The 72,089-nt window shown below is 38.2% G+C and overlaps 2 protein-coding genes and 1 long non-coding RNA gene across 10 annotated transcripts; all 3 read right to left on the bottom strand.

Moving 5' to 3' along the window:
* Positions 1-10,204: 10,204 nt before the first annotated feature.
* LOC110716129 (heat stress transcription factor A-4c-like) lies at positions 10,205-22,989 on the bottom strand. Of its 3 annotated transcripts, XR_002510380.1 has the most exons (5): positions 22,738-22,989; positions 21,930-22,546; positions 20,736-21,804; positions 19,763-19,854; positions 10,205-10,283 (listed from the first exon to the last, which is right to left on the bottom strand). XR_002510380.1 is itself a non-coding variant. In XM_021894761.1 (3 exons), exons 2-3 carry the CDS (start codon positions 22,149-22,151, stop codon positions 20,788-20,790), a joined length of 1,239 nt encoding a protein of 412 aa, XP_021750453.1. In that variant the 5' UTR covers positions 22,152-22,546; positions 22,738-22,989; the 3' UTR covers positions 20,575-20,787. The 3 variants fall into 3 exon arrangements, 1 of the variants encoding a protein (XP_021750453.1); XR_002510379.1 differs by lacking the exon at positions 10,205-10,283 and having other exon boundaries at positions 18,668-19,854; XM_021894761.1 differs by lacking the exons at positions 10,205-10,283; positions 19,763-19,854 and having other exon boundaries at positions 20,575-21,804.
* Positions 22,990-36,781: 13,792 nt separating this feature from the next.
* On the bottom strand, positions 36,782-39,983 carry LOC110716132. 6 transcript variants are annotated; one of them, XR_002510385.1, is made up of 4 exons: positions 39,282-39,983; positions 37,813-38,827; positions 37,597-37,735; positions 36,782-37,288 (listed from the first exon to the last, which is right to left on the bottom strand). It is a non-coding gene; the product is annotated as an uncharacterized LOC110716132 (long non-coding RNA). The 6 variants fall into 6 exon arrangements; XR_002510382.1 differs by having other exon boundaries at positions 37,597-38,827; positions 39,282-39,370; positions 39,716-39,981; XR_002510384.1 differs by having other exon boundaries at positions 37,597-37,943; positions 38,729-38,827; positions 39,282-39,979.
* A 26,729-nt stretch (positions 39,984-66,712) lies between these two features.
* LOC110716111 lies at positions 66,713-69,152 on the bottom strand. Its single transcript, XM_021894745.1, has 3 exons — positions 68,832-69,152; positions 67,962-68,648; positions 66,713-67,630 (listed from the first exon to the last, which is right to left on the bottom strand). The coding sequence occupies exons 1-3, from the start codon at positions 69,150-69,152 to the stop codon at positions 66,713-66,715; spliced, it is 1,926 nt and encodes a 641-aa protein (XP_021750437.1).
* Positions 69,153-72,089: the final 2,937 nt, after the last annotated feature.

The raw sequence follows: 72,089 nt of genomic DNA, 5'->3' as shown, positions 1-72,089 counted from the left end.
TTCATGGTCATGCATACCCCGCAGACCTTGGAGGAAGCTCTGAATGCCTCGGATAAGTTCATCCGAGCCGAAGAATGGAACAAAGCGAAAACCCAACCTCAATTTGTGGGAGGGAAACAAAGACAAATACCCTTCTCTGAAGGCCAAGGCCATAAGGCAAAGGGAAAGTCAAAGGCCTCGAAGCAATCTTCGGCCAACGACCCAAAGAAGGAAAAATCTGCCTCATACACAGGCAGATACGAGTCCTACACTCCGCTCTCTCTTCCACGCGCCAAAATTTACAGCGTGACGAAGGAGGAGCAGAGTTACCGAAAGCCGAGACCACTCCCAGAGTGGTATCAGCGAAAAAATAAAAATCAGTGGTGCGAGTTCCACGAGTCTTCGGGACACAACACTGAGGAGTGTATCCAACTAAAGGACCAGATAGAGGACATGGTCCGGAAGGGATACTTGAAAAAATACATCGCAGATCACCGCGAGAAAAAAGAATCCGAGAAGTCAGCAAAGGACTCTCGGCAAGACCTCGACTTCCCCCGGAAGAACAGTAAAAACCGGAGGGGAAATTCCCTCCGATCAATGTTATCTCGGGAGGAATATACTCTCGGAGGGAGCACAAGCGACACCTTAGAGCTTTGACTCACCAGGTGAACAACGCTGACATTCAATCTCCCCAGTCGCCGGTGCCGAACATGACGTTCACAGCCGCCGACTGCCGGGGGATAACGTTCCCTCACGAGGATCCGTTGGTGATCATCGCCACGGTGGCCAACCACGACGTCAGTAAGGTCCTTATTGACGGTGGCAGCGGAGCAAACATTCTGTTCCGAAAGGCCTACAATCAAATTAAGCTGAAGCCCAAGGTCCTTACGCCGGTACCCTACCCGGTATCCGGGTTCAACGGGGCTTCAACTTATCCAGATGGGAAGGTGACACTTCCTGTCACCATCGGCTGCGATGAGGCAGCCAGGAACGTCATGATTGAATTTTTGGTCATTGACGCTCCTTCAGTGTACAACGTGATTTTGGGGAGACCCATAATTCATGAGATCCAAGGGGTCGTCTCAACTTATCATCAGCTGATGATTTACGTCTCAGACGCCGGCTTCCCCGAAAGGATACAGGGCAACCAAAAGGACGCCCGAAGGTGCAACTACCTCAAGCCATCCAGTAGTCGCCCAGATGGCGACAAGGATGAGGAGGAGAAAGAAAAAGAAAGAGAGCCAAGCACAAAAAAGCCGAAAGGCCTAAGTGCTTCGGCCCAAGGATCTGTACCCAGAGGTAAAGGGCCCGAAGGGGAAAAGGCTAGCTCCTCAGCTGAGCCGCAAGACTCAGAGAGCCAGCCGAAGAACAAAAAGACTGGGACACCTGCTGACATAGGCAGCAGGCCAGATTATGAAGAGTCCAGTCCATCAGCAATGGACATGGACCAACAGACTGAAACAGTTGAGTTGGCCGAAGGACACGTTGAGAAATGTGTAACAATCGGGATGGACCTTGATCCGAACACCCGTTGTGAACTTATTCAGCTCCTTCAGGACAACAGAGATGTGTTTGCTTTCTCGGCAGCTGATATGCCCGGGATAAGTTCAGACCTCATCTCCCATAAGCTTAATGTTGACCCAACGTGTCGACCAGTTAAGCAAAAGAAGCGGAATTACTCCGCTAATAAGAACCGAGACATCGCAGCCGAGGTCAAAAAATTGCTGGAGGCAGGATTCATCGAACCTTGCCAATATCCAGAATGGCTGGAAAATGTGGTGATGGTTCAGAAGCCCAATGGTACCTGGAGGATGTGCGTTGACTTCACGGACCTAAATAAGGCTTGTCCGAAGGATTTCTATCCCTTGCCGAGGATCGATCAGCTAGTCGATTCGACAAGTGGCCATGCCTTGCTTAGTTTCATGGACGCATTCTCGGGGTATCATCAGATCTTCATGCACCCCGACGATCGAGCAAAGACAGCATTCGTCACGAACACTGGGGTGTACAATTACAAAATGATGCCCTTCGGATTGAAAAATGCGGGGGCAACCTATCAAAGGCTGGTGGATCAAGTTTTTGCCGATCAAAAGGGCCGAAACATGGAAGTCTATGTCGACGATTCGATCGTCAAAAGCAAAAAACCAGAGGACCATGTAAAGGACCTGGCTGAAACTTTCGCCACCTTGAGAAAGCATCAAATGAAGCTGAATCCGAAGAAGTGTGTCTTCGGCGTGAAGTCAGGGAAATTCCTTGGGTTCATGGTCAGCAAAAGGGGGATTGATGCCAATCCCTCCAAAGTCAAAGCGCCGCTCGACCTTCCTGAGCCGAAAACGAAGCGGGATGTTCAGCGGCTCACCGGAAGAATGGCAGCCCTCTCGAGGTTCATTTCCAGAGCTTCGGATAAGGGGTTACCTTTCTTCAAAGCCCTGAAACTCCCAAAAACAAAAGAGCTCGTTTGGGAGGAAGAGCAAAAAGATGCCTTCAAACAGCTTCGGGAGCATCTGGCTCAACTCCCAACGCTGGCTAGCCCAGCTGAAGGAGAAACTTTGTACCTATATGTGGCCGTTAGCCCAGCCACCATCAGCGCAGTATTGCTGAAGGAAGAAAGTAAAAGTCAGCAACCGATCTATTTTGTCAGTCATACACTGACGGATGCCGAGACTCGCTATCCTCTACTCGAGAAAGTCGCTTTCGCGGTAGTAGTAGCTGCTCGGAAGCTGAAGCCCTATTTTGATTGCCATCAGATAGTGGTCTTAACTAATCAGCCGTTGGAAAAAGTTCTCGGCAAGGTTGAAAAATCTGGTAGGCTAGCCAAGTGGGCTTTTGAGCTCACCGAATTCAGCATCAGCTACCGTCCGAGGGCTGCCATTAAGGCTCAAGCTCTAGCGGATTTCTTGGCCGAATGCTCATACCAAGAAGCGCTAGACAGTGAAAAGAAAGTCTGGACCGTGTTTACGGATGGATCTTCCACCGAAAACGGTTCGGGGGCAGGAGTAGTGATAACTTCTCCCGAAGGCAAATCCTTTGAGTATGCACTAAAATTTTCTTTTAAGGCCTCGAACAATGAAGCCGAATATGAGGCAGCAATCGCCGGCCTAGAATTGTGCATCTCCCTGGAAGCCGATCACGTCTGCCTAAAAACAGACTCTCAGCTAGTTGCATATCAGATCAGCGGCAGCTACGAGGCCAAAGAGCCCTCCATGATATCTTATCTTGCCAAGATCAAGTCAGTCATTGCAGAGCTGAAAACTTTTGAGGTTCAGCTGATCCCAAGGGGTCAGAATACTCAAGCCGATGCACTTTCCAAACTTGCCAGTTCATCTCTTACCGAGCTGAACAGATCTGTATATGTAGAAGTGCGTCGAGAGAGAAGTGTCGACGAAGCACCTGAAGTGTGCTGCGCTGACCTAGAGCCTAGTTGGATGGACCCCATCCTAGCTTTCAAGCTTCGGGGAGAAACTCCCGAAGATAAAGCTTTGGCCTCCAAGATAAAGAGAACCAGCTCTAGGTTCATTGTCTTCAGGGGGGAACTTCTGAAAAAGTCCTTCTCAGCCCCATTGCTGAAATGCGTTGGACCAACAGATGCAGATTATATCCTACGGGAGATTCACCTCGGCATCTGTGGGAACCACATTGGGGGAAGGACCTTAGCCCACAAGGCATTGAGGGCTGGATATTACTGGCCCACCATGATCGCAGATGCTAAGGAGCTGGTTCGGAAAAGCGAAAAATGTCAAAAGTACGCTCCAGTTATCCATCAGCCAGCAAGGGATCTTCAGCCGATCCTTAATCCACTCTCGTTTGCCCAATGGGGACTGGATATACTGGGACCATTTCCAGAGGCTGTGTACCAGAAAAAATGGCTGATAGTTGGTGTCGACTACTTCAGTAAATGGATCGAGGCCGAAGCAGCCTCGAACATTACAGAGCAAACTGTCAGAAAATTTATCTGGCAGAATATCATCACTCGATTTGGCATCCCGAGAGTATTTGTCTTCGATCATGGGAGGCAATTTGATAACTTACCGTTGAAGCGGTATACAGATCAGTTCGGCATCAAACTGGCATATTCAGCGGTATGTCACCCGCAAAGTAACGGACAAGCCGAAGCTGCAAATAAACAGATCCTAAATGCCCTCAAGAAGAGGGTGGAAGATCAAAAGTCCAAGTGGCTGGAGGAGCTACCTGGAACCCTTTGGTCCCTTCGGACAACTGAAAAAGAGGCAACGGGCTATTCACCTTTTGAACTGGTGTATGGTGCCGAAGTCGTCCTTCCAGTGGAAATTGGCTCTGAGAGACTACGAGTGCACCACTTCTCGGCTGAGAATGAGCGACTGATGAGGGAATCTCTCGATTTCCTCGACGAAGTAAGAGACTCAGCCCGAGACAGAATGGCCGCTTATAAGCAGAGAATCAGCAAATTTTATAACCGAAGGGTCCATGCAAGGCCTCTCAAAATTGGAGACCTTGTCCTTCGGAATGCTGCTGCAGTTCAGAAAGGCCGAATCCATGGGAAACTCTCAGCTGCATGGGAAGGACCTTATGAAATCTATGATGAGCTTCAGCCAGGGACATACCGACTTCGGCAGTTGGATGGAACTGAGTTGAAAAATCACTGGAACGCTGATGTACTGAAAAAATATCATGTGTAAACCCTTCGGGGCAGAACAATCTTTGTAAGTACATTTTGAACTAATGAAAGGCCTTGGAGCCGCCATTTATATAAATGTTTACAACTTTTTATCCTTTCAAAGTTTTCTTTGTTCTATCTACTCTTTTCGTCTTTTTAAAGAACACTGGTCTTTCAGCTGAAGTCAAACTTCAGTAAGACTTGTTCTCCAAAGACATGAGTCCATGGACAATTCTGGGATATTGCCTTAACTGAGCCTTGTATCCCAGAGAGCCATTATCCGAAACATTGTCTTAAGTTGGCCCTGTGTTTCGGGTATCCATTTTTCAAAGATAGACAGAAAATCAAGGATAACAGCAACAGTTGAAAATTGTTTATTCAGCCTCGTCTGAAACCTTCGCCTTTGGGTAACTGGGTTTCAGATTGCTGACAAAACTCGTCTTTTTAAAGAACACTGGTCTTTCAGCTGAAGTCCAACTTCAGTAAGACTTGTTCTCCAAAGACATGAGTCCATGGACAATTCTGGGATATTGCCTTAACTGAGCCTTGTATCCTAGAAAGCCATTATCCGAAACATTGCCTTCAGTTGGCCCTGTGTTTCGGATATCCGTCTTTTTAAAGAACACTGGTCTTTCAGCTGAAGTCCAACTTCAGTAAGACTTGTTCTCCAAAGACATGAGTCCATGGACAATTCTGGGATATTGCCTTAACTGAGCCTTGTATCCCAGAAAGCTATTATCCGAAACATTGCCTTCAGTTGGCCCTGTGTTTCAGATACCCATTTTTTAAAGAATTCTAGTCTTTCAGCTGAAGTCAAGCTTCAGTAAGATTTGTTCTCCAAAGGCGTTATCCAAAGCATTGCCTTCAGTTGGCCCTGTGTTTCGAATACCCATTTTGAAGAAATAAAGAAATTGTTTATTCAGCTGAAGCCATACTTCAATTTCTGGGGGGCAAGAAGCACTACCAGTGCAAGTTTATGTTCAGCAGAATTGAAGAAACAGTAAAGCATTCAAAAACAAAGCAGCTGAAGAAAAGAACATCAAATTAATAATTCATGCTCAGAAATTGAGCTACAAGTTCAAATAAACTGTATCGGCAGCCGCCCACAAGCGGAAAATAACAGCTGCCGAAATACGTACAGAAGCAAAAAAATAAACTGTTGTACGACAAGGCAAGCTGAAGCAAAAAACAAGGCAAAAAATTCAGAAAGCGGCAAGTCTAAAGTTAAGCGCATGATGAACCGCAAGATTCTGAAGACGACTGCCCGAGTTCCTATGCTTCAGCCCGAGGATCAGACTGATCAGCATTGTTGAGCCCCATGGTGGCCTCAACCCCAGCAGCAGAAGAAGCAGGCTTTGCACTCTGCCGAGCCTCCCTTTCCCTCTGTTCAGCCTCCAACTCCATTCTCTCAGCTTCTTCTTCGGCTTCCTCAGCCTTAAGAATTTCAGCTTCGATTGGAGTTGCATACTTCATATGAGGGTCTTCGGGATTCTGGACCCATTTAGCACATTTGGACCAGTCCAGCTTCGGCTCAGCATGAAGGCAGACTCTTCGGCATACTCTGAACCCGTTTCTGAAACCCATTTCATATTCTTCCTGGGTATAGACACGGACTTTGAGTAGAGCCTCAGCATCAGCCAACTTCTTCTGGGTCTCCTCCAAGTCTTCCTTGGATTTCTTCAGCTCATCGGCGAGCTTGGAGGAGGAACCTTTCAGCTCATTCAGCTCCTGCTGAACTTGGGAAGCCTCTGTCTGAGCCTGGGCCACTTCTTCCTTTTTGGCCATCAGCAGATCCTCAGCCTCTTGGAGCTTAGCTCTCTGAGCTTCAGCAGCAGCAGCCTCTGAGAGTTGGACATCCCTGGCTTGGAGCAGCTCTTCAGCAGCCATTCTGCTGGCTTCGAGAGCTTCTAGCCGTTGCTGCACTTCAGCTTGTGCAGCAGCCCCTTCCTGGATTCGGCTCTCCATGGCAGCCTTGAATTTGGAGACGTCCACTCCCATGTGCTCTTGGAGGAATTTTTCCCCTTCCATCAGTGGGGGAAAAACTTCCTTCTCCATAGCGTCGCAGAAGGTTTTGAGGGCTTCAGCAGCTTTTTTCTCGTATTCCTCACCCTTCAGCTGCTTCTCTTCAGCTGCTGCTTGCTTCAGCTTAGCAAGCTTTAATTCCTCTTCGGCTACCTTCTTGTCGTGCTCGGCAGCGTCTACCCTATCTTGTAGGGTATCTATCAGCTCTACAGTGAGAGTCTGATTGTGCACGAACTGAAAACAGGAGCACAAGTTAAAAAAAAATAGAGCTGAATTTTAGAGGAAATAAATGCAAGGAAAATCACCTGCATCATCAGCAGTTGGTTAGACCTGGCTGGGTCAGGAACTGATCTGCTGGATTCGCCCATCCCAGCAGTGGCCTTCAGCGACCAGATTCTTGCCCTATCTACTTCCGACATGCCAGCAAAATCGCCGAAGTAGGCTGCAGCACCTTCTCGGTTCTGACCCCATATGAGGTCCCAGATGTGATCTAGGATTGGAATTCGGGGGGCCGAGAAACCCATTTCTCCAGATTGCAGAGTCTGGAAGGAAGGAAAGGATGACGACGGAGCTTCTTTAGCTTTGGATGGCTCAGCATCATCCTTCTCAGAAGAGTCAATTATTATGACCTCTTCTTCTTCAGGGGTGAGGACGAAAGCCTCAACCTCTCTTGCAATGTCTGCCGTGAAACCCTCAGCACTGGGCATCACGGCATCCTTATTTTTGTGCTCAGCAGCACTCTCCTGAATTTCTTCTTGGACCCCTCCCTTAGATTCGGGAGTTTTCTGATCCACCTCCATCTCAGGAGGTGGCGGAGGGGTCTTTTGAGGTGATTGAGGTTGTGGCCGGGGAACCCTCGGCGATCCATTGCCTTCCTCGGGTTCCCTTATTTCAACGCCGATGGTCATCGGCCTCCGCTGAAAGTCATGCGGCCCGATGATGGCCATTCTTCGGCGCCTTTTCTGAAGCGGCTGCTCGTCCATGTCTGAGTCTGAAGACTCTTCTTGTATTTGGTCTTCGGGACGAACAGGGGCTTTCCCTTCTCTGTGTCTGTTACTCTCTTCAGACTGTAACAGACAGGGGGGAGGAAGAATGTGAGTACAAAAAAAAAAAAAAAAAAAAAAAAAAAAAAAAAAAAAACAAAGTTAAGTCTGAAAGCTCACCGAGGTCTTCAGCAAAGCCTCGTCTTCTTCAGCTGCCCTAGCTGCAGCTTCTTCTTCAGCAGCTCTGGAGGACCCTTCTCCTCCTTCGCAAGCTTCGATAACCCGTGCAACCTCTTCGGCCGTACGGGCAGCTTCAGCTTCTTCGTCCAGCAGCTGAAACCAGGGGTCTCTCTTCTTCCACCAAGGCTTCTGCCTCTGATACAGAGCAACAGCCTCAATTTGGAAGTGGGAAGAGTCTAGATGAACTTCCCTATGCCTCGGTTCAGTGATAGACGGGGCCCGATCAGTTACAACTCGTTCTCGGTTGACGCCAAGACGAGCGTAGTTAATGCCAACGTTGGTCTCGTCCCGCTCTGAAAAAGAAAAGGGGAAAGGTCAGTTCAGTTAGGTTGGCACAGCATAAAAAAGCGAAGTGAGAGGAGAAAAAGAGATAATTAAAAAGCCTCGGCCCCAGCCGAAGAAGCTTACCATCCTTAAACTTTCGGCTGAGGCCAACAGCTGCTAGCATGTTCTCTTGGAAAACATAATGCGTATCGGGGAGCCAAGTCTCCGGGATATGCTGCATTCGGCCGCTGCCCCCCCGGTTCGGCAGCTTGCCGAAGATGTTCTGCTGATTAAGGTTCGGATCTGGCCCGTTGTCTGCGGGGGGACCTAGACTTCCCATGTTGGGATCAGGCTCAGCAAGGTACCGGGGAGCGCTGAAGACGCAAGGGTGGCCCGGGTCCGTGGGTGCCCTAACCCAAATCCATTGACCTCTCCAGTCCTTGTCTGAAGAGTCGTTCGGCCACATGGTTAGGTACTGGGGCCGAGAATCAATTCGGTACCACCCAGAACCATGACTTCTGTGCCCACTTTGAATATTTGGCACTAGCCGATGAAGCTTTTTGAAGCAGTGCAGGTTCGGCACATACTTGAAGAACTTGCAGACCCATAAGTATGTCATCACCCTTCGGATGCTGGTGGGAGTTAGCTGACATAGGGAGATATTGTAATGGATCAGCAAGTCTCGGACGAATACGTCCAAAGGGAACCTCAGCCCATACTGAAGTTGTCTTGTGTACACCCCCAAGTACCCCGGGGGTGGACGATGGATTCTATCGGATGCCACGGGCATTCGGCACCAATACCCATCAGCTTCAAAAATGCCGTAATGCAACTCAATTTGCTCGGCAAACCGATATTGTTCGGCATTCTCCACCCACCATGAGTAGGGGCGGTTCTTTATCATGGCCGAAGCTACTTCGGCATTCTCCCACTCTGAAAACCCGGGGAGGATATCCCAAAGGACAGCGGGAACTTCATCGTCCCGTCCAGAAGCGCTCGGCCCCTCCGTTCTCTGAGGAGGAGCCGAGGAAATTGGAGTCGCCCTAATCCCTTCAGCAGGGTCAGACTCTGGCCTTTGTCCATTCCAGGTCCCAATCCTGTTCCTAGGATCGGGAATTGGCCTTGCTCTTCTTGGAGCACGGGCTCTACCTCTAACTCCTCTTGCCATTGATTATTTCGAAGAAAAAAGTCGAAAAAAAAAGGGAAGGAGTTCGAATTCGAAGAAAAATAAACTGAAATCAAAGGAATTTACCTTAATCTGAAGCGAAAGTTGCCGATTTACGAGTTCGTAGTGGCAAGTCTCAGTTTCTAAGCTTAATGCTCGGGGAATTTGCGAAGTTTTGATGCGGGTTCTTGGGTTCTCTCGAGAATTCTGGGTTTGTGTTGGTGAATAAGTGAGGAGAGATGACGCGCCTCTGATTATATCTCCATAAATGGGAATACGGGGAGTCCGCGTTTCAATTTCTCTTAAATACCCCACTAAGTAACCGTTAAACACACGACCTTGCGATTAAACTGCCCATTATCCGTCCAACTTCCACAATCATCCGCCTTAACCGTTGTTATCTCATTAATTACGGTTTAAATTCAAATTTTTGGATTAATTAAATCATTCAGTTCCCTCCTTTTCTGAATTAAATCAAACCCGACCCGTCATCCTTCCAAATCGGGTCTGGGGGGCAAGTTGTTTGGGTCCAATTTAGTCCAATTGGGCCTAGGCATTAAATGATCCAATTAAAAGCCCAAGGTCAAGGTTCATCTCTCCAATTGTGCTAAAGTCAAAGGTCAGCCCTCAAAGCAAGCCAATTGGGCTAAGGCCCAACTTCTCCATGTATGAAGAGGTATAAAAGCCATCAATATTACATCTTTACATGGATACACATTCATTCATATATTCTCATACATTCTGATTCATTCAAGCAAAGCCTCAAGCAACAAATTCTCTTGCATAGTGTTCTCTTTCTACACATTGTACTGACTTTAGCATCGGAGGGGCCTTCCTCGGCAACACCCCCGAGGCTAGTTTACGTGTGTTTACTGTGCAGGAAACCTTCGGCCCAACATTACTTGGACCGAATCTAGTCTTCTCCGTTTCAGCGGACCTTCGGCAAGGTCCCATTGTTTTCACCCGAAACACCAACCATCCGCAATGTTCTACAACTCTACAAACAAAACTAATTTGAGTTAAGATAAAATTAAGCATGAACTTACACCATACACAGCCAAGAAGATTGTGTTGTGTAAATCTAGTTTGCTTCGTTGTCAAATTACTCACTTTGATCAATGATGATACACAAACAAATGTATTCGTAAATAATAACTAATAAAAATATCAATTGTCGTATCTTACAAGAAGTTGCAAATGTTTAAAATCCTTTTTTTGAAAAAAAAAAAAGAAAAAGAAAATTATTAAAGTGTAACCTTGGTTTGTACAACATTAACTTATATCCTAGATTGCTTGATCTTTGTACATAATTGTCAACTAATAACGTATCAAGATAGTAGTTTGCAATTATTGATATTCTTTTGCATAAAACTATATTAAAAAATCAAGATGGCACCAGCAATTAAGGATATGGTCAAACATTCAAAAAGACAAGATAAGAGGCAAGTCAAATTTTACAACTTTGTTCAACACAAGTTGCAAATGTGAATGACTTTGAATGTCATTGCTTTTCATTAAGCCCCCACCAATCAATGTATACAACAGTGGCGATTCCAAGATTTTTCCATTATGGGTTCGGATTCTCGAAGCTCATTACTTCATTAGATAATCTAGTTGATCGATATATCGATAAATATAACAAGATATACAAAATAAAAGTATGATTGTGTAAAATAAAATACTCCACATGCTTTGACTTTAATGAAAAGGAAAAAATATTCAGTAACAACGGGAAATGAAGCAAAAATAATTATTGAAATTTACAAGGTACTCTGTAGTATATAAGGATAGTTTTACAATGACCACACTAATTTTGTAGCCACTATAATATTTTGATCCATACCGTTAATTACTATTATTAGATCCACACCCTCCTTTTCATACTATGGTGTCTTGAATCTTAATTAGATACATACTACCAATAATGATCCGTAATTGTTAGGAAATATTGGGAAAATATTAGGAGAATATTATTCGTATTTATCATATAGTTTGTTTCCTAATTTATAGCCTTTGATTCACACAAGATAATTGATAGAATATCTTGTGACAATATATTTTAGGAATTTATGTACTCTATATATGATTTTGAGATGAATGAGAAGAGACTCAAGCTTTGAGCCTTAATCAATTTATCATGGTATCAGTCGCTCAGGAATTCTAAAAATAAATAAATAAATAAAATAAAAATAAAAATAAAAACAGAGAATATTAAACGCCATAGCAATGGCCGGTGACGATACTCCGCCCCCTCCACCACAACGCATAGACATTACATCTCCATACTAACTTGGTCCTCATGACCGTCCAGGAGATTTCATTATCCCGACTCGTCTTCGTGGAGAAAATTACGATGAATGGGCCGGAGACATACAAACTGCGTTGGAGGCTCGCCGGAAATTTGTGTTCCTTGACGGAACAAAAACATCACCGTCTCTTCCATGTACTCAGACCGATTGGAACACAATTCATGCCATGCTCATCTCTTGGCTAATGAACACAATCGATCCCGAGGTTAAAGGTACCCTGTCCAAATACAAAGATGCTAAACGCTTATGGGAGACTCCCAAGATGTGTTTTGCTACGGTGAATGGTCCAAGAATTCAGCAATTGAAATCTGCAATTGCTAAATGCGAACAATCCAAAGACATGTCAGTTGCAACATACTTTGGCAAATTGACATCTCTTTGGGAGGAGTTGAACAATCACGAACCTCTGATCACTTGTTCATGTTGTAATAAATGCACAGCGGGGTCGGAGCATGAAAGGAGGCGTGAGAATACTCGGCTTCACGAGTTTATAATGGTGCTACACTCTGATTATTTCTCACAAACTCGAACTAATATCTTGTCTCAGGATCCATTACCCTCCCTTGATCGTGCTTATCAATTGGCCGTACAAGATGAACGGGTTCGGCAAGCAAAACAGAGCACCGAGGAAAAACCACCGATGCGGTGGGGTTTGCTCTTCGCACAAACACAGGGAGGGGGAAGGCTGCGGTTTCTGATGACAAATCTGACAAATCAGCTTTGCTCTGCACATATTGCAAGAAACAAGGTCACTTAATTTCTGGTTGCTTTGAATTGAAGGGTTTTCCAGAGTGGTGGCCGAATCCCTCCAAACGAGGCAAGACTCCTCAATCGGGTGCAAAAGGTCGCAACCAGCCTCGTGCTAATGCAACTACTGCTGCTCCTTCTTCCATCTCCAACAATGCCGAGTCGGTGGGAGGTATTTCTCAAACGTTCACGGCCGACCAGTGGAAAGCAACAGCAGGTTTCATTGGTAACACAAAAATTCCCGATGACCGTTTGAATGGTGAGTTCGATAATGATTTGTGGATCGTTGACACAGGTGCTTCTAGGCATGTCACGAGTACTGACAAATGGCTCTTTGATACTCGAAACATCCCACATTGTCCTGTCGGGCTTCCGAATGGCAAAACTGTAAATGCCACAAAGGAAGGCTCGGTTCAATTGTCATCGAATATTGTCCTTAAACATGTGTTATTTGTCCCTGATTTACGTTGCAATTTAATTTCGGTATCACAATTGATCGATGATACTAATTATACTGTCCAATTTAACTCTCATATGTGTGCTATATAGGACCATTCGAGGGAGCTGATTGGAACGAGTGTTAGGCGGGATGGAGTGTTTTACTTCGAAGGCCGAGCAACGGTGCAACATGTGGCTATTTCGGAGTCTTCAACAGAGTTGGAACTGTGGCACAAGCGAATGGGTCATCCTTCGAAAAGAATTGTTAAACTTCTCCCTCCCGTTAATAATTGTAAGGGTATTTTGAATAAAGCATGTGAAGTTTGTTTTCGTGCTAAACACCTTAGAGATAGTTTTTCTTTGAGTGAAAATAAAACCTCTAGAATATTTGAAAAAATACATTGTGATTTGTGGGGTTCATATAAACATGCATCATCTTGTGGTGCCCGTTATTTTTTGACAATAGTGGATGATTACTCTCGTGCTATTTGGATCTATTTGCTTGTTGATAAAACGGAAGTATTTCGTATGTTCATGTCTTTTGTGGCAATGGTTGATAGACAGTTTTCACAAACAATTAAAATTGTTCAAAGTGACAATGACACTGAATTTAATTGTTTGCGAGATTTCTTTAATACAACTGCATATTATTTCAAACATCATGTGTTGGGACTCCACAACAAAATGGTCGGGTTGAGAGAAAACACAAACATATTTTGAATGTAGCAAGGGCGTTGAGATTTCAGGCAAATTTACCTTTTTTTTTTGGGGTGAGAGTTTTCTTGCTGCGGCTCATTTAATTATCCACACTCCTTCTATCTTGCATAATAAAACTCCCCATGAAATTTTATTTGGCACTACACCTTCCTATGCTACTATTAGGACCTTTGGGTGTCTATGTTTTGCTCACAATCAAGAAGCTAAGGGAGATAAATTTGCAAGTCGGAGTCGAAAATGTGTTTTTGTTGGGTATCCGTTTGGAAAGAAAGGTTGGAATTTATTTGATCTTGATTCGAGAAAATTTTTTATATCTCGTGATGTGAAATTCTTTGAAGATGTATTTCCTTTTCTTGATCCAATAACGTCCAATATTATTCCGGAAAATATTGTGCCAATGAATGTAGATGTGCCGTATGATTTTGATGAGGTGAGTATGGGGTTTTGGGAGGCTACAACTGGTCAGGGTGGTGTGCCACATGCCCAACAGCAGGTGCGTGAGCAGCCCACGCAGCAGCAGCAAGCTGCAGGTGCCCACGGACAGCCACAGCCACACCAGTCCGCAGGCAGCCTGCGGCAGGAGCGTGCTGGCCGCGGCCTAGGCACGGACCACACTGCAACGTTGCGGCAGCAAGCTGCTGGCAGCATGGAGCATTCTGCAGCACGGCAGCAGCAAGAAGGCACAACACAGCAGCCTTCAACTGCAACGGAGCAGCCTCCTACTGCAACCGAGCAGTCTTCACACACCGAACAACATGCTCAGGCAGATTTGGGCCGGGGTATGAGACCGAAAATTCCATCTGTCAAATTGCGGGATTATGTTACGCATACAGTCATCACAAATAGTCCATCTCCTTCAGCACCTAACACTTCGCCTCCAAAGCATCCCTTAGATACTCCTTACCCTATAGCGCATTATATTAATTGTGACAGCTTTTCTCCACATTACCGAAATTTTATTGCAGCTGTAACTTCCGGCAAAGAGCCAAGGTCTTTTAAGGAGGCCATGAAAGATGCAGGATGGAGACGTTCAATGCAAAATGAAATTCAGGCTCTAGAAAAAAATGGAACATGGACAATGGAGACTCTTCCCCCCGGAAAACGTCCTCTCGGAAGCCAATGGGTGTATAAAATCAAGTACAATTCAGATGGCAGTATTGAAAGACTAAAATCCAGATTAATTGTCTTTGGAAATCATCAGAAAGAAGGCATTGACTACTCTGAAACGTTTGCACCCGTGGCTAAAATGGTCACTGTTCGGGCCTTTCTTGCAATTGCAGCTTCTAAAAATTGGGAGCTTCATCAGATGGACGTACACAATGCTTTCCTTCATGGCGATCTTGACGAAGAGGTCTACATGAAACTACCTCCGGGGTTTGAATCATCGCATCCTAATAAGGTATGTCGCCTTAGAAAATCCTTATATGGCCTGAAACAGGCTCCTCGATGCTGGTTTGCCAAACTTACTTCTGCTTTGAAGGCATATGGTTTCTTGCAGTCATACTCTGATTATTCTTGGTTTACTTACTCTAACCGTGGCACACAAATTAATGTGCTTGTGTATGTTGATGATCTCATTATCTCTGGGAATAATTCCGCTGCTTTAAGGGCATTCAAGACATATCTTGGTGACTGTTTTCATATGAAAGATCTTGGTACTCTGAAATATTTTTTGGGCATAGAAGTTGCTCGCAGTTCTTCTGGGTTGTTTTTATGTCAGAGAAAATACACTCTTGACATTATTTCAGAGACAGGATTATTAGGTTCCAAGCCCGCGGACTTTCCTATGGTGCAAAATCACAAGCTTGGTCTAGCAAGTGGTCCTGTACTTTCTGATCCTGAATCCTATCGTAGACTTGTCGGCAGATTGATCTACCTTGCAGTCACTAGGCCGGATTTAGCCTATTCGATTCATATTTTGTCTCAGTTCATGCAGGAACCAAGAAAAGAACATTGGGATGCAGCTCTGCGTGTTGTTAGGTATCTGAAAGGCACACCAGGTCAAGGCATTTTGTTACGATCAGAGTGAACTCACTCTGCAGGGGTGGTGTGATTCTGACTGGGCCGCATGTCCCTTAACACGCAAATATTTGACGGGATGGCTGGTGTTTCTAGGTTATTCCCCTATTTCATGGAAGACCAAGAAACAACCGACTGTCGCTACAAGCTCATCAGATGCAGAGTATCGCTCCATGTATGCCATCACTTGTGAATTAGAGTGGTTGAAGGGTCTTCTTTTGAGCTTAGGAGTACAACATCCCAAGGCTATTAAACTATTCTGTGATAGTCAGTCAGCGTTGCATATTGCAAAAAAACCCGGTGTTTCACGAACGTACAAAGCATATTGAAGTAGACTGTCACTTTGTTCGGGATGCTATCACGGATGGTCTCATTGCTCCCTCCTATGTTCCAACTCATGTCCAACTGGCTGATATCTTCACCAAACCGTTGGGCAAATCGCAATTTGACCATTTTCTTCCCAAGTTGGGCGTCTTCACTCCACCCGCTCCAACTTGAGGGGGGGTGTTAGGAAATATTGGGAAAAATATTAGGAGAATATTATTCGTATTTATCATATAGTTTGTTTCCTAATTTATAGCCTTTGATTCACACAAGATAATTGATAGAATATCTTGTGACAATATATTTTAGGAATTTATGTACTCTATATATGATTTTGAGATGAATGAGAAGAGACTCAAGCTTTGAGCCTTAATCAATTTATCAGTAATCGTGCAAGAATAATAAAAAAAAATACATATTTAATAAATTTAATAAAAAAAGGAAAAAATATTCAGTAACAACAGGAAATGAAGCAAAAATAATTATTGAAATTTACAAGGTACTCCGTAGTATATAAGGATAGTTTTACAATGACCACACTAATTTTGTAGCCACTATAATATTTTGATCCATACCGTTAATTACTATTATTAGATCGATACCCTCCTATTCATACTATGGTGTCTTGAATCTTAATTAGATACATACTACCAATAATGATCAGTAATCATGCAAGAATAATAAAAAAGTAAATACATATTTAATAAATTTAATAAAAAAAAGTAGAAACAATATAATGAAAGTCAAATGAAGCAACAAAACAATCATAGAAATTAATAGGCGGGTAGTACTATATAAAATGTGCAGTTTTTTTTGGAAAAAAATAAAAAAGCAAAATGGGTTTGGCATGGGATTAAATCCCGCGTCAACTAGTGAGAGTCTTTCACAAGAGTTCTTGACTGCTGAACCACAAACAATACATAGTCATTTAGTAGTTGCATATTTATTTATCTTATATTTATTTTATCTCTAAATTACGAATTTTCTCCAAATCCAGTATGGGTTCAGCTGAACCCACTGAACCCATACTGAAATCACCACTGGTATACAGTGAAACTTATACTACTTATACTAGCAGGAACATTAAAACACTTGTAACATTTTATTACATTTTTTTACTACTACTTCCTCTACTTTCTTTTAGTAGCAACGTTTTGACTTTCATGCTTGTCAATATTGCATTTAATCTTATATATTTTTTACTATATAAATAAATTTAATTTATGAAAATAAATTGAGATGAATCTAACAAGATTTTACATAACTATATTAATTTAACAAATAAATTAACAAAGATGGTCAAATGGACCAACGTAAATAGTAGGGGTGAGCGAAAAATCAAGGTACCCTGAATCGGAACCGGAATATGTTAGGAACCGCAGGTTCCAAAACCGGAACCTGTACAAGAGGTTCCGGTTCCAGGTAGCAAACTAGAGAACCTGTTGTAACAGATTTTGGTTTCAATTCTCAATTTTTTGGAACCGGAACCTGTAGGGTACCCTGTACTTGATAAAAGTATCACTTAATTTCAAATTATACACTAATTCTTACTCAATATTTAAATAATAAATATCAAAATTACAATTATAAAAAATATATATATTAAATTTGTTAGACAACTACTATTAGTTTGTCTTATTTGCAAGCTGCAAACATTATAAATTAGTGACCAACTAGTTTTTTATTAAAAAATTCGCGAAAAAGTTAGTGAGTATATTGTAATATAGGGTACCCTGAATCGGACCGGAACCTCTGGTTCCCAATTTCCAGGAACCTGTTCAACAAGTTTCGGTTCTGATTCCCATTCTGAGGAACCTATTGCAACAGGTTTTGATTTCGGTTCCGGAAATTTTTACACAGTACCCTGTTATGCTCACCACTAGTAAATAGTGCAAATTTCGTACTTCCTTCGTTAAATGTTAATTGCAACAAAGAAATATTTTATATTTTGCAAATAATATCCTTTTGTTGCAATTACGGAATAACATTTAACGGAGGAAGTATTTAAAGTTTTTTCACAACCTTCTTTTTTTTCAAGGGAAAGAGAAGATAAACAGCCTAAAACTTCTTATAGATTAACCTAATCCGGGTTAGCACTTAGCAGGCATGCCAGACAAGATCCAATCGGAACAAGGGGAATGTAAAAGGAAAAAAAATTCACTTTGTCTAGCAAGTTGGGAGTTAAAAAAAAAAAAGATAAATAAAATAAACAAATGCCACAAAAGTCTCCAACAACCTGAAAGCTAACATGAGTACTTTTGGGAAACAGCACTAACAAAGTATACCACCAAATATGCGTTGACATTAGAAGGCCGAACTCTTTATGAGAATTTTTTTCGTATGTGAATGAATTGGGTTTTCAATTTAACAGCTTGGAAGATCTTATGCTTTATTACACACGTATTCCCATCTTGGTCACATCCTTGTACCGTGTAGGATACTAATGTATCCATTCTGGAATTTCTTACAATGAGAACTTGATCTCATTTCGGCTATGTTCTGTGCACCTTAAAAGTACCAGGTGGTGGAAAATTAAGTTTAAATTATTGTAATAGGGTTTAGACATGAGACAATAAGTTTAAATAAGAGACACTTTAATTTCGGTTTACAACTAATTAATTATTAGAAAATTCATAAATGATGTTCATAGAATTTAATCGATTAAAAATTACACTCATTAATTGTTTATAATTATTACTTAACGTTGTTTCAAAAAGAAAAAAAATTATTACTTAACGTGATGGACTTGCTATTAAAATGTCACTCATATAAATAACCCCTTTTTAAAATTGATGCATAACATTAAGAAAACAATTTTGAAGTAAAATAGAGCCATAGAGGGAGTAATAAAAATTTGTTTCATGCACGAAATGAAAAAGAAGAGGGTACACTCGAATTGGACAGACCTTAGTGCTCGATTCTACAATAACCAAAATATAGAGGTAACAATCTCAAGCTAGGAATGAGTTGACATTTATTATAGTCTAACAAATAGGACATGACTACATAGAAGGCAGACAATAAGGAAAACTCAAAATGCAAGATAATGGTGTCATATATACAACATGCAAGTTAGTTAGGAACAATTTTATTCAAGATGCAAATCCTAGCCTAAATGAAGGCACTTCAAGAGGATGTAATGATGCATTGCTTCCCTAATTCCAGCAAATGGTTACCAATTACAAAAGTCAAAAGTATCCAATATATGAACCACAAAATCACCACAAAAAACAAAAAAAAAAGTTAATTTTCTTGGTTAATATAGGTGCCACATAATCACACCAGAAGTTACGAAGCAGGCTAAAAACCAATTAAGTTAAGGGCAGCACTGATACAGATAGGGCTAAAAGGGCAATTTGGTTGGTTAAATCATAACAAAAGAGATAGGTGTAAAGTATGATAGGTAAGTACACATTTGCCAACAAACTAATGATGTGCACTTGAAGCCTTTCTCCTTTTAAAGTTAGGAGGAATGTCAACTTATCATAGAAAGACTTGAAGCCACCCCCTCTAACCCCTACAAACCTCTTATTGGTTTCTCTCTGTACCAGCATCATTAACATTTGATCAAAAATGGAATTGTCACTGTATCGGTGACATCGCATTTTAGGAAACAATATTGTAAATTGACATGTACTGTGTACTCTCATTTTCTTTTGTTGCTTTGACTCTTCATATTACCTCAAGTATCTGTGTTGGATTCCTCAACACTTGACACTTCATTTTGGACCATAAACATGAAAAAAAAAAAAAAACTCGACAAAAAGCCGAATTCGACACTATGACAAACTTATGTCTGACACAAGTACACAGTCCAAGCAACAAGATCAAAAGCTGGAACATAGTAAGCAGCTACCAAAATTAAACATAGGACTGACAGAAATTATGCCACAAAACATAAATTAGCAATGAAACCATGTACCTCAATGAGCTAGAATAATCAACCTCAGTGTGCCTCTGCTGTAGGCGTGGTCTGTACCGTGCCAAATCTATGCAGTCTTATATCTACCAAGCCTGTGTAAACCAGCAGAGACTTATGCTGAAGACTCAGGAAATACCCTATTTTATAGAAAGAGAGAAGCAAGGAGGCAACATTCAATGCACACATACTAAAGATAGCCGCTTGAGCTACTACATGAACTAACATAATTACTCTGAAATTGCAGCACAGCTGCACAGAGCATTGTTCAGACTTCAGAGCAAGAGGAGAAAGTATAAAACCTCCAAGGGGAAGACAGAATCGTCCTGAGGTCACTGCTAGAGAAGGTGGAGGCCGCTATACCCAATCAATCCTCTACATGAGCTAACATTTGCTTCTTAAAAAAAGTTCCAATATTGTATGTATATCAGAGCCATAAAAAAAAAACAAAAAAAATGTCTTGTTTATGACAACAATTATGCCCTTAACAAAACCAAACTTTTGCAAAGATGAATGATATATTGATATGTAAAAGATACTACATATAAAGTATTGAATATGATGACTTATAACAAACAAATCTGTGAGCTGTGATAAAAACAAGTTCTAATAATAGCCAAGCATGTACAGGGGACCTACTATACTTCAGACTGGAGCAAAGGCTTCAGAGACAATCGATAACCTAATAGCTTACATTGATACCTAGATACATGCTTCATATTTAATTTACTCAAAAATGCATGCGAACAAGCAATGACCTGCAATATGATGAGAGCTACTTCCGCAGAGAAGCAGAACAAGGAAAACTCCAATAGTGATACTCCAAATAAATTGGATAATACTCGTTTCAAAGGAAATCATGCCGAGAAAATCTTATACGTCTATAGTGTTAGTGTAAAATGGGCATCTCCAGCATTATAATTTTACAATAGCATATTGACTTCTATTAGTGCAAAAGTATCAGGAACAATCTTACCTATATTTACATCCAACTCTAAATCATCAATGTCAAAAAGGATCAGAAAGTATTAGCTCCTGCCTGCTGAAGTAAGCTGCCCAATGTGTTCCGGAAGATTGTTAGAATTTCTGATACCTAACCAATATCTCCCATGATCTATCAATCTGCTGTCTTTCTCTTTCAATCCGGATTCTTTCCTTTCAGACTGAACTTCCTGTACATCAGATGAACCCGGATTTTCAGTCAAAAATTGTTCCCAGAACATATCATTCACACCCTGTGGCGCTGCAGGAGCATTTCCAGCTTCTTGCTCCTTCCGTGGCTGGGGTGGATCAGGAGCAACCATGCTAGCTGTGACAGGAGGTTCGGAATTCATATCAATTCTTGATGAAGTAGACGGAAGATCAAGATTGAGTTGTGTATAAGATATCGCTGGGCTCTCTACACAAGTAGTGGACTCAGTAAGCTCAATGGATGAATTTCGCAGCGCACATAATTCCTCAATATCCTCAGCCACATTTTCCCAAAATGTCAAAGATGATTCCATCCTCTCCAACAGATCAGTGTCAAGGTCTAAACCATAAGTTTCATCAGGACTTCCTCTCCTTGATACTCTCAAAGTACCCACACTATCCTCGTTGCTTGTTTCATCATGTAAGTAGTCAGGCCTAGAAGACACCCTTCTCTTTCTATCATGGTTTTCTACTTGAGGCACAGCAAAAACAAGCTCCGGTTTCTTCAATATCTGAGCAAAGTATGAAACAAACTTATGCTGCCGCTTTTCCATATACTCCATGCGCTCTTTCACAAGCTGCACTTGAGACTCTAATACCTGCTCCTCCTGCCTTTGCCTTTGGGACTCCGCCAGGAGATATTCCCGCTCATGTTTCAGTCGCTCAATATCATCTTTGTATTTCTGCCTTTCGGAATCAGTTAATGGATTCGAGTTCACCTGTCCATGAAGATTAGTCAACGAGTGACTGTGAACCGGCTTGCGTCTGTGTATATTTTTCAGAAGATGTGATTGCCCTCTTATAAAATCGTCATTGGCAAACTCCCATTGCTCAGGATCCACCTTCCTGAAACCCTGTTTCATGAACAGAATAAACACAATCATAAGGAAATACTCCTGAAAGGCTAAATCTGTACTACATCATCAAAACAACGCGAAAACTAACAAGTTTCACAAACTGAATATTGAATATGACTTACATAAGTGTTCAACTGCCTAATGAAGCTAGAGAAATTGTTGTGTTTGAAGAACCTAGGTAACAAAACCCTGGAAAATTCAGGGGGATTCAGCACAATAAAGCTCTTATTAGTCGAACTCCACGAAACAATGGAATCAGTGGTGGGATCATCCACCATCTCATAAGTCTTTGTAAGGAAAGGAGGCAAAGCATTTGAACCACCTTGAATTTCGTCCATCATCATAATAAACAAACACAGATCAAACCTCCTTGACCGCGAAAATCACCAAATGAACACTGATCATAAGAACCCACAATTCAACCACAATAACCAATATCCCACAATACCAATCATACCCTAATGATCAAAATGCTCAATCTCATTCACATTAATCCCAAAAAAATAAAAATAAACACCCAGAATCCAAAATCCAAAACTTGTTGTTCAAGAGTCAAAAATGATCACACATAGTTTCAAATTAATACCCAAATTAAACCTATCAGCTGAAATCGAATAAGAACAAATTCTCTGACAATATTCCAAGCAGAAAGACTTCAATCAAATAGAATAATTTTGTGTAAAATTGGATACTAAATCACACCAATCTCCAATTAAACAGAATCCACTTCCAGCAATTTCTGCATAAAACAAGACAAAAAGATAATACAAGTTATTAATCTACCATTCGTGAAAGCAAAAATTGAGGATAAAGTAAGGAAAAAAAAAAGTCGTTAAAAAGCAAAACTGATGTGCAGCAGAACCTTCAAACTGAAGCCAATGAAAATATTAGAAAATTGGTAACATAGAAAGGTAAAAGAAAAGAGCTTACCAATAAGAAAAATGCATACCCTATGTTTTGCCTCAGAGAAAACCAAATTAAATTAACGCAAAATTTCAAACCCCAAAAAACTCTGAATTATACCCAGGTGAGTTCAGAGTAGATCAAGACTTAGAATTCCAGAAACCAAGATAAATTAACTCAATTAGAAAAAGAGGAACTTTCTAGGGTTTATAATTCAGAGAGTTTAATAAGACAAGGAATCGTTTACTTGAAGAAAGAGGGAGATATAGAGAGAGAAAGAGAGTATATATAAATATGAATATGAATTCAAATTAATTGATGTGATTTAATTAATCAAATACTTCCTGTATTTTTTTAGGCCCGGTTTAATGGTAGCGTTTAAGACTTTAAGGTAGCGGTTAGGGGTTAGCGTTTTAACCCATCAAACACAATCATAAAAAATTTAAAAGTGTTTAGTAAGGTAGCGGTTTTGATAACAGTTAGCGATAGAGGTAACATTTAGGAAGTTTTTCTCAACGTTAAAAATAGCAGTGTTTATAAGTAGCGGGTAGTGTTTGGCAAATTTTTATTACTTTTTAAACAATATTTATACTTCGTATGAAATTTGATATATTTTAGTATTGCAATTGCTATTTTTTCCAAACACTCATACTATCACCCGTTACTTTGACAGCTAACCTCTACCCACTACTAATTGACAGCTACTCGCTACCTTAACAACTACCTGGTACTCGACCGCTAAAAGCTACCCGCTACCGCTACTTTTGCCAATCAGGACATTAAAAGATGTGTAGTGAAGGTAAATAAATGATTTTATTAAAATAATTTTAACACGAAGATTAAAGTAGGGCTATGCATCATGTGTATAAATAATTTTAAATAATTTATCCGTTTATATTAGAAAAAATTGAGATTTACTACCAGCGAAAACACCCCGTGTCACATTTGCTACCCGTTTAAAAAATATATATATATTGCTACCACACAAATCCCTAAAATATATATTTCACTACCAAATGACTTTACCGTTACTGTTTCCGTTAGTTGGGTTTAAGCCACCATTCAACCACCACCACCAAAAGCTTCCAACTCCCCCATCCCACCACCACCACCACCACCAAAAGCTTCCAACTCCCCTCTCATACCATGGACAACCACTCTCCTCTCCTTTCCACCACTGAAACAATTGAGAGGTAATCAAGAAGGACGTGTGATCTTTCCCCAATTCCATAATTAAACTCTAATGCTCACATGAGTGAGCAATATTATGCCTTTTAGAAAATCAACTTTGGAGATGATATACTCCCTCCATTCTTTTTTATTGCACCATGTGGGATTTCACGCTTGTCATTGCATTACTTTAGCTATTAATGTCTTCAATTATACTTTTGTAAAATTATAAAATATAGATATTTGAAAAATAGATTTCAAAACGAATCTAACTAGATCCCGCATGACTTTATATTTCCTAATGGATAAATCACGAATGATGGTCAAAGAAGATTAAGTAAACAGTGTAAAAGTCCTTTTGGTGCAATAAAAGAAAAACAGAGGAAGTATATTTTTTGAAAATTAACGATTGATTTGTTATTAAGGAATCAACTATATTACTCAATAGATATATTTTACTGTTTTTTCACCATATACCCATGAATTTTTTATTTACTTGCCATATGCCCTATATATCCCTGATTTGTTACAAAAATTCACCATATATCCCTAATGATAACAAGATTAATGAAATTTGGTTAAATATACATCGAAACCACCTTAGATCTTTTCCTCCATCCTCAAAACCATTCATCTCCTTTTTCCAACCCCCAAAATCACTCCAAATCTCCATAATCATATCCATACAATTGATATTGAGAATGAGAAAAGGATTTTTGTGGTGGTTTTGAGAGTGGGAAAAAGGAATGCAGGTGGTTTCGGGTAGGGGTGAGCAAACCGAGTACCCGGTCAAAATTTTAGGACCCGGACCCGGAAATGGTTGGAACCGGGTCCTAAAATTCGGAACCGGAATTGGAATTGGAATTGGTTCAACCGGGTCCTAAAATTTAGGACTTGGAATTGAAACCACGGGGTACCGGTACCGGTCCCGGTTTCAAGTTCCCACTTATGTAAATAATTATTAAAATATAATATAAATTATGATACTTATTTAAGTTTATTTTCATTTTTAGCGTTTAACACTTATATATTTATATGTACATTAAGATATTCGGTTTTTTCACCAAATGCCCCTGAACTTTTCAAAAATTCACCAAATACCCTCAAGTTTTTCAAAATTCACTAAATGCCACTGACGTTTGTTAATATTCACACCGTGACCTCAAAATACTCCTGGCGTTAAAGTCCCGTTACCAATAAAATTTAATTCACCAAATGCCCTAACTTTGTTAAATAATTACACAAAATACCCTTATTTTTAGAAGTACAAGTGTACAACATCTAGTTTGAAATTTAAGGAAACAAGCCGTTAGTTTTGATTTTCACCCTTTATTTGCATAAATACTCGATACATAGCATCCTCTTATTTGTTTAACCACAATTTTTTAACTCCTTGAGAAATCAATCTAAATCATCCTCCTCAATGTATGAGAACTTTTGTGTAAGAGTTGCAAACAAAACTTGTGGTAGTAGGAGAAAATTTGCAGTAAGAACTTATGAGTTCGCTAGCTAGTCCACGGACAAGCCCAGACTGTTTACTAGGGTGGGTATAGACTAATTGTCAAGCCGCATAAAAGGGGCTTGAGTTTGCTATATTAAGTCCGTTGGACAAAATATGAACTATAGTCCGATCCGTTTTCCATCCAAGCCCGTAAGTAATCACCTCTATTTTATTTGACCCTCTTTTTCTCTGTTTGCGAGGTCTCCGACACTTCTCTTTATGAATAGAGAATGTTTGCAACTCTTACACAAAAGTACTCATACAATGAGGAGGATTATTTAGATTGATAACTCATGGTGTTAAAAATTTGTGGTTAAGCAAATAAGAGAGATGCTATGTATCGAGTATTTATGCAAAAAAGGGTGAAAATCAAAACTAACGGCTAGTTTCCTTAAATTTCAAACTAGACATTGTACTTAAAAAAAAGGGTATTTTGTGTAATTGTTTAACAAAGATAGGGCATTTGGTGAATTAAATTTTATTACTAACGGAACTTTAACGCTAGAGGTCACAGTGTGAATATTAACAAACGTCAGTGGCATTTGGTGAATTTTGAAAAACTTGAGGGTATTTGGTGAATTATTGAAAAGTTCAAGGGCATTTGGTGAAAAAAACCGTAAGATATTTTATTTATGTTAGGTATTAAAAATAAATTTTTTATTTTACTAACTAGATACAGTTAACATAATTTTATTTAAAAAAAACTTATTTAGTGTAGCATATGTTAGTTAATTAACCGGGTACCCAACCGGTTCTGGGTCCAAAAAATAAAGAATTTGAATTGGAATCGGTTGCAACCGGCCCGTTCCTTAATTTATTACCTGGAATTGGAACCATTGGGTCCAATTCCGGCTCCGGACCTACCGGTTCCAATTCCGGGTACCCGGAATTTTTGCTCACCCCTAGTTTCGGGGGTAAGGGAATGTATTTAGGGTGGTTTTGTGTCATAATTAATCCTAATGACTGACGAAGTTAGCAATCACTAGTCATCAAGGGTATGTGGTGTATTTTGTGAAAACTCAAGGGTATATGATGAATTTAAAAAAGTTTAGGGATATATGATATATGTACAAAAAACTCAGGGGTATATGGATGAAAAACCGTGTATTTTAGGTTCCGTGAAAAATTATTTATTTTAAACTTTATTAAATGCGTATTGGATCGGTGCTATACTAGTTACTATTAATTAATCCACAATACATTCTAGTGATTATTATGCATTGCACGAGTTTAAAAACTAGTTCAACGTATATGAGGCAACAGAGAGGAAAATCTCTTACATGTAGTGAATTTTAAACATCAGTCGTGGTATGAATTGAACCAACCTTAATCTCCATTCTAGTGTGGAATTTGTTATATACACACAGGTGCATCCTACATCCAAGGTTAATTTTTGCTCTCATTTGATGATTAAAATGAACAATCATCAAAATGAGAACAAAATACTCATGGATGTTCGGTACATCCGGATGTATATAACAGTCTTTCTAACTAGTGATTTACATACAATTATTAATTAATACTACTTTTCTTGATTCCTATCTAGCGATCTTGAGAATAAGATAAATCAAATTAATTTTCTATAAAGCATCTTAATTAATTAGTTTTTGTGTTAACCAATTGTGTATGCGTGCTATGCTTTGTTATAAGAGGCCGAGATAGCCCCATTGCCCACATACTACATAAACGATACTCTCCTTTCGTTTCTTTTTAGTTGACATATTTTTTTAGTCTTGTTTGTCAGTGCACGAATTCAACCGTTAATATTTTTAATTAATGATAAGCAAAAATTATAAAAAAAGTTGATATTTTAAATATATAATTCGTGATGAATTTAACAACACCCCACATGACAATATTTTTTTTTATCACGTATAAGGGTCTATTCTGATTTACTGAAATGAGGTGAGCTGAATTGAATTGAACTGAACTGAACTGAGTTGAACTGAATTGTTTACTAGAGAAGGAAATTAGGAACTGAATTGAGCTGAACTGAAATTAAGCTGCAGAGAACATACCCTAAATCACAAAGCACAAGTAAAGGTAAGAGTGTGAATAGTGATATAGTCAAAATGTGCCAACTAAAAATAAACAAAATTTATTTAAGATGATATTTGTTGCTTGCATGTTGATGTCATCTATGATGTAAAATTACCAAAGGTAGGAAAAAAAAAACCAAGAACATTCATCATCTTCTAGACTAATTACTACGTGGTACGTAATAGTGGCAATAACTTCTCCATCATGAAGACATACTCTAGCAATTAAGTTATTATTAAGATAATAAATTTATATAAAGATAGTAAAATATAATCAACAAATATTTGTTAATTTTCGAGGAGGGATCATATTTTCCTATTCTTCTATACGTATAAGCTCCTATAGTCAATTTTCATATGCAATTGGCTAGTTATATATGTTTATATAAGTCTCTAGATTCAATCTTGACATCCCCTCAAAAAACAAAGATTCATTCTTGACATTTATATACTTAAGGCAAAATAAGTGATAAGGACTCTTTGTATTGACGATGACTTAATAAGTTGTAAGATCATTACAAAATTTGACATTATTAATGGTTCAAGCATAATTTTTGCTAAATAATTACACTCTACTACTCTAGTGACATAACATGAGCCTTCTTTTTATGAAGGGTTAAAATAATTGTAAATATTTTATTTTGAAAAGAAGGTGAGTAAGTTTTAAACTTGTGATTTTTTGTCACACCAATTGATCAATCTAGAAGTTAAATTAATGGTTAAAACCCCACAATTATATTTATACACTATCACTTTCAGTTTTTTCAATATATATATATATATATATATATATATATATATATATTTTGAATATATTTTTTTTCACTATATGTACGTAACTAATATATGCATCAAAATTTTCATTCAATCCACGTACACTATTGTCAAAAGCATCACCATTTTTTTTTAAAATCTCTCATCATTATCTCCCACAAGTAAATTCCAAATCTAGTACGGTAATCAATTATCAATCAATCATCAATCATCAATCAATCAATCAATCATCAATCATCAATCAATAACCTATACTAAAGGTGAATCTTAAATGACATATGTTATTATGTGGTTAAAAAAATTCCCGCCTATTTTTCTTTTCAAATTTCTATTTTTTATTATAATATTGTTACTAAATCTTATTGTATCTTAAATTATTATTTTTATGGAAGATTCTAATAATACCTTTTTTATTTAATAAATAAATCAAGATATGTACATGGTATTTCATTAGCTATTAACACAAATCTACCTTTTTATATTAAAACAAATCTAAATTTGGAAAAAAAAAAAATTCAAAAGAAAGGAAAATGTATAAACTAATATCACTTTAATAAATAAAATTTTTATACAAACAAATTCTTATAAAGTAAATGTCAGTATAAATTAAAAAATGCGAGACATACTTATGTGTCAATTGGATTCATTAAAGTTTAATCATAATAGTCATTGAATTAAGTAAAAAAAATAAATATGTATTACCCGTGCATACACGGGATCTAAACTAGTAAGTATATACATCTATAAACTTTTGATAATCAATATATCTCCTTATTATCAAAACGTACTTAGATTTTTTTTCACAAGATTTAAGTAACTTGTAGATTTCTTTAAATCAATAATTAAAAGTACAATGTGTACAATAGTTTAGAATGTGACTCGTTGTAATTTTTAACTTATTGTCAATTAGTAGACTAATCATTCAACTAGTTAGCGACACTGCTAACTAGATTTTTTCACCAAAATTAAGTAACTTGTAGATTTCTTAAAGCTCATCAATAACCTATACTAAAGGCGAATCTTAAATGACATACTTCCTCCGTTCTATTAATATTGCAACAATAGACTATTTGCACTATTCATCACTCTCGTTTGACCATATAATATGAGTTATACATTAAGCAAAATATAATCAAGTGGGATCTTGTTGGGTTCGTCTCATAAAATACTTTCACGATATCAACTTTTTATAATTTTTACTTTTACACAATTATAGATATTTAGCATATAAAATGTATTTTGGGATGCGTAATTTCCTCCTTGTTGCAATATTAACAGAACGGAGGAATTATGTTATTATGTGGTTAAAAAAATTCTCGCCTATTTTTCTTTCCAAATTTCTATTTTTTATTATAATATTGTTACTAAATCTTATTGTATCTTAGATTATTATTTTTATGGAAGATTCTAATAATACCTTTTTTATTTAATAAATAAATCAAGATATGTACATGGTATTTCATTAGCTATTAAAACAAATCTACCTTTTTTATATTAAAACAAATCTAAATTTGGAAAAAAATAAAATTCAAAAGAAAGGAAAATGTATAAACTAATATCACTTTAATAAATAAAATTTTTATACAAACAAATTCTTATAAAGTAAATGTCAGTATAAATTAAAAAATGCGAGACATACTTATGTGTCAATTGGATTCATTAAAGTTTAATCATAATAGTCATTAAATTAAGTAAAAAAATAAATTTGTATTACCCGTGCATGCATGGGATCTAAACTAGTAAGTATATACTTCTATAAACTTTTGATAATCAATCTATCTCCTTATTATCAAAACGTACTTAGATTTTTTTTCACAAGATTTAAGTAACTTGTAGATTTCTTTAAATCAATAATTAAAAGTACAATGTGTACAATCGTTTAGAATGTGACTCGTTGTAATTTTAAAATTATTGTCAATTAGTAGACTAATCATTCAACTAGTTAGCGCTGCTAACTAGATTTTTTCACCAAAATTAAGTAACTTGTAGATTTCTTAAAACTCATGATTAGAAGTACAATGTGTCCAGTCGCTTAGAATTGAATGTGGCTCATTGTGATTCTTCAACTTATTGTCGATTAGCAGACTAATCATTCAACTAGTTAGCAACATTGCTGTAAGTTTTCTTTTCACATTGATATAAAAATTACGGAAATTAAGGAGAAATAAGGAAAGTACATTGAAAAAGTAAATTTACATTGGGTATGCAAAAAAAAAAAAGAGAGAGAGAGAAAGTAATAAGTACATGGGAAACTTAAATTTGCACAAATATTTTTGCAAATGTTAGAGAATTTTGGTAAAAAAATAATATTAATGGTAGTTGAAAAAAGCAAATGTGACTAACATTTTGAGTGACCAAAAATGACAAAAGTGACTATCAATCGGAGATGGAGGGAGTATTATCTATAATAAATTCAATAATTAACAACAATGTCCCTTGCTTTTCATCAATGAAAATACAAAACAATAATCATATATTCATACTCATTTTGGTGGATCATCCAACGTATTCAAACGAAAGTCTTCATGGGCTTTTGAAGTGCGGTCAACTTTGGACTCGTGGAATTGAAGAAGCCCAGCATGCCCTCTTTGAATTTTCAACGACATGTTGACACTGTCATTCATTGTGAGTCAATGGCTGTCAATATTTTTTTTGACTTTGAAGAATATTTCTAGATTAAAATAAGGTACCACTTTTTAAAAGACACTTTAGAACCACTCAAATTATCTACGAAAAGAACCCTTGCATAATCTATTTTGACCCAATATATTTCACTTATAAAATCGTGATTATGACGATTTTTTTTTTGACAAATATTTATATGTTGTTGATAGGTTATTTCATACTTGTATTAATTAATTAATCTATTATTGTTATTATTATTATTATTAAAAAACTGTCAAAGTCATACAACATATAAAAAGTTAGTGGGAAGTGAAGATACATTATAAGCCTCTACTCCTCTAGCTATAGTATATGCTATCCTGGTGAACATATAGCCTGATATAGGCAGCAACACGTGCCCCAATATCTTGAGCCTTCGAGAATTTCTGGACCTGTTTCAGCAATGCAACATCCTTCTTCTATAATTTCCTAAGAGAAGAGAAACAGAAAAGAAAGAAACCATATATGCCCAATCGCCCGACAATTAACTTCATACTTGACCTGCTTACGATGAACCGCATCAGTCATAACTTGCCCAGATACAAAGTCAGATAATCCAGATTGAGTAAAGAAGAAGACCTAGTCAAGTCAACACACATATCGCGACCTCGTTCCCAAGAGTAAAGCATCACATTTGTAGGCTGAGGGCCCGTCGATCTCCCCTAACAACCAAATGTGAACTTCCTTTCTTGCAAAATTCCCAAACTTATAGCATACTGCATACATCAAGAAAGTTATCTCCGAACAATATTATGGCGATGCTTAATACCCATCATACCAGCACATGACACCGCAGGATCCGTAAAAATACCCCCAACAAATACCCTAAAGCAAGCAAAGCACATCATTGAAATAGAGAACTAAGGAACACCCAATCAATAACACAACACAAAGAGATAAGTTTTAGCGTTCTTTGTCTAACCCAGCAGAAATAGGGACCACCCCGAAACCAAGCGAGGTGTGTTCTCCCTGCTAAGACTTCTACAAAACTAACTGGCGTGGAGAAAAAAAAGTGGATTCTGTATGAAATATATATCCGCCAATTTCTTCATAAGTTTAGGGCAGCGACCTCACTAAGGTTACTTAAAATTTCAGACTCCACAATTCTATTTAATTGACTCACCGCATCATCAAAGGCCCCAATCAGAACCGACAATACTAGCATGTCATAGAAGTTGAGTCTGCAAGCTAGTAGACTGCAAACGAGAAGCGAGAAAAGCATAATAGTGAACATCTCTTGCAAAATAAACACCAAGCCCTCCAAATGCAAAGGGTAAGATGGAAAGACGCCACTTCCAGTCACCAAATCCTGGCTTAGAAGCAGTAACAATACACTCCAATGAAGACCGAAGAGCCCCATAAAATGTGCGTTGAGCCGCCTCAAAAATATCAGGAGTACATGTACGTAAAGCAAAGTAGAGTTTGGAAATTCCAGTACACACTAAGTAACAATAACTCACAGTGGGGATCACCAATCTTAGTAACCCTATCCATAAGTGTAATAGTCTTGGTCACTCTTTGCAACACAAGGGTAATCATGTTGTTGTAGCAATTTGGAAACCTATGAGCACCCAAAACATTATGTATCAACTTGGTTCGCTAAGGAGAAATACTTAAAGGCTTATAAGTTCCCACTTGAGCCTTTAAATGGCCCCAAGAATGGCCAAAGTCCCCTTATGCTCCAATACAAGCCCCAATGGTCAAGAAACTCCAAAATAGGACAACTACAAAGAGAAAGCCATCTTTGGGTGAGGTAGAAGGCTGCAAGTAGTCAAAGAAGGGGGAGTTATACAAATGTACTAAACTGTGGAGAAGCTGATCATAACAAAAGAAAATGCCCACTGCCATTGACAGAAAAACTTGTGCCTAAGTCTTCAAATCCACCTAAATCATCACAGGTGGGTGACTCTACTGAATCAGGGAAACATTAGGCCCCAAAAAAGCAGAAGTCGACACAAGCAGCTAAAGGAAAGGGGAAAGGGAAACATTGCGCCTGACAGCAACAGTCAAGTACATCTCCTTATACACAACATAGGTGTGGGAGTTTACACTTATCCTAATGGGTACAATAGGCAGGCAGTGGTAAGTATACACTTACTCGTGTTTTTATTTAAACAAATTTGCTCATGTGCACTTGTTTATACACATTAAAATCATTTTATCATTTCAAAAATGCATCAACCAAAATCAGGCATTATCAACTCCTCACTCAAATCTGATAGATTTAACAATAGATCAATGAGGTACGTTTCATTCAATTCATTCACTTCAATTGTCATTACAAATAAAATCTAACTCATTTACACGCAAATATCAAAAAAATAATCAAAAGCAACCATAATATTACATCTCTATAAAACGATAATTTTTTCTTGTTCTGCAAATTTAAATCTTCAATTTCTTCATTTCTTTTAATCATGTTGATCATTTCATATTTTATCTCCCACGCTTGATCATCATCAATTCATTCCCAAAAATCACACCCATTATGGAGATAATATCTACATGTAATAAACCTTCTAAAAAGATTTTTATTAGTTCTTGAAACTCTATTTACAATAACGCGGTTGCAGTAACATACTAACATTGTGATTTTTTTAATTTTTTTATTTTTTTTTCAGGCTACTACACAAATGATGGAAGAAGAAGCTCCTTTTTATACTGCTAAGTTGGTGTAACAACTAGTTTTTGGAATTTTTAGCAAACCTCTATAATTTTGACAGTTGGAATATTTTGGAATTGTAGGGAATATTTCAAGCATTATCCCTAGCTCGAACCCCACTTTGATCATACACTAAAGTACGGTGGCGTCCAAAGGGAAAGAAGATAGAGCAAAAGAGTCGCCAACAAGTTTTAGGAACTTGTAAACCGTTCACAAGGTGAAGGTTACACCCCTTAACAATCCTGGAGATCGTCAACTCCAATAGATCTGGAACTATAGGGAATATTTCAAGCATTACCCCTAGCTTGAACCCAACTGTGATCATACACTAAAGTAGTAGCGTCCAAAGGGAAAGAAGATAGAGCAAAAGAGTCGCCAACAAGTTTTAGGAACTTGTAAACCGTTCACGAGGTGAAGGTTACACCCCTTAACGATCCAGGAGATCGTCAACTCCAATAGGTCTGGAACCATGACTGGTAGTTCGGGGATGAATGTACAAATCCAACCTAAAAGAGATTGAACCTGCCTTAATAATAGGCCTCTACTTTATTCTGATCGTATTCATGTGCGCTTTCTGACTAACATACAATCAATAGGATTAACCCTAAACCTGTTTATCTATGTTCGTTGAATATTAATGCACAAATAAATCTATTATTGGCGATCACTTGAATTATAATCAAATTAACCCTAAACAAGATTATTAATTATCTTATTAAGCGTGATTACAAATACCAATTCCCTTTAAACATGCATAAAAGGCATGATCAAGCAATAACAATATCAAGCAACAACAATAATAATCATAAATAATAATAATATTCATAATCATGTTCATGTTAAAAATAAAGCATAATAATAGCAAGATCCTAGGCATGATACTAACAAGATTAATAACAAACACTAGCATGCCACTAAGCAATAAAAATCAAATCTTTAACCCTAACATGATACTAACATGATATGGAAAGAAAATAAAAGGCATCATACTTTTAATCATACTTGATATTAAAGTTACCCAAGACATGATATTAGGAAGATCAAAACACCTTAACATAACACTAGGAATCATAATAACAACCTAGACATGATTTCTACATCATAATATCAATGTAAACAATTAAAGCACTTACTTGGATGCCTTGTACCTCTTTCTAATAACAAAATACACGCGTTAGTAACTTCAAGGAAAATATAAAATAAACAATTAAATTAAATAATTGAAAGAGAGATTTGGGACCAAACCCTCAGAAATTAAAACCTTTCACGTCCAGGGCGAAGCCAACTTCGAACTATGCTAGGTGTTCCTAAGTCTTGTGAATGCGGAATTTTGTGTAAAGGGTGGTTTAGAAAAGAGAGAAAAAGAAAGCTTCTAGCTTTGAGAGAGAAGAGAATTAGAAAACTAAGGAGTTGATGATTATAGATGATCCAAAACGGAGTTTTTAGGAGGCTATTTATAGAGAAAATCAGCCAAAAAGATAGAAAATCGAACCAGAGTTTCGACGTGAAAAAACAGAGTTAGCGCCAGATGCTAAAGCTAGCGCCAGGCGCCAAGCTTAGTGCCAAGCGCTAAGCCGCTAATGCTGGCGTTAGGCACTAACCAGTTTTTTTACGCGTTTTCTTAAATCAGATAAAATTTAACCGTACAGGAGGATAAAATCGTATTTTCCTCAAAGACACTCTTTTATTCTGATTAAAATTCTAAAAGTCAACAAAAAGTCAATTTATCAACGCTAATTGAATTAGGAATGAAAAGAACCTTCTAGAAAAATCTAGAAGACTAAAACCATTTCTAATTGCATTAGGAATGATAAATCCAGATTAGGCCATCCTCTAGATCATTGGGTCGCATATAAGGCTCAAACCGGGTCCAGTTTAGTAATTTGGCCATAATTTCCTCAATTTTTATCGGAATTGAGCTTATAATATATCGTTGGAAAGCTCTTTTCAAGCCCTATCCAACTACACCATTATTGGACCCATATCATGGACCAACCAAACTAGATCGGCTGTTTTCTTAAAATAGGCTTTCAAAAATGGAGAGAAGAGAAAAGAAATTAAAACTATCCGCAACACTAGTCTTTCCACACTTTCACTTCATTCGATTATGATTCGACGTGAAAGGTACTCATCACCAGGTTTGGTTTTGGGGAGACACAAATGAGTGTCTACAGAAGCCCCCACTTTGACTGAGTTTGGAGAAACACAAGTTTCGAAAACAAAAGTCAAAATGTCGATAGGGACGGAGAATGATTCAGAACGTTATGCGATCCTAAATCATTCTTGCAACGCCGATACCTGCAAACTAGCGTTAGTTAAACAGATAAGAGAGTTAAGAAACTCGTATCTTGCACCGTCGAGCACACGTATCTGGAAATAACCGATTTGTTGCTGCATTGTTGTATTTCTGTATTTTTGACGACCTCCTACAAGCTAGAGAATGCCATCCCGCTGTTTGTTTTGACGACCTCCTGCAAGCTAGAGAATGCCGCCTGAAGACTGCTACGCTTGTAACTGCCTCCAATTCTGCTATGATAGACTTCAGAGAGCCCCATCAAAGATTGCTTCGCTTGAAATGACCTTCTAACACACTAGTACATAATTAACTTTATGTAACACCCAAAAAATGTTACGTAAAGTGTTAAAAGTGTTATTATAGACAATAGGTAACACTTTAGTGGGTGATACATCCGCCCATGTTACCTAATGTCTTATGTATCACTTTAGTAGTGTATGGTAACACTTTTGAAAGTGTTACTATAAACCTTGTTATGTAACACTTTTTTATATTATAAGTATCATTTTTAAAGTGTTACTTTTTATTTCATATGTATCACTTACTTGTCTTTAGTAACATTTTTCAATCATATAGTAACACTTTATCAAACATTATGTATCACTTTTGAGAACTAATATAACACCTTTTTTTTTTTATTATTAGGTAACATTTTTTAATCTCTCTTTGATGTATAGTATCACTACATTTGACATTATGTATCACTTTTTATAAATTAACGTAACACCTTGTTAAATAATAGGTAACATTTATTATTACTACCTTCGTTACATATTATTTGCAACGATTTGACATAAAGTAGAGGGAAAAAATGTCTAATCTTTGCAAATAATATGTAACGGAGGTAGTATTTACTTCTACAACTACTAACACTGATTATTTAAAATAGGCAACTTTTTAATTTTTTTTTTAATATAAAATAATATTAACATGTACAACAACCACAAATGTAAAATTAACATATATGATAAACAATATTTTGAATTGATATAATATCATATTTCCTTTAAAAAAAAATTCATAAACACCATTTGTTTTTTTTGGCTAAACAATCTAATAATCCTAACAAAAAAATTCAACTTCGATTACTAGACCACCAAATTCCAAAACAAAAATAGCAAAATAACAGTAACATAGAGCAGTAGTGACTCCAGACAACAGCAACTGTCAGGAGCTGGCAGTAACAAATAGCAGTAGACAGCAGTAACAACAGTTACAGCAGCAACATTCAACGTAATAGTGACAACAGCGAGCAACAGTACTACCGGAGGACTCCAATTTTCAATCGCGGGAAAAAAATGTTTATCTAAGTTGGTCTTATATATATTATGTATCTCCCAAAGCATTGGCAGCTACATATGTGCACACATGGTTCTTTTGGGCTTGTGGCTTCATTACTTGCTACTCTAATCCTTCATCTTGATCCATTTGATCCTATGTAATGTGTGAGAAATCATCATATATTAGACAACCTGAAATATGGATTCATGAAAATCATTTAAAGTATTACATGATTTTTTAACAATTAATTTTTTGAAATACAATCTGAGTTACAATCTGGCATAAATCATAGTATAATACCCTCCCTCATTTCCTAAATCACTCACTTTCTCTCCAACTCTCTTCTAGGATTACAAGTGTTATACCAACCAGGCAACCACCAATAAGATAAGGAAGAAAAATGAACTTCATTATTTTATAGAGATTTAATCTATAAAATTTGGAAATGAATAAGAATTCAAGGGTTTGTGAATTTGATAAATTTGAAAAAACAAATTACCTCAAAGAGTGATTTGATAAGTTGAGAGAGCTCGATGTTCGAGCAGCTTTGAGCACTCGATTCACAGTAATTTTCTGATATTCTTCCGAAAAGGGACAAGTCAAATGAAACTTTGGTGAAAAACTTGGTTGTCATGACCCTGATACAAATCAAAAATTTCAATTCAAGAAACATGATATATTTAAACTAAACTATAAGTACAACTGATGTAATTACATTTAAGTTGATCACATCAAGTAATCTTCTCTTTTCATTTTTTTTTGTTTTACAAATCTTAGATTATCTTCATTCGGAAAGCACTCTTTATGGTATCCTTGGGCTTCTTATCGAGTTGTGTCAATAAAAACCTATCACCGACACAATTAGATTACTTCATAATTAAACTAATAAAAAAAATAACTACATAGTTGATAATATATTACTCACTTCCAAAATGATAAATAGACTAAAAATTAGCAATATATACTAATCATCAAAAACTAAATAATTCTATGTCTACCAAATTTCATTAAAACTCAACATATATACACAACTTCAAATTTCAGAATGAATGACAAAGTCAAAACTTTTTAAGTTCACACACACTCCAGTTTCAACACATTGATGCTGCCAACCAGCGAACAGATATAGTAATTGATAACTATGAATGCAAATAAATAGAAAGAATCAGAATAAGAAGGGTTATTACTTGACTTCAACTCAATCCATTCCGTAAACAAAACACTGCAGAAAGATCACAATGGTTGAAATGAAACCACTTCAGCCAGATCATGAACTAAAGCTTTATTAAAAAGGGAGCTCTTTTTAGAAAAACTAAACTCTGAAACCGAAAAGCATAATTTAAAAAATAATAAAATCTTATACCATCCCAATAATCATCTAATCACGAATCAAACCTAAAAAGACTATGCAACTTCACACCACTTGTAACCAAGATAATAATATTCCCCAATTTTCCAATTTTGCTCCTAGAAAAGAATCAGATTGCAGAAAATTTAATCATATCTAAAAAATAAATTTGAATATGACAGCCCCAAAAGCATTTATAAATAAACAAAAAAATTATCACATAAATTACAATTTTCCCACATTACACTACTTCAACATCATCCAAAGTAATGAAAATCAGTACCTTTAGAGTTGCAAAGAACATACACCAATAAGGGAGGAATTTCAATTAGCTTGTGTCGCTTGTTGTAGAAACTTACACATTAGAGTCCAATTAGCATAGCTAGTACAAGAAAAAAACAAGTGAAAGGGCATTAGACAGATCGGAAACAGCCAGCATTGGCCAATTACTGCTTCTTTCTTTGTCAACTGCACTTTAATGACTCTTGGTTCATGTAGGCAACTCCATCCTTTTGGAAATAAGGCTTTGGTTTTGTTATCTTTGTGATAGAAGATCAACATAACAGCAATGACAGCTGCATCTATATTGTAGCTTCTTGTTAAAAGGAGGTCTGAAATAGATGTACAAAGCCTTGCCCCTAAGTCCTTAACTCTATTAATGGAGACAGAAGTCAGCCAAACAGAGTAGCCAGATTTGAATTGAAATTCTTGACCCCACTCTAACTTGACCGTGGACTTTGTAAACGGTTGAAGGCATGACTTCCCATAGCGATTTCCCAGTCCCCCCCCCCCAAAGGATTTTTTACATAATACGAAGTACTCTTTAAAAAACTTACTATGTTTGCTTTTTTATATACTCTAATCGTAATATGATAAAGAGTTAATTCGACAATCACCATTGATGGACTTCCTTCAAAATCCAATTCTGCAAAACCATCACACTATTCAAACTCTCACAACACCTAAACCTTAAAATCTAACATATGTCAATAATCAGACAAATTAAAACCAAAATAGCACACAAAAATAGAAATTCAAAAGCATTAACAACGAAATTTGAAATCTAGAACCCTAAATCTTACAAAAATCAATAATAAAGCGAATTACTACCAAAATCAGCACTAACATTAGCAATTCAACGTGAAACTATAGAAAATTCAGAAGTTGAGATTCTTAATATACATATGATCAATAAACGAGCATAATTAAACAATTTGGGGATTTTAAATGAAACCCTAGAAATTAAATCACGATAAAGAGAGAAAATTACCATCACGTTTAAGAAATGTAGAGGAAGCGACAATAAAAAACAGCGGAATTAGCAGCGAAATTACCATCACCACATCCCTTCTCCAACCGTTCAAATATTTTCATCCCTCCTTTTGATCTTCTCTATCGTCGGCCATGTAAAGAAGGAAAGGGGATGCCAATGGAAGGAAAAGTGAAAATGAATAGGGAAACATGCGCCTAAAATAACTTTGGAAATAGAAGAAAGAATAAGGGCAAGGGCAAAATAGCTAAACTTTGATACTCGTAATTATTCAAGGGAGAAGAGGGCAAAATAGGTGTCACCATCCCTCATAAATAAAGTTAAAAAAGTGAGGTTATAAATGATCTTGAAACCGGAAACAATATTTTGAATCTCCAAAAAAGGAAAACGAGAACTATATCATGAAAAAGAGGGAGTAAAAGATTTGGGGAAAATCGGTGCCCTTAACTCAATTACAAGAATACTCTTAAAAAAAAACAAGGGTACCAGTTCGAACCGAACCGATGCCCTTGTATGTCGGTTTATTTTTTATTTATCCAAGTAAAGCTTACAATTGCAATCAAGTGTTAATATTATAATAGTGTTATAGTCAAATGATTCCCAATAGAAATTTTACTATAAAGTGTACTTAATATCAAAGTGTTACAATCAAGTGTTACTTAATATCAAAGTGTTACAATAAAGTGTTACTTAAGCTCAAAGTGTTAAAATTAAATGTTACGTGATGTTAATGTGTTACAAAAGTGTTACTTATAAATTAGTTAAGGTTCTAACCTTCAAAGTGATACTATTTGGTGTTACCTAAGGTCACTTTTGTAGTAGTGACATTTTGTGACCATCTTCCGCAAGCCAGGGAACACGATCGAAGACAAATTCGCTTGAAATCACCCTCAGTTGTTTGTGACAACTCTCCGCAAGCTAGGGAATGCTGTCGAAGATATCCTCGCTTGAAGCTATCCTCATTTGTCGCGATAATATTCCGAAGAAAAATTACCGAAGATCCACGCTTGTTGATCTTTAAAAGCTCGCTTGAACTTTGCTTCCGTTATGCCTTTACGTCGGTGCTTTTGATGCTTTCAACCTGTATGTCGGTGCCTTTCGCTGAATGAACCAGTATGTCGGTGCCTCGCTGAACGAACTAGTATGTCGGTGCCTTTTGAATGAACCAGTATGTCGGTGCCTTTTGAATGAGCCAATGCTTAGGCGCTTTAAGCTAAGTGAGACGATCATTCACCAGGTCGATCGCTTTATGTAATTGTAATCAAAACCCATTACTAAATCATGTCAAATTTCTTAGAGGGGCTAACTGGCATACCAAGGAACCCAAAATATATTGCAAGAGATTGTAACAACCTCACTAAGTGGCTGGACAGTCTGGCACCGCTAAAATATTACTAGCGCCGCATATTTGGCTGTAGCGCCAGACACTGGCACTAGCGCCAGGTGCTAAGCCTTATCGACTAGCGCTAAGGTCTGTCGCTTGGCACTAGAGTCGAGTTTTCCATAAATACCCTTCTCTTCTTCATTTCCGCTGCTGTTGCTCGTGTTTTGCTCGAGGATCGCTTAGAACTTCATTTGGCTCGTTCTTGCTCGTTTCTCAACCGAATTCGCTCAAATTTGTTGCAAATCAAAGCTTATTCCATCCATTTTCCCGATCTATGTAAGTTTTCTTCAAACTCACCCCGGTTTTAATGAATTTTGCATGTATTTGTTCACAAATTTCTTGAAAATTCGAAACTTAAATTGCTTAATTCTCTTTGTTTATCGATTTTTTTCTCATGAAATTGTTTGATTATGTTTATAAATTGCTTTGGGAGTAATTTGAGACTTATTTGACTCAATTTGGTGAAGAAATGAACAAATCACCATTGTTGGACCTCTTAAGGTCGGGAAGACAATGTGGCTTGTTCTTGACGTTTTTGCTAGCAATTCTTTTCCAATTTGTCACAATAATTGCCATAGCATTGCAAGAAATTGTTCGATTGTTTGATAAATGCCGCATATGCTCAATTTGAATTTGTGCTCTCTTTTAGTATCATGCGGCTAGGCGAACCTTAGATACTATAGAACCTTAATTTATGATAATTTTGCACAATGTAGCATGGTTAGACAGCGAGGTTCAGGTTCACGGTCCCGAGACGTTCGACGGGAGCATGAGCCCGTAGAGGACGACGCCGATCTGTCCAATTCACTCGGCCGACTCCCTGAGTGGGATGAGCGAACTTTGTACTTCTCTCTCGTCCACCACATTTCTGAGAGGGTGAGACGGGGTATCACAGTTGGGAGGACGCGCTGCCATGGTTCAGGTTGCGATACCTTAGGCGACCTATACAAGGTGTACATGGGCAATGACGAAGAAGCGAGATTTCTTTGGGAGTCTTGCGGATTAGCTGCGCTCTTCGAGACCTTAGAGGCCATGATTGCCTCTAGCGGGGGTCACTAAGTGGTTCGTGCTCTGGTGGAGTTCTTTTGGGACACCACCAACACTTTCCACTTCCCTTGGGGTGAGATGATGGTCACCCCGTCCAACTTCAGTCTCATTACGGGACTGGAGTTTATCTCTATTGCGCTGCCGTTCAACGACGAGATTAGCGTATTTTCCCCTGAGGTTGAGGAGCTCTTGGGTCCGATTGTTGTTCGAGCTCGAGTTGAGGTGGATTCGACTAAGTTCAGCGCGAAGGGGATTCGTCGTTCGACCCTAGCAGCGGCTTTTGATGATGATGCGACTACCCGAGAGCAGCAGGTGCGCATCTTTGTGATTATCTTGCTGTCAGGGATGTTCTCCCCTAACAAGGGTAGTAGAGTGCTGCTTTACTATCTGCCTGCAGTCCGTGATCTACACTTGATCAGGACTTATGACTAGGCCAGCTTGGCCTATGCTGACTTCATCCGAGCGTTACGAGACTCGTGTCGACATCGGTCCTTCACGGGGAACGTCGCTCTATCCGGCTTTTGGAGGGTCGTAGAGGTATATTTTATCGCCTATAAAGTTTAGCTATAAGATTTAGTTAGCACTTGCTGATAATTTTTTCCTTTTGTAGATCTGGTTCTACGAGTACTTTCCCGTAGCTGCGCCGGCGAGACCGTCGCCGCACTGGTTTCCAGTGAGTGCTTCCTGGGGAAGCCGCCGTGTTGGGATGTCCACTGCTTATGTCTGGGATTGGATCATCTCGGTATGGTTCTTTACATATTTGAGCATTTTGTAACACCTTTGATAGATTCTTGTCTGATAGGCGTTCCTTGCAGGAGCTTGACGCGCTGTACCGGCCGTGGGTCGACTTGGCTGTCCCTGGGCTAGCCGCGCAGTATACTGCTGAGCGTCTCTATTTCTTGGGACATATGGAGCGATCGCGTATCTTGGAGAGAGGGTTTCTATTCAGCATTCCTCGGACACCTTTGTCGTTCCTGCTTCTCCACCGCGTCACATATTCAACACCGCGAGGTTGGTGAGCATGTCAGAGGGAGCTGGTACCCCTTGGCAATCCTACACGATCCCTGGGCAGTGCTATGAGGAGGAGCTACTGCCGTTGTTAGCTCCAGTCCCCGTACCGGCTGAGGAGGTGGCGGTATGATTTTCAGCTTTTACCTTTCGTTAAGTAGCCCCCAAGTAATGCTTTACTGATTTTGACTTGCTTTGTCAGGGTGGACCTACTGAGTTTGTTCCACCTCGTATGTCCATCCACTATTAGGGGACATACGGGCCTATTGAGGAGATGATTCCTCCGGCTCCCGAGGGTGAGCGCTTCGTGGAGCGGTCGATCCTTCGTCACCAGACTCGGGTAAGCTTAGTTATTTTCAACTTTTGTCCATATATGTTATGCATGTTTACTGACTTTACATCCTTTGACAGTTCTCACGTAAGGTGGTCACGGCGATGGCACGATGCATAGATGCCTTTCGGAGCCAGCTAGTTCGGATGAGGAATGTGGCTACATGTCGTCGTGACGACGCCGTCCACGAGGTAGCTTCCCTTCTTATGTTTTTGCATTACTGCTTCTATTTTGCATGTTTCTGATTTTGGAATCTTTTGCAGGGTCAGCCCATTCCTTCTCGTACCCGTACGAGACCTGAGGTGCTGAGGGAGCCGGCGAGATCTAGCTCGAGACGTCGCCGCACTGGTGCTGGTGGTCGGGGCGGTCGTTCTGAGGCTGCCCTTACTGAGGCGGTAGAGGGCTCAGGCTCTTCATCTGAGGGTGCACATGCTGCGCCGGTAGGCCAGGGAGAGGCTACCTCGGCTCGTAGAGGTGGTGGGATGTACGAGATCGACTCGTCATCGCAGCAGCCTCCGCAGCCTCAACCTCAGGTTGATTTTGGGTGGACGGGTCCTGTGCTGAGTTTTCCACCTCCCGAGGAGACCGGAGATGGAGATGGAGCTGGTGGAGAGGTTACTCCTCGTACGGCGTAGTTTTATAAGATGATGGGTGTACGTCCCCCGGCGTCGTAGTTTGTTCTTGTGCTTTTTATTATTTTGACTTTGTATAGAACTTTGCCTTTATTTGGACTCATTATTTAGACATGCTTGTATATACATACTATTATGAGTTTATTCATCGTTTTTCATTTTTTTTATTTTATTTTTATGTGCATGTTTGTGTGTGCAAAGAATTGTGAAAATTAATTTTGCGCAAAAAATTCCGTCATTTTTATTATTGATTGAGGGTATCTGACTTTCTCCCCCCCCCCAAAAAAAATGGAAAAATAAAAGTCAAAAAATATTGGAGTTGTATAAACTTGGAAATGAAAATAAAATCCGAAAAATAATATAATTAATATAATATTTATATTAATTAAGAAGAAGAAATAAATGAAATTTTGAAAAAGATATAAAAGAAGAATAAAAAGATCGTAAAGTCATTGATAGACTCGAATCAGGCAAAAAAACGCGGTTTTGGAAAGCTCATATTTTAAAACACGTTAGCGCCACCTGGCGCCACGCATTTTGGTGTAGCGCCAGGCGCTACACGTAGCGTTTGGCGCCAGACTCTGGCGTTGAGCGCCAATGTTTGGCGTCTGGCGCTAATGAGCGTTGACTCCGAATCCTTCCCAGATTAAAACTGCGCCGATTTTGTGTATAAATAGCCCCCTGCCCAGCCGATTTTCTTCATAATTTCAGTAGATTAAATATATTCTTGGGTTTTAGAAAAATAACAACCATGTCTCTAGTTTCTAAAAGTTTTACCAACTTCACTCATGAATGGTGTCTGTCTCTAACTGCCAGGGAGAGAAAAGAGTTAGATGTTTTTCATATGGGGGGTATTTATGGTGTCAAAAGGGTAGATCTTGATTTAGACTTTATTCATACTGCCCTAAAATATTGGGATGTGGATACTCATTGCTTTTGATTAGGGTATGATGAAATTAGCCCTTTGCCGGAAGAATTCGGTGCTATTTTAGGCTTCCCTGCATTAGATCTTGTAGTAATCCCTAAAATAAACGAATATTATTATAAGGATTTTGAGCGCTTCTTTAATTTAAAATACAGAGATCTAACAAAAATAGTAGATGGTAGCATAGTTAATTTGAAAGAATTTGCTCGCCATTTTTTTGATAGACCTTATTCTGAGTATTTTCATGTTCATAGAAGAAGGGCTTTTCTTTTTTGCATGCTTAATCAATATCTTCTCACTAGTGGTAAAACTAATGAGGGTCAAGCAATTATATCCACTGTTTTAGAGCAGATTGAATCTGGGAGAAATCCAATGTCATTAATAGTTGGAGAGACTATGCTTAGTCTTGATGAATTAAAGAAGAATCCAAAAGCACCTTTCCGGGGCTCTCCAATTTTATTACAGGTAGAAAAATAATATTTTTAATTACAGAAATCAAAAATATATTTTTATATAGTAATAATAATTTATTTGCATTGATTTTTTTTTTACAGATGTGGCTAATGGAAAGACTGGAATTAATTAGCCCTCCAGACAATATAGAGAAGTACATTCCAAACTGCTTTGTGAGAAGGAAAAAACGCTTCTCTAAGATGGGGCGCCACGAATGGAAGAAGGTCTTCGAGTCTTGAAATTTTGCCATCAAGTGGGTCATCCCTTGGTGGAAAATAGAAAAGATGGTTGGTGTCAACAAGCAGCCTTTCTGCCGTCTTCCAAGCTTGTCCAGAATGACTTTTTATTATCCCTGCAGGGTAAAAAGACAATACGTCCTACTTCAAACAATTCCTTCCGTCCTTTCTCTCAGGAAGTAGAAAAATTTGATACTTATTGGAGCGCTAGACCTTTATGGGAAGTGATTACCCAAAAAGTTCCTCCTTCCTTGCCCAATGATGTGAAAAGTTGGCTTCTGAAGAAACCTTCAAAGGGCATGAAGAAAAATCAAGGTAAAACTAATGTGAAGAGTCGTCTAGGCGACAAAGTGATTCCTGTTAAGGAACGCTTAGGTGAAAGAGTTGAGTTCATAACACCTACAATGCCTAAGAAGAAAAGCTCTGCGAAGGATAAAGAAAAAAGGAAAGTTGACACTATAGAGAAGAAGGCTTGGGTAGAAAAGAAGCATGGGATCCTAGCTAAAGGAGAAACTATTTACTCTAAGATTGAATTTAGATCCTCTAAAGGATTCCTGCTAGCTAAAGTTATGGATGAGGAAGAAGACGCAGATAAGAATTGGGAGAGGGCAAAGAAAGAGAGAAAAGATTAAGAGCATTGCTTAACTTTCAATTATTAGACTTAGTTTTTAAATTCAAAGTTAATTTATTAAGCTTTATTTAAATTCCATCAATAGTGTAATTTATTTTATTAATGAAATTCTGACTTTTAAATTAAATTATTTACTTTAAATTTAAAGCAATGAAAACCGAAAATTTAATGTTCCAGAAATTTTTTCGAGTATGGAAGTCGAAAATTTTCCGAAAAAAACACCGAAATATTCCCAAACACTGTTCAGAATATTAGCGCCGCGATTTTGCGATTGGCGCCAGCTGCGACAGTCTAGCGTCAGGCGACAGGGGTTGTCGTCTGGCGCCAGAATTTTTTCTGTGACGCCAATGTGTCGTCGATCTTCTGTTGAATTTTTTATTAAGTCCGGGATGCGAGGTTTGAAAAAAATAAAGTGGCCGCACCCGTAAAGGGTTGCCTACGTATCCTTTCTTAAGGAATCAGGCCAAACGTAGCTCTCTTGAGTGTTCTACTCAAGTGATTATGGGTAGTACTTTTTAAGTTGGTCAAGATTTGTCATGTTCGAGAAATCATTTCCATCCATGTCAGTTAATTTTTCTGCACCTCCTGACAGGATTGTTTTGACAATGTAGGGTCCAGACCAATCGGGTCTGAATTTTCCCCTTGGATCTAAAACATTTTTCCTTAATGCTTTTAACACTAAATCTCCTACTTTGATGTTTCTTGTCTTAACCTTCTTATTAAAATGCCTAGCCATACGAGTTTGGTAACATTGAGCATGATGTAGAGCTTCTAGTCGTTTTTCATCAAGTAGAATTAGCTCCTCATATCTTGCCCTAGTCCATTCGACTTCATCAAGTTTTCTCTCTAATGCGATGCGTAGAGATGGAATCTCTAGCTCGACAGGTTGTACGACATCCATTCCATAAACTAAGAAAAATGGCGTATTTCCCGTTGACGTGCGAATTGACGTGCGATAACCCACAATGCGAAGTGGAGTGTCAGGCCAATCCTTGTAATTTTCCGTCATTTTCTCGATGATAGTCTTTAAATTTTTATTAGCTGCTTCGACTGCTCCATTTTCCTGAGGTCTTTAAGGAGAAGAATGATGATGTTGAATACCATATTTTTTTTAGCAATTCTTCACACTCGGCTTGAAAGTGAGTTCCATTGTCACTTATCATTTCATGTGGGACTCCATATCGACAAATAATATTTCTTTCAATAAAGAGTGCTACATGTTTTGCAATGAGTTTGGCGTATGATTATGCTTCGACCCACTTTGTGAAGTAATCAATTGGCACTAAAATGTATTTGTGACCTCCTATTCCTGGGGGAGGTGATTTTGCCGATGATGTCAATTCCCCATGTGGAAAATGGCCATGGCGAAGTGTAGGTGTAGAGCAAAGATGGAGGAACATGTTGTAGATTAGCGTAGATTTGGCACTTAGGGCATCTTTTTACGTATTGATGGCAATCCCTATTCATGGTAGTCCAATAGTATCCTTCTCGCATTATCTTTTGGACTAACATTTTGCCATTTACATGAGTTCCACAAATTCCTTCGTGAACTATCCTCATTGCTGTTTGAGCATCCCTTTTTCCTACACACAAGAGAGCTCGACCCTTACGTACTCTTTTGTGTAGCTCGTTGTTTATGAGTACGTATTGGGAAGCCAAGAGTCTTAATGCTCGTTTTGCTCTTTTGTCAGCGTGGGGAGGGTATTCTCCTTTGGTGACATAATTGAGTATATCCGTATACCACAGTTCTTCTTCTTCTTCTTCTTCTTCTTCTTCTTCTTCTTCTTCTTCTTCTTCTTCTTCTTCTTCGGTCACTTCATCATCTTCTATAGCTTGAATATAGGTCGGTTTATGCCTTTTTTTTATATAGTTAGAGGCATTTGCTCGATTTCCGTAGGAATCCTAACCATTGAGGCTAGTCTTGCCAAGACATTAGCAAATTGATTTTCTTTTGTAGGTAGATATGTGTATTCCACCTTCTCTAACTGATTAGTAAGGGTTTCCAAATAAGTTTGGTAAGGGGCTAGGCTTTCCCTCCTTACTTTCCATCTTTTGGAGATTTGATTGATGATCAATGAAGAGTCTCCGAATATCCGTAACTTTTTCACTCCCAATGCCAAAGCTGTTTCAAGGCCTACCACGCATGCTTCGTATTTAGAAGCGTTGATGGTAACGTCAAAATCAAGCTTTATAGAGATTGGAACATGCTCTTTTTTAGGTGATACTAGTAATACTCCAACGCCACACCCCTTTTGGTTTGAGGCTCCGCCGAAGTACAAGGTCCAAGTATCATCTTCAGTGACCATCAAGTCTTCGTCTGGAAATTCATTGTCGTGTATTGGCGTCGAGTCTTCTATTGGAAAGTCTGCTAGAAAATCCGACACCACAGATCCTTTGATATATTTTTGTGGCATGAATCTTACATCGAACTGGGCTAAGTTGACTATCCATCTCGATATGCGCCCATTGAGTGTAGATTTCTCGAATAAATACTTGAGTGGATCTAATCGGGAAACTACAAAGACTGTATGCACGAGCATGTAATGTCTTAACTTGGTTGTGGCCCACACCAAAGCGAGGCACAATTTCTCAAGTGGTGTATAGCGTGCTTCATACTCGAGCACCTTTTTGCTTAGATAGTAGATCGCATTTTCTTTGCCTTCTACTTCTTGCGCTAGCATGGCTCCCGTTGTCTCTTTGGTAACTATTAAGTACAATCTAAGAGGTATTCTCGGAAGTGCTGGTGCTAATACGGGAGGATTTGCGACATAGACTTTGATCTTTTCAAAGGCTTTTTGACACTCGTCATCCCATATCACCGGTACATTCTTTTTAAGCTTTTTGAAGATCGGTTCACATATTTTTGTCAATTTTGATATGAACCTGCTTATGTATTGCAACTGGCCAATAAATCCTCGAATTTTCTTCTCAGTTTTGGGCGGTGGCATTGACATGATTGCCTTGATCTTGGTTGAGTCTATCTCTATTCCTCTAGAGCTTATGACGTAACCCAAAAGCTTGCCGGAGGTGACTCCAAAAGCACACTTAGATGGATTCAACCTCATGTTGTATTTTCTTAACCTTTCGAAGAATTTTCTCAAGGCTATTTGATGACATGGGCGATCTTTTGATTTCACAATCATGTCATCCACATATACTTCAACTTCTTTATGCATCATGTCATGGAGCAAGGCAGTCGCTGCTCGTTGGTAAGTAGCACCCGCGTTTTTCAACCCGAATGACATTACCGTGTAGCAGTAAGTACCCCATGGTGTTATGAAGGTTGTTTTCTCCATGTCTTCTTCCGCCATGAGAATTTGATTGTATCCCGCGTATCCATCCATGAACGAGAGAAGTGCATGATTCGCTGTGTTATCTACCAGAATATCGATATGTGGTAAAGGGAAGTCGTTTTTTGGACTTGCCTTATTTAGATCTCGATAGTCGACACACATTCTTACCCTTCCATCATTTTTCGGATCTGAGACGAAATTGGCGACCCATTCAGGGTATTTTGATACCATGATAAAACCTGCAGTTATTTGTTTTTGAACTTCTTCTTTTATTTTAAGATCTACGTCGGGTTTCATTCAGGGTATGGTGTGTTGAGATATTTCTCTATTAAGGCCTGGCATATCTTCATATGACCAAGCGAATACATCTATGAATTCTTTAAGCAAGTTAATTAAATCGGTTCTTTCTTGTTCATTAAGTGTTAGCCCGATTTTAACTTCTCTTTTATTGGTTGAATCATTTGAGATATCAACCGTCTCAGTTTATTCAGTTATCGATGTTGTAGGGAATATTTCAAGCATTATTCCTAGCTTGAACCCCACTGTGATCATACACTAAAGTACGGTGGCGTCCAAAGGGAAAGAAGATAGAGCAAAAGAGTCGCCAACAAGTTTTAGGAACTTGCAAACCATTCACGAGGTGAAGGTTACACCCCTTAACGATCCAAGAGACCGTCAACTCCAATAGGTATGGAACCATGACTGGTAGTTCTGGGATGAAGGTACAAATTCAACCTAAAAGAGATTGAACCTGCCCTAATAATAGGCCTCTACTTTATTCTGATCGTATTCATGTGCGCTTTCTGACTAATATGCAATCAATAGGATTAACCCTAAACCTGTTTATCTATGTTGGTTGAATATTAATGCACAAATAAACTATTATTGGCGATCACTTGAATTATAATCAAATTAACCCTAAACAAGATTATTAATTATCTTATTAAGCGTGATTACAAGTACCAATTCCCTTTAAACATGCATAAAAGGCGTGATCAAGCAATAAAAATAAATCAAGGAACATAATAATAATATTCAATAAAAATAATTATAATCATAAAAATAAACATGTTTATGTTAAAGCATAATAATAGTAAGATCCTAAGCATGATACTAACAAGATTACTAACAAACCCTAGCATGTCACTAAACATATAAAAATCAAAGCTTTAACCCTAACATGATAATATCATGAATATTAGGAAGAAAATAGGAAGCATCGCAGGAATCATAATAAGCATATTTGATATTATAACCTTTTCCCTAAATATAATACTAGGAATCATTATTGTCATTCAAAACATCAAGCATCCTAACATGATACTAGGAATCATAATAACAACCTAGACATGATTTCTATATCATAATATCAATGCAAACAATTAAAGCACTTACTTGGATGCCTCGTGCCTCTTTCTAGTAACAAAATACACACGTTAGTAACTTCAAGGAAAATAATAATTAAAACATTCAAATTAAATAATAATTGAAATAGAGATTTGAGACCAAACCCTCAGAAATTAAAACCTTTCACGTCTAGGGCGAAGGCAACTTCGAATATGGCTAGGTGTTTCTAAGTCTAATTAATGCGGAATTTTGTATTTGAGAGAAGGCTAGTTTAGAAAAGAGAGAGAGAATAATCAAGAAAATCTTGATGAGAGTTGGTGTATGAAAACGGGGTTTTTAGGAAGCTATTTATAAAGAAAATCAGCCAAAAGATAAAAAATCAAAACAGAGTTCTGACGCGTAAAACAGGAGTTAGTGCCAGACGCTGACATTAGCGCCAAGCGCTAACGCTAGCGCCAAGCGCCAAGCGCTAACGCTAGCGCCAAGCGCCAAGCGCTAACGCTAGCGCCAAGCGCCAAGCTTAGCGTCAGGCGCTAATGCTGGCGTTTGGCGCTGACTAAGATTTTGACGCGTTTTCTAAAAATCAGATAGAAATTGACCGTACAGGAGGATAAAATCGTATTTTCCTCAAAAACATTCTTTTTCTCTGATTAAAACTCAAAAATGTCAACAAAAGTCAATTTATCAATGCTAATTGAATTAGGAATGAAAAGAACCTTCTAGAAGAATCTAGAAGACTAAAACCATTCCTAATTGCATTAGGAATGATAAATCTATATTAGGCCCTCCTCTAGATCATTGGGCCGCATATGAGGCTCAAACCAAGCCCAGTTCAGTAAATTAGCCATAACTTCCTCAATACTCATCGGAATTGGGCTTATAATATATTGTTGGAAAGGTCTTTTTAAGCCTTATCCAACTACACTATTATTGGGCCCATATCATGGACCAACCAAACTAAATTGTCTGTTTTTCTTAAAATAGGTTTTCAAAAACAGAGAGAAGAGAAAAGAAATTAAAACTATCCGCAACACTAAACTTTCCACACTTTCACTTCATTCGATTATGATTCGACGTGAAAGGTACTCATCACCGGGTTTGGTTTTGGGGAGACACAAATGGGTGTCTACAAGTGTTTTGTTTTCAAGTGTTTCCATTGCTTTAATAAGTTCTTTGTCTTGTTCATTGTTAGTTAAGCAATGCTCGTCATCTTGGGTTAAAGAAGAACACAAGGAGTAAGGAGAAGAAGCCATATTATTAAATTCTGAGATCATTACATCAAAGAATGATATGTCCTCAGGGACTTGATCACTAACTATCCTAGGGGAAGAGATAGAGGGAGGGGGTGCTACAACTAAAGACTTTGATGACTCTATAGGGAGAGACTCTGACTCTGACGACTCTTCGAACATCGTTCCTTGCCTCGTTGTGATGGAGATTTTCCTTCCACTTGGAGTAGTCACCTTGACGGTCTTGCACAACCCTTGTAGTGATCCTTCCGCTGGAGTGATTAGCTTCAAGGGATCGAAGCTTTCGCTTTGTAGGACTGTTTGAACGAGCGAGGAGTTATCCTCTTTGTATGTTGGCTCATCCTTTTCTTGCTCAAATAGTAATCTCATGACATTAAAGTCAAAGCATGGGGGTGCTTTCTCCTTATGGATAAGAGTTGGGATTTTGTATATGAAGTAGCAATCTAAGAAACTCTCGAATCTTGGTTGCCTTATGCCATTTACAACAAATGGTTCGGGAAATTCATAGTAATGGATAGTCCTCTCCTTCTTTTATAAATTGTCCATTAAGGGTAAGAGGATACTGATCCATTGGGATTGCTTTCTTTTGAATGCGAGTGTCCCTACGTGCCTTTCAATTTTCTTGGCTCGCTTGAGATCTTTTCGAGTCGGTTCGAAACCAAGTCCGAAAGTGTCTAATTTAGGGAGGCCAAGTGATTCTAGCGGTTTTGCTATTCCTTTCTTCTTTTCTAGGGTCATCCCAGGAAAATATCCTTGCTTCTTCAGAATAGCGTTCACGATCATATTGGAGTGGGGGTCGTGGCAGAGAGGGGTCCTTTCATCCTCCTCGATTAAGGAGACCTCTTCATGAAAGCCCCACAAATCTTCATCGTCTTCATCGTGCTCCACATTAATTATTGGATTTTCTATAGCTTTAATTCTCATGGGTGAAGCATCGATTGTAATGGGAATTCCTCCAACTATGGCCTTTACCTGTTGGTGGAGAGATGAGGGGACGACCTTTAGATCATGAAGCCAAGGGCGTCCTAACAATAGATTGAATGAAGCTTTAATATCTACTACTTGGAAAGTAGTAGTGTGTTCTATCGCTTCCGCCGTTACATTCATAGTAATTTTACTAAGAGCTTGACGACGAGTTTTGTCATAGGCTCTTATTCCTTGTATTGACGGGGTTAAGTCTTCATCCCTTATGCCTAGCATTCTCGCAATTCTAAGTGGATAGACATTAATGGCTGATCCATTGTCTACAAAATTCATAGGTAGAGCTGTTCAATGGACAGAGGGCCCATTAAAAGCCCTGACCCAGCTCAATTATAAACGGGCCAGGCCCGTCCAATAATTAAACAGGTCGGGTCCTTAAAGGGTCAGCTAACCATGGATCCTTACAGGGCTGGGCTGGGCTCTTATAGGGTTTATACTTTTTTTGCTGGACTCTTATAGGGTCTATAATTACTAGTGTTTAAAATTTAAAACAAATTTCCAAAGAAATTTCCTCCTTTGTACCTTGTACGCGACTTCACTTCATCTGAAAATTCAAACACCTACAAGCAAATTTCCCCAAATTTCCCCCAAATTATAAACCCTAAAAATATTCTCCAAATTTCCTCCTCATCCTAAGTTAATTTTTTCCGTCGTCGCTTTACCATTGCCGATTATCGTCTTCAATCGCAATTTGGTTGCCCAAACTCTTTAAATAAAGATACTTTCTTTCTCCTCTTTGGCTCTTTCAATTCCAAACATTCATCGTGTTTATTTAGTTACTTTTTCTTTTGATTTGAGCAATCTAGTTTTCGTAAGATCTCAATTTATTCTTGAATTTTCCTATGATTATCTTAACTTGCAAGATTATAATGAGGAATTTCCACTGCTGATCTTGTACATTTCTTTGGGGTCACTATAATTTTCACTTTCTCAATTTACATGTCATATGTGTTATGCGACATTAGATGTACTAACTTGTAATTCAGGTTTTTGGAGGAGTAAAGGCCCATTAAAGTTCCTTTGGAGACCCACAAGTGGGTTGTATTACTATTGTTATATTTTTTCCGTTTTCATAGTTTGAATGGGCCGGGCTGGGCCGGATCCAATAATCCAAGACCCAAACTAGCCCATTTCAAATCAGCCTTGACCCTGGCCCAGTCCGACCCATTTAACTAAGGCCCTGTCCAGCCCGGATCCGGCCCGTTGAACAGGTCTAGTCATAGGGATGTTCATTCTCTTGCAAACCACTGTGAGGTTTAACGCCTTATAATGCTTGTCACCTTCTGGAGGTCAATCCTTGTCGGAAAGGTGATCAAGTTGATAGGACTAGGGAGATCACTCGTGAGGAAATTAGCCAACCCCTCAGGAGTGGCGTCAGAATCTATCCCTATCTTATCCAAGGCATTCATTACTGCCAACCTATGCTCTCGAGATGTCACTAGAAGTTTCCATACATTCATTTCAACCTTGGTTTTCTTGAACTGTTTGACAATGTCATTATCTTCTATGATAGGTATGGGAACTTGCTGTGTGGTAGGCATGGGTTGTGTCGAAACAGGAGGTTGCATTCTCCCGGATCTTGTAAGGACGTCTATTGATGAATCTTCTTCAACCCAAAAGTCTTCCATGGTATATGACACCGAAGGTGGAGGTCCTACCATGTCTCTCAAGTAAACGTCTTCTTCATCGCTGTCCCAAATTCCATTAATATTTACGTCTTCTTCTTGTGGAACTTGGATTAGCCTCTTATCATCAATCATTTTCTGAATTAAATCCTTAAATTTAAAACAGTTTTCAATAGTGTGACCCCTTGATTGATGATATTGACAATAAAATCTATATGTCGTTTTAACGATTCAAATGGTCTCGGTTCGAGAGGTTTGATCTCGCCACTCTTGGAGAGCATTTTGAACATTTGTGCATATGGGATCCCAATTGGAGTGTAGAGTCTATTACTCTTCTTGGGTTTATCGATTACTTGTAAAGGAAAGTGTTTCGCATCATAGGTCGTTCCCATGGGTGTGAACTCTTTCCTAGGTTTATTTTTCGAGGGTGGAACCTCATCATACTTTTTCTGAAGTTCCTTCACAACCTTGAGGGCTTCGCGTAGCAAGTTGGACCCTTCCATCATGGAAAGTGTAAGCAATTGTATGTCCTCTTTACTTGCTAATTCTGGAAGGTTATCCACGGCATCGAAAAGGATCTCCTCCTCTTCTTCGATAACATGAATTTCTTCAACAAGTTTGATGAGAGATGAGGGATCAACCTCGTTTTCCTCATCAGAGATGGCCAAGGAGTGAACGAGAGGCGCATTATCAATACTTGGCTTCTTACTGGCAAGGGGCAATGGTAGTTTGTTATTGTCGATTAAGTCTTGGATAGCTTCCTTAAGCTTCAAACAGTTCTCAGTAAGATGGCCCCTACCTTGGTGATACTTGCAATGTGCATTGGGGTTCCAATTAGCCGTTCTCTTCTCGACTGGTGGGTCCCCAAACGGTCCAATAGGAGTTATAAGACCTTTTGCATTTAATCGGTCAAATGCGGTTTCATAGTCATGCCAAATAGGAGTAAAGTTTCTCCTAAATGGTTTCTTTTGTACTTGATTATTCATAGCAAGGACTTCACTTAAGTTAAAAGTGCCAACATTGTTTGAGTGGGTGGTTTTGGAAGAAGAAGGATTGTCGTTCTTCTTGCCTTTCCAGCCACTGTTGGAGTTATTGTTAGCAGCTTTGAACTTAGCCAGGTCATCTTCAATATTAATTCCAATGTCGTAGACGGCCTTGAAGGTATGGAGATTTTTCTGGTATTTGAGATTCTTGGAGTACTTTTCTTGAAGGTTTTTGATGAATAACCTTACGGACTCTTTTTCGCTTGGCACCTCAATCATCTTAGGTGAGGTTTCTCTCCATTTGTTAAAGAAAGAGGTGAAACCTTCATTCTCCTTCTTCTTGAGGATTTCAAGTTCCCTATAGCCGGTCTCAACTTGAATATTGCATTTGTATCTATCAATGAAAGCGTTTAATATGGACTCCCAAGTAGAGGTTCTTTCTTTCTCGAAAGAAAAGAACCATTGTTGGCAAACAGTTTCGAGAGATAGTGAGAGCAGAGAGGAAAACACTTTCTTGTTGATACCCTTAATACTCATTATTGTTCGAAGGCTCTTAAATGAAAGTAAGGGTTATCAGTTGCTTTGAATTACGGGATGTCGTTGGCATTGAAATTCTGCGGAAGAAGATCCTTGTCCACCGAGACCCCTTATGAGCTAATCCCTTGAAACTTGTAGTTGCTAGACAGTTTGCTCAGACTCTCTTGCAGGAGGTCCATATGTTGTTGTTTCACAGGATCATCAATCTTGAGGGTTAGAACCTTTAACGCCTCAGTCACGGTAATCAGTTGGTTCCTGAGCTCATTGACTTCTTCTTGAGTTGCCATTATTGTCTTAGCTTTCCTTTTACGAGCGATGGGTTTGTCGAAAAGTTGGACTTGGATAAAAAGGTTGTCTTTGATTAAACTCCCTTCTTTTCTTGACCACGCGCTGTAAATCAAACCATTTCTTGTTTTAATTATTTGACTCAAATTGACCTTGACTTTACGGTTTAAAAGAGGAAAAGAAAAAAATAGGTGTATATTTTTGGCAAAAATAAGGGGTATATATATTTTTGGCAATTACGTATAGGGTTTAAACAAGTTGATTTATTTGGAGGATTAATATCCGACTTACCCCCCTAAAAAAAATGACAGAAAAAAACGCGCATACAAGACTCCCTTAGACATGGTCAAAGTGTGTATTAGTGTGTGCTTTATATGGTGAGTGTAAGTGACATGCTTTGACTCTTGTGTAAGACCATGGGACTTAGTGCTTAGACTCAATTAATGACTTGATAAGGTATAATTACCAATAAAAATTAACCGAATCGACTAGAAAAACTGTTCAATTAGACATAAGGTGATGACTCGAGCAATAAACCGAACTGTCGTCAAAACGACAGGACTGGCGCCTCTCTTTGCAGTGTAGCGCTAGACGATAGGATTGTTGCCAGGCGCTACACTCCACAGAGTGACGCTATAGTTCAAATTTTGGCGCCATTGATGGAGCGTCGATTTGAAACTGTTTTCAATATTATTACTCTACAGGGTATGCCTAAAGTCGTACTAAATCAACTCTGATTAAATATTAAAATTTATTTACTCAAATTAATTAATTAATTAATTATGCAAAGTTCTTTTAGTCATGAATTAATTTATTTAATCTTAGCACAAGTCAAACAAACGGTTAGGAAAAAACACATAGAGTATGCACAACCAATAATGCACAATTAGTCAAGTAGGAACAATATGATGCAATGAGTTTGCAACCTAACCATGGCTTTAGTTCTCTAAAGTTCGGGATATGGGTTAGTCAATAGTGGGTCCATGGTTAATTGTACGGATGCACCACGCGGAAACCTAACCGTGAAGGCTTGGCGCGAGTGGATGGGACACCGCGAATTTAGAAAAACTCGCTTCCATGGTTTGGTGAATTCAACATTCTCGGATGTACCCTTTGTTGCTCAGAGCGTTCAATCAGGTAGATGGAGCATGAATTCCTAGAGGGTTATGTCCATATGTAGAACAAATATGGGTTTCAGAAAAGTGAGAAAAACTCAATCAGGAAGTAGGATCAAGCAAACAGTGCTAAAAACTGGTCGAAATTAGAACGCATATTTCTGGCTCGGTATTGGAAGAACTTGGCGCCCGCAAACAGAGGCCAGCGCCACTCTTTGGCTTTAGCGCCTGGCGACAAAAGCTGTCGCCTGGCGCTAACGTCAAAATGTTGGCGCTAATCTTTGTTCGCTGACGCTAGTTCCTACATGCCTCAGCAGCTTTCTGTGCTCGATAAAATTTTCCAGTTTCGCGCAGCATTATTTCGATCCTAGTTGTGAAAGATATTTCTCAAATTTCCTACGTGTAAAAAAATCCTATGTTTTAACTCATTACGGATGGTCTTTCCAATGAGATATTTTTTATGCATATGACAATAATGTTAATCAAAATTACGCACATGAAATACTTAGAACTTTTCGAGTCTCATCCTCTCATTCTAAATCATTGCCAAAAAATAAATTTCAGGAATTAAAATAGAAATCCTCCCCAGTGGAGTCGCCAAAAACTGTAGGGAATATTTCAAGCATTACCCCTAGCTTGAACCCCACTGTGATCATCCACTAAAGTATGGTGGCGTCCAAAGGGAAAGAAGATAGAGCAAAAGAGTCGCCAACAAGTTTTAGGAACTTGTAAACCATTCACGAGGTGAAGGTTACACCCTTTAACGATCCAGGAGATCATCAACTCCAATAGGTCTGGAACCATGACTGGTAGTTCGGGGATGAAGGTACAAATCCAACCTAAAAGAAAATTAACCTGCCTTAATAATAGGCCCCTACTTTATTCTGATCGTATTCATGTGCGCTTTCTGACTAACATACAATCAATAGTATTAACCCTAAACCTATTTATCTATGTTGGTTGAATATTAATGCACAAATAAATCTATTTTTGGCGATCACTTGAATTATAATCAAATTAACCCTAATTAAGATTATTAATTATCTTATTAAGCGTGATTACAAGTACCAATTCTCTTTAAACATGCATAAAATGCGTGAGCAAGCAATAACAATATCAAGCTACAATAATAATAATAATATTCATAATCATGTTAATGTTAAAAATAAAGCATAATAATAGCAAGATCCAAGGCATGATACTAACAAGATTAATAACAAACCCTAGCATGTCACTAAGCAATAAAAATCAAACCTTTAACCCTAACATGATACTCACATGATATTAGGAAAGAAAATAAAAGGCATCAAACTTTTAATCATACTTGATATTAAAGTTACCATAGACATGATACTAGGAAGATCAAAACACCCTAACATAACACTTGGAATCATAATAACAACCTAGACATGATTTCTACATCATAATATCAATGTAAACAATTAAAGCACTTACTTGGATGCCTCGTACCTCTTTCTAATAACAAAATACACACGTTAGTAACTTCAAGTAAAATATAAAACAAACAATTAAATTAGATAATTGAAAGAGAGATTTGGGACCAAACCCTTAGAAATTAAAACCTTTCACGTCTAGGGCGAAGACAACTTCGAACTATGCTAGGTGTTCCTAGGTCTTGTGAATACGGAATTTTGTGTAAAGGGTGGTTTAGAAAAGAGAGAAAAAGAAAGCTTCTAGCTTTGAGATAGAAGAGAATTAGAAAACTAAGGAGTTGATGATTGTAGATGATCCAAAACGGAGTTTTTAGGAGGCTATTTATAGAGAAAATCAGCCAAAAAGATAGAAAACCGAACCAGAGTTCTCACGTGAAAAAACAGAGTTAGCGCCAGACGCTGACATTAGCGTCAGACGCTAACGCTAGCGCCTTAGCGCCTAGCGCTAATGCTGGCGTTAGGCACTAACCAGTTTTTTTACGCGTTTTCTTAAATCAGATAAAATTTAACCGTACAGGAGGATAAAATCGTATTTTCCTCAAAAAACTCTTTTATTCTGATTAAAATTCTAAATGTCAACAAAAGTCAATTTATCAACGCTAATTGAATTAGAAATGAAAAGAAACTTCTAGAAAAATCTAGAAGACTAAAACCATTTTAATTGCATTAGGAATGATAAATCCATATTAGGCCCTCCTCTAAATCATTGGGCCGCATATAAGGCTCAAACCGGGTCCAGTTTAGTAATTTGGCCATAATTTCCTCAATATTCATCGGAATTGAGCTTATAATATAACGTTGGAAAGCTCTTTTCAAGCCCTATCCAACTACTCTATTATTGGACCCATATCATGGACCAACCAAACTGGACCGACTGTTTTCTTAAAATAGGTTTTCAAAAACAGAGAGAAGAGAAAAGAAATTAAAATTATCCGCAACACTAGACTTTCCACACTTTCACTTCATTCGATTATGATTCAACGTGAAAGGTACTCATCACCGGGTTTGATTTTGGGGAGACACAAATGGGTGTCTACAGGAACCATGGCTGGTAGTTCGGGGATGAAGGTACAAATCCAACCTAAACGAGATTGAGCCTGCCCTAATAATAGGCCTCTACTTTATTCTGATCGTATTCATGTGCGATTTCTGACTAATATCAATAGGATTAACCCTAAACATGTTTAATCTATGTTGGTTAAATATTAATGCACAAACAAACTATTATTGACGATCACTTGAATTACAATCATATTTACCCTAAACAAGATTATTAATTATCTTATTAAGCGTGATTACAAGTACTAATTTCCCTTTAAACATGCATAAAAGGTGTGATCAAGCAATAACAATAAATATCAAGCAACATAATAATAATCATAATAAATTATATATAAGTTATCCGTCAATTAACAAATAACATAAAATAATTCGTAAATTAACAAATTACGTAAAACAATTCGCTATTTAACAAATTACGTGAAACAATTCGTAAATTAATAAAATACGTTAAATTATATAATTCAACACAACAATAATCATAATCATAATTATTATAATCATGTTAAAGCATAATATTATTAGCAAGATCTTAGGCATGATACTAACAAGATTAATAACAAACTCTAGCATGTCACTAAATATCAAGGATCAAATATATAACCCTAACATGATACTAACATGAATATTAGGAAAGACAATAGAAAGCATCGCAGAAATCATAATTGATATAAGCAACTTATTCTTTACCCTAAACATGATACTAGGAAACAATAAAACATCCTAACATGATACTAGAAATCAAAATAACAATCTAAGCATGATTTCTACATCATAACATCAATAAATCAATTAAAGTACTTACTTGGATGCCTCATATCTCTTTCTAATAACAAAATACACGCGTTAGTAACTTTAAAAAAAATAATAAAACAAACAATTAAATAATTGAAAGAAAGAATTAAGAAAGTTTAGACTAGATTTGGGACCAAACCCTCAGAAATTAAAACCTTTCACGTCTCGGGCGAAGGCAACTTCGAACAATGCTAGGTGTGTCTAGTGTTAATGTATGAGGAATTGTGTTTGTAAAAGGCTAGGCTTAGAAAGAGAGAGAGAATAATCAAGAGATTCTTGATGAGAGAGAGAATTAAAGAATTGATGTAAATTGATGATTGAAAACAAAATTTTAAGAGGCTATTTATACAGAAAATCAGTCGGATGGATAAAAAAACGAATCAGAGTTTCAAAGAGAATAAAACACGATTAGCACCAGACGCTGGTCATTAGCGCCAGACACTGAAGGTTAGCGCTAGGCACCAAGCCTTAGCGCCAGGCGCTAATGCTTGTCGTTAGGCGATAATAATCAATTTCACGCGTTTTTTGTTTTTATCATATCTTTTGATCCGGAAGTCCAAATAAGGCATATAACATGTCGTTGGAAATATCTTGAAGTCTAATTTCCAAACCAATTAGAATCATATTAAAATCTTTTGTAGATAAAAAAATATGGCTGAAATAGTGGAAGGGTGTCAGTTTTGGATAGAGTTTCATATTCCATTCATATCTTTTTCGTTATAGCTCTGGTTTAATATTATAATATATAATTGGAAAGATAATTTCAAGATCTATCCAACCATATAAATATTGGATAAAGATTATGAGGCACGAAAATAAAATCTGAATATATTCCACTTCATACAAAACAAGGATTCTAAAAAGGAGTAGTTTTATTCAATTTCAAACTCTTTAAAACATAATTATCAATCCTAACTCCATTAGGATTTAAAAGAACCTTCTAGAGTATTCTAGAAGAATATAATCAATCCTAATAGCTTTAGGAATGATAATTAATAATAGGCCCTCCTCTAGATCATTGGGCTGTATATAAAAACCAAATTAGGCCCAGTTTAGTATTTCGGCCATAACTTCCTCAGTATTCATCGGCATTGGGCTTATAATATATCGTTGGAAAGGTCTTTTCAAGACCCATCCATATACACTATTATTGGACCCTTATCATGGACCAAACTAAACTGGAATGCACGTTTTTCATAAATAAGGTAAGAAAAGAAATATTTTCAAAAACAGAAAGAAAAGATATTTTAATAAAAACATCATCATCACTAGACTTTTCACACTTTCTCTTTGTTTTATAATCAAATGGCATGAAAGGTATTCATCACTGGGTTTGGTTTTGGGGAGACACATTTGGGTGTCTACAGAAGCCCCCACTTTGACTGAGTTTGGAGAAACGCAAGTTTCGAAAACAAAAATCAAAGTATCGATAGGGACAGAGAATGATTCAGAACGTACTGCGATCCTAAATCACTCTTATAACACCGATACTTGCAAAACTAGTGTTAGTTAAAACAGATAAGAGATTAAGAAACGCGTATCTTGCACCGTCGAGCACACGTCTCCGAAGGAAACCGATTTGTGTTGCTGCATTTGTTGTTGTGATAACTTTCCACAATATAGGGAACGCCATCCTGCTGTTTAAATGTTCACCCGTCTCTGAACGATAAAGCTTTTTTGGAAGAAATTTCCACGCGTCTCTGAACAAAAGAGCTTCTTTTTGAGGATTGTTCACGCGTCTCTGAGTAGGAGAGCTTGAAATACATGTCCACGCGTCTCTGAAAAAAAGAGCTTGAATTATATGTCCACGCGTCTCTGAACAAAAGAGCTTGAATGATATGTCCACGCGTCTCTGAAAAAAAGAGCTTGAATGACATGTCCACGCGTCTCTAAACAAAAGAGCTTTGAAAGAAATGTCCACGCGTCTCTGAACAAAAAAGCTTTGATGATATTTCCATGCGTCTCTGAATAAAGAGCTTTTGAGAGAATTGTCCACGTGTCTCTGAACAAAAGAGCTTTGATACTTGAATGTTTGTTGCGATAATATTCCGAAGAAAACTTCTAAAGACCAATGCTTGTCGATCTTTAAAGCTCGCTTGAACTTTGCTTCCACTATGCCAGTGCGTCGGCGCTTTTGCTGCTTGTGAAGCATTATGTCGGTGCCTTTGTTGTTTATGAACCAGTATGTCGGTGTCTCTGCGATGAGCCAATGTTTAGGCGCTTTAAGCTAAGTGAGACGATCTTTCGTCAGGTCGATCACTTATTGCGATTTTAATCAAGCCGACTACTTAATCATGTCAATTCAAATTGCTTACAGGGGCTAACTGGCGTACCAGGGAACCCGAAATTGCTGAAAGAGGTTGAAATAACTGCTCTGAGTGGTTGAGCGTTCTGTCGCCGCTGCAATTGCCTTTGGCGCTGCGATTTGGCTCTGTCGCCAGACGCTGGGATCTAGCGCCAGGCATTGAAATCTGTTGCTAGATGTTATCGTCTAGCGCTGGAGTAGGGTCTTCCCTATCCTGATCTTGCTGCCGCTGGGATGCACCTGTATTTATCTTTGACTATAGGACTTTGCTAGTCTCTTTAATTATTTTAGGGTTGACCAAAGGTTTAGAGTTGCTTGACTCATCGACTTGACACGACTCAAGGTATAAACTCGACTCGCTGTGATTGACTCGAGGTTGACTCGACTCGAAGTGAAATGACACGTGTGACTCATGACCCATGTGTGCATTGTATTGTGATCGTGCGACTCAAAAATGCAAAAAAGCAAAAAAATTTAGTCATTTTTGTGGAGGGTACCGACTTTCTCCCGAAAAAGAAAGACGCGAAAAAGAAAGAAGCGAAGTTTTTGAAGGTGCATGTTGAATGAGCTTAGTTAAATGTTGTGAAAGGATTTATTCATCCTAGGCTATTTCAATTGTTGACTCCATGATGAAAGTATTTGGGTAACTTAGGCACGGAGGCTAAGCACTTCGTACTTTGTGATGCAATGATGAGTGATGAGAGATTTTGACATGACAAGGCATGCTTCAGTGTTATGTTAAGATTTCATGACAAAGGGTTCCTAAGGGAAAGTATATTTGGTCATGTATCTGTGCGGTGTGTGAAAGTGATACTAAAGTTAGGTTGCAAGGGCTAAGTGTGTGGAAAAAGATATTGAAAAGAGTCAAATGATGGTGACTCTTGGGCTAGGTAAGCTAATGATGTAGGGATCAAGCCCCTTAGTCTATCTCTAAATGAATAGGGATGAGCATAGGAGATCCCTTGATATGATCATTGTGTGAGTGTGTGAATGTGAATATGAATGTATTTTTATTACGGTCTCACCTCAACGTGAGGTTGCCTACGTATCCGTTAGGAATCAGGCCGAACGTAGCTCTAGCCGAACCTCGCACAAGTGTGTATACCTCAAAAAGGTCAAGGGTTGTAACTTGGTTAGGCTAAAGGTTGAAGAAGAAAGGGATAAAAGGCTCAAGACCCTAGATAAGCCCCCAAGGTGTGCAACCTTGCATTTGGATCCTTGTATTATTATGCTTGAGATTTCTCACTTTTGAGCTCTATTTTATTTTCGCTCTCTTTTTTTGCTTTTGCATTTTTTTATCTTTATAAGTGTGGGCAATCACGATCATGCGGTCTATCACTCACTTGGCATTCATGTTTCTCAGGCACGGTACCGAGCACTCGATAAGAGACGCAATCTGAGACGTGTTCTTATCAAAGAAATTTTCATATCAAAGACATTGGAACACTTGCCCTTTTGTACACTTTTATTTATTGCTTATTTTTGCTATTTTAATCTTTTGAATCACTCAAGATTTTTATGAAATTGAAAATTGCATAAGTTGCACACAATCCCATCCCAAAGTTAGGTAGATATGGGTTGAAAAAATGAAGGGTCTATCGTTAGACGAGGCTCAAAGTGGTTTACCAAAAAAAGATTGCATATTTGAAAGGTGAAAGGTGATATAATGTGGCTACAAAGGGTGCCTCAAATCATTGATATACCTTGTGCTTAGCTTGACATGGTTTTATTTTTATTTTTATTTTTAATGCAATGCAATGAATGCAATGATCATATGTAAGGAAATAAATGCTCATTTTTTTAAAGGGGAGCAAAATAAAAAAAAAAAAACCCTATGAAATAAATCTAAGGAAGACAAAGGGTGTCTATGCTAGACTTATGGGGGAAAGGGTTTGAAAAAAAGAAGAAGAAAGAATGAAATCTTGGTGAGAAGCTTGTCTTGTGCATTTGTTTCATCATTACCTTCGTTTTTTTTCGATTGTCAATCACATGACTCAAAATTGATTCAACATGCATGGATAGAAGAAGGTAGGAAGAATGAATATTGTGATATGGGGAAAGCATGTAGAGAATGAAAAGATGAAGTAAATGGAGAGAAATGGAAAAATTAGGAATAATATGTACTCCCAACTCAAGTGACGGAAAGAACGACTCATGCATGAACCTAAGACATGGTCATGGTGACAAAGTGTGTGCTAATACTAGTGAGTGTAGGTGACATGTTAAGACTCGTGTCATGACCATGTGGCTAGACTATGTGACTAGACTCAATCAAAGACTAAGTTTTTTTTTTTTTTTTTTGAGCAAAAATGGTTCCATTCATTAATCAAGGGACAAAGAGTCCATGAGAACATAAGAAGAAACATCTTGGGGACAATGATTTTCCCAAGTTTGTTCATAACCAAAAGGAACTAATTTTGCTAGATTATGCGCAACACAATTTCCATCACGCTTAACGTGTGACCAAGAGACCGACACAAAGTAAGTACATAGCTCTAGGATATCCCCAAGAACCGAATCAAGTTCAACTGACTGCGAAGACCTTGACAGCCTATCAATAACCACTTTGCAGTCCGACTCCAAAATGATTTCAAAAAAACCATACCTCTTACCCAGCTTCAGGGAAAATAGCAGGGACTTTGCTTCAGCGATTTCTGGAGACCAGAACGCGCGGCTCCTTCTTGTAGCAGCCACTAAAACTATGCCTTTATGGTTCCTCGCTACAGCTCCCAGTCCTACCCAACCCACATCAGCTAGACTTGCATCAACATTTATCTTCACAACATTCCTGGGTGGAGCACACCATTTATTTGGACTAGGAGGAGCACGTAAACCAGCAGTTCCATAAATCCGTATGGCATAACTACCTTGCTCTTCTACATATCTGGTTACTCGATCAACAATGACAGTGTTTGGGGTTGTCTTGTTCTGGAAAACTTTGGAATTCCTTTCCACCCAAATACTCCACGCAAGGAACATACCTCGTTGAATAACCTTCGAACCCAATCCTTTCCAGCTGACCACAAGATCATAAATGGAGTTAAACTCCCCCAAATTCGACATTTCAGAGCAGTCACAGTCTTCCCAAAGGATCTGCACTCGTCTACAGCCCACAAAGGCGTGGGAAACAGTCTCGGATTTTTAAGTGCACCACGGACAATAGCTATCCATAGTGAGGTGACGATTAAACAGAAGACTCTTCACAGGGAGAGTCTTTGAACATAGTCTCCAGAAGAAATGTTTTACCTTTGGGGTCACATCCGCCTTCCAAATTTCAGTCCACGTGTGGTGGAATTGATCTAGATCACAACCCTTCCCGAGTTAATAAGAGGAACTGACAATATAGTCCCATGTCTTCGAAAATGCCCATGAAATTTCGTCTTCACAGTCACCTTCACTAAGCGGAATTTCTAAAACACATCGCACATCTCTATCATTGAAATACTCATCAAGAATATTATATTTCCACTCTTTTCTATCAGCGTCAATAAGATCAGAGACTCTTGACAGCGAATCAGATTCCTCGCTCAGAATAAATCGTCCATCCTCATCGGCCACCCAAGGATCCGACCACAAGTTGATGTTGCGACCATTACCAACCTTCCACAAAACCCCCTCCTTGACTATAGCTTTTGAAGACCATATACTACGCCACGAATAACTCCCTGCATAGCCGAGATATGAATCAAGGAAATCGGAATGAGGGTAATACTTTGCCTTGAATACACGACAAAGGAAAGAAGAAGGAGCAGTCGCAAGCCTCCAAGCTTTCCTTCCCAAGAGAGCATCATTAAACACACTTAAATCACGAAATCCCATACCCCCAAGGCATTTCAGAGTACACATATAATCCCAATTCTTCCAGTGGATTTTCCTTTTACCCTCACTCGAACCCCACCAAAACCGTGCCATAGCCGAATGAATGCGTTGGATAATCAGACTCGAAAATTTGTAGACGCCCATCAGATAAGTTGGAATGGCTTGGATTACAAATTTAAGAATAATTTCCTTCCCTGCTCTAAAGAGAAGCTTTTCTTTCCACCCTTGCAATTTCTTCCAAATCCTGTCGAAAACTGCCTCAAAAATTACTTTTTTTGATCGGCCAACGTTTGTTGGGATACCAAAGTACTTTTCATGTCTGTCAACTTGTCGCATATGTAATATCTCCATCAAACCTTCTCTTTTCTCAATAGGCACACCTTTACTGAAAGAAACCTCCGACTTCTCATAATTAATTTTCTGCTCAGATGTTTTTTCATACTGGTTGAGTAATTCAACTATAACTTTGCATTCCTATCGGTTAGCTCTTGTTAAAATAAGGCTATCATCTGAAAATAAAAGGTGAGAGATCTCAGGACCATTGCGACTAGCTTTGGCTCCATGGAGAGCCCTGTCATGAACTTTATTCTGCAACATACTAGAAAAAAACATCTGTCACCAGAATAAAAAAATAAGGGGATAGAGGATCCCCTTGTCGGAGACCCCTAGTTGGGGAGACCGACCCACAGACTCCTCCATTAATCACAAAGGAGTACGAAACCAAAGATACACAGTCCATCACCAAATTTACCCATCGACCATCAAACCCCATAGTTAGAAGAAGTTTTCTCAAAAAACCCCATTCCACTTTGTCGTATGCCTTGCTCATATCCAATTTCATCGCTATCGTCCATTTCTTACTTTTACTCATATTTTTCATAGTATGAGAAATTTCTAGAGCTATGAGTGCATTATCAGTAATGAGACGCCCCGGGACAAAAGCACTCTGATTTTCGGAGATGATATCAGGGAGAATATTTTTTAGCCGCATAACAATAGATTTTGACACCAATTTATAGAGGACATTACACAGAGCAATAGGGAGATATTCAGTAGTAATAGTGGGAGAAGTAACTTTAGGGATCAAGACAATGTTAGTGTTGTTAACATGCTTCAGAGATGAGAAACCGAGTAAAATACTAGTAACAAAAGAAGTTACCTCATCGCCAATAATGTGCCAAAATCTCTGATAGAAAACTGCGTGCATACCATCCGGGCCTGGGGCTTTGCATGGATGCATTTGTTTCAGCGCTTCCAAAATCTCGTCCTTTGTAAAGGGTTTCATGAGCTCTGCATTGATGGCTGGAGTAATGCTTGGATTTATGTTTTCAAGGGCCTCTTGGATGTCAAGATCAGAAGGAGTCAAAGATGATAATAGTGCCTCAAAATGCTTTGTAATAATACCCTCGATTTTCTCTTCATCCAAGCTCCAAACACCCTAGTCATCAAAAATCCCCTTAATGAATTTTTTCTTTTTTCTTTGAGAAGCATTATGGTGAAAATACTTGGTGTTTTTGTCACCATCTCGTACTTCCGCAACTCTGCTCCAAATATACCAGTGTGCCTCTAATTTATCATTCAAATCATCAAGCTTCTTCTCAAGCCTCTAACATTCAATTACACTCTCCACTGAAGACCTCTGAGCTTGGGCCGAATTGAGAGTAGATTCAGCATCATCAATCTGCTTGTCCAAGTTTTGAAATTTTTTCGAACTCCACATCCCCAAACACCGAGCTACAGTAGCTATTCTCTCAACAGTTGTGCACCCTTCGGACCTCACCCAAGCCTCTCTCACAGTTCTTTCACAGGAGTCCTCCAATAACCAACTCGTTTTGAACTTGAAACTTTTTGTTTTGTCCTTCTTCTTTTTTCTTTCGCCCTTCTTTCTAAGTAACAAAGCAGCGTGATCAGATTTGTATCGGACAAGATGTTCAACTTCCATATCAGGGAATACACCAAACCACAAAGAGGACCAAAGCAAAGACTAAGTTAAGACTTCATGTATATGCATTAAACTAGAAAGGCTGTGGTATTTTAGTCATAACTTTTGATCAGTGACTCTGATTGGGATGAAACCAACTCCAAATTAAAGATAAAACTCAGGGCTACAGATCCATATCATTGGAAAATTTCCAAGGTGGATTGCTTTCAAGATTTATATTCCAATATGTGTATTGTCGATCGCAGCAAAGTTCTTATGACCGATTGTTACGAAGCATTGGCAACTTTTCCCAAAATTGGATTTTGGCAAATTTCCGAGATACAGATTGTCGCTTCATCGTGGCAACATTTCCAAGGATGGATTGTTACGAAGCATTGACAACTTTCCCTAAATCGGATTGTCATACATCATACAAGAGTTGTGTTAGCAACTATTCCCAAAGAAAAGAGGATTGTCATCACAGCAAAAGCACCGACATACTGGTTCACAAGCAGCAAAGCACCGACGTACTGGCATAGAAACATTAAGGATCAACAAGCAGTGATCTTTTTGAAGACTATCATAGCAGAAATTTGAGGTAGTTACAGGCGTAGCAGTCTTCAGGCGGTATTCTCTAGATTGCGGAAGATCGTCACAACAAATCAGTTACCTCTAGAGACGTGTGCTCGACGGTGAAATATACGCGTTTCTTAACTCTTTTATCTGTTTAACTAACGCTAGTTTGCAGGTATTGGCGTTACAAGAGTGATTTAGGATCGCAGAACGTTCTGAATCATTCTCTGTCCCTATCGTTACTTTGACTTTTGTTTTCGAAACTTGTGTTTCTCCAAACTCAGTCAAAGTGGGGGCTTCATTAGACACCCAAATGTGTCTCCCCAAAACTAAACGCAGTAATGAATACCTTTCACGTCATTTGATTATCGAACAAAGTGAAAGTGTGAAAAGTCTAGTGATGAGGATGTTTTTATTAAAATATCTCTTCTTTCTAATTTTGAAAATATTTATTTTCTTACCTTATTTATGAAAAACGTGCATTCCAGTTTAGTTTGGTCCATGATAAGGGTCCAATAATAGTGTAGTTGGATGGGGATTGAAAAGACCTTTCCAACGATATATTATAAGCCTAATTCTGATGAGTAATGAGTAAATTATGGCCAAAATACTAAACTGGGTCCGGTTTGGTTTTTATATGCGGCCCAATGATCTAGAGGAGGGCCTATTATTAATTATCATTCTTAAAGCTATTAGGATTGATTATAGTCTTCTAGAATAATCTAGAAGGTTCTTTTAAATCCTAATGGAGTTAGGATTGATAATTATGTTTTAAAGAGTTTGAAATTGAATAAAACTACTCCTTTTTAGAATCCTTGTTTTGTACGAAGTGGAATATATTAAGCTTTTATTTTCGTGCATAATAATATTTAACCAAATCTTATATGATTGGATAGATCTTGAAATTATCTTTCCAATGATATATTATAATATTATATCCGAGTTATAACGAAAAAGATAAGAATGGAATATGAAACTCTATCCAAAATTGATACCCTTCCACTATTTCGGCCATATATTTTTATCTGCAAAAGATTTAAATCTGATTCAAATTGGGTTAGAAAGTAGACTTCAAGAGATTTCCAAAGACATATTATATGCCTTATTTGGACTTTCGGATCAAAAGATATGATAAAAACAAAACGCGTGAGTGGTGCTAACCTTCAATGCTTTGCGCTAATGAACAGCGTTTGGCGCTAATCGTGTTTTATTCTCGTTGAAACTCTGATTCGTTTTTTTTATCTATCCGACTGATTTTCTCTATAAATAGCCTCTTAAAATTCTGTTTTCAATCATCAATTCTCATCAATCCTTCTCATCTAATTCTCATCAACTCTCACCAAGAAATTCTTGATTACTCTCTCTCTCTCTTTCTAAACCTAGCCAACCCTTTTACAAACACAATTCCTCATACATTAACACTAGACATACCTAGCCAAGTTCGAAGTTGCCTTCGCCCTAGACGTGAAAGGTTTGATATTTCTGAGGGTTTGGTCCCAAGATTTATTTCAATTATTTAGTTTAATTGTTTGTTTATTATTTTCCTAGAAGTTACTAACGCGTGTATTTTGTTATTAGAAAGAGATACGAGGAATCCAAGTAAGTGCTTTAATTTATTTATTGATATTATGATTTAGAAATCATGTCTAGATTGTTATTATATTATGATTCCTAGTGTCATGTTAGGGTGTTTTGATCTTCCTAGTATCATGTTTAGGGTAACAACTATAATTTCTATAATCAAATATGACAATTGTGTTTCCTATGATGCTTCCTATTTCTTTCTAATATTCATGTTAGTATCATGTATTCATGTTAGGGTTAAAGCTTTGATGTTTATTGCTTAGTGACATGCTAGGGTTTGTTATTAATCTTGTTAGTATCATGCCTAGGATCTTGGTATTATTATGCTTTAACATGAACATGATTATGATAATTATGATTATTATTATTTTGATGATGATTAAAGTTATTATAATTATTATTTTGATTTATTATTGCTTGATATATATTTATTGTTATTGCTTGATCACACCTTTTATGCATGTTTAAAGGGAATTGGTACTTGTAATCACATTTAATAAGATAATTAATAATCTTATTTATGGTTAATTTGATTATAATTCAAGTGATCGCCAATAATAGTTTATTTGTGCATTAATATTCAACCAACATAGATAAATAGGTTTAGGGTTAATCCTATTGATTGCATGTTAGTCAGAAAGCGCACATGAATACGATCAGGATAAAGTAGAGGCCTATATTAGGGCAGGTTCAATCTCTTTTAAGTTGGATTTGTACCTTCATCCCCGAACTACCAGTCATGGTTCCAGACCTATTGGAGTTGACGATCTCATGGATCGTTAAGGGGTGTAACCTTCACCC

Source organism: Chenopodium quinoa, unplaced genomic scaffold, assembly GCF_001683475.1.
Source record: "Chenopodium quinoa cultivar QQ74 unplaced genomic scaffold, ASM168347v1, whole genome shotgun sequence".
Lineage (NCBI taxonomy): Eukaryota > Viridiplantae > Streptophyta > Magnoliopsida > Caryophyllales > Amaranthaceae > Chenopodium > Chenopodium quinoa.
Note: the sequence above shows the minus strand (reverse complement) of the source record. Positions and strands in the feature narration are given on the sequence as shown.

Bases quoted from the DNA above. Each gene is read 5' to 3' on its own strand.
- LOC110716111 (XM_021894745.1), bottom strand. From the start codon at position 69,152: ATGGAAGTTGAACATCTTGTCCGATACAAATCTGATCACGCTGCTTTG. The intron at 68,649-68,831 runs GTAATTGAATGT...TTTGATGACTAG, and splicing joins AGAGGTCTTCAGTGGAGAGT to GGTGTTTGGAGCTTGGATGA. The intron at 67,631-67,961 runs GTAAATTTGGTG...ACATCTGAGCAG, and splicing joins TGGGGTTTGATGGTCGATGG to AAAATTAATTATGAGAAGTC.
- LOC110716129 (XM_021894761.1), bottom strand. From the start codon at position 22,151: ATGATGATGGACGAAATTCAAGGTGGTTCAAATGCTTTGCCTCCTTTC. The intron at 21,805-21,929 runs GTAAGTCATATT...TTCATGAAACAG, and splicing joins TTAGGCAGTTGAACACTTAT to GGTTTCAGGAAGGTGGATCC.